Genomic DNA, 72089 nt, shown 5'->3' with positions numbered 1-72089 from the left:
AAACTTTTTCAAAAACTTGCTGAAATAAGACACCTTTATTTTCTATAAGAGCGATTGTTAACCCTCATCTTACCAACATGTTTAACATACAAAGACTACCAATTGGGGTCCCTGGCGACCCCAAAAATAGACTACTTTGATAAGTTAACATTTTGTTAAAATTTTGTTTCTTCTTAAAGCATTATTAGTTATTTAATTAATGTTATCTCAAAAAAAGATATATTATTTTAGATAATTTACAGTTAATTTGCATGTAGTGTAAAACCAGAATATATACTTTTCTTTATTACAAATTGCAGTTTTTGTACCAATAACAATCCACATTAATACTTACAAGCTTATTTACCATCCTTTGATTGGTATCATTTAGTTTTCAATAATAAGTAAACATTATATTATATTTATATGGTTAAACCAACCAGGGTCATTTTGACACCAATATAAAATAATTGAGATTAGATTAGATTCAATTTATTGTCAATGAACATATACAAGCTCAATACAAGGAAATGCAGTTAGCAGCTAACCAGAAGTGCAAATGGAATAGTGCAATTTTTTTCCAAGTGAAACAATTAAGACCAATGTATGTTATAAGTGGGATGTATAAATGTGCAATGAAGGCAAATGCAAGTACATATGGCAATTGTAAATGTGCAATGAAGGCAAACTGATGGTGCAAAGTAGCATGTGCAACTGAAATACAGGGATAGCAGCAATGAGGTTCCCGAGTCTAGACATGTACATGTAACAACTGAAAATGTCCTTGTCAGACTTTGCAAAGCATTGTCAGAGTGCAGTAGTACAAAGAGAGTAGTGCAACAAGGTCCCTGAGAGGCAGTACTAAACAGTGGGCAGGTGGGTATGGTTAGTGATGGGTCACAGAGTTCAGCAGGGTTACAGTAGCTGGAAAGAAACTGTTTCTGGGCCTGTTGCTGCGAGGACAAAGAGACCTGTAAAGCCTGCCTGATGGTAGGAAATCTGTGTCTGCTGCATCTGTGTCTGTCTCCTTCAAAACGACTGACAGTGCTTTTACCCCCCAGATAGTTTGTGATAATTTAAATTATGACCTATGGGAAACTCAACTCAATAAGTAGTTCCCTTTTTTTAAACTGCATAGGCAAATTTGGGTGCTTTTGACTGGGGTCCCCGAGGACCCCAATACATTGGTATTTTTAAAAAGAACTTATTAAAACAGAAACTGAAAACCATTATATGAAGTCAATGAGAACAACTTGATTGACAAAGTCATGAAAAAATTTAATGATAAAATAAATCACCTGTGAGATGTTTCTAATTAAAAATAAATGACCATGTACACTGTACTGTTCTGTTGGTCTGCATTCTGTCCCTTAAATATCTACATAACTTTTTAGTATTTTCTCAATTATTCCCATGAATTACATTTTCTAGTCTTTCTATCTTGTCTCGCACTTAACAATAATTTTAATGAAAGCCCAAGATCTCTCTATTTTGAATTGTTATTGGGTTTTGCTGAAGGTGGCAAGCAAAGACGATGCAAGGAGACATTGATGAAGACCCACAGGCAAAGTCTAAATTAATTTAACAGTCTGAATACTTTTTGTTACAACTGTCAGGGTTTCCCCCGGCACAACTCCACCAATCTCGCCTGCCTTCTAATCACCATCAGTTCCCAACTCCTCAACACCCAGATGTCGTGAACGTACCCGGACTGTCTTGTTCAATCATCCCACCTGTTTCCCATTATCCATTAGCATGTTATATATGTTCCCTCAGTTCTCTTGTCTTTTGTCTGGTATTGTTGCGTGTCATGTTCCTCCTGCCACAGATCTGGTTTGTTCAGTTCTTCGTGTATGTTGTGTTGATGATCTAGTGTATTGCAAGGGCTTTGCATTCTATCACTGCTCTGGGCAGAGTTTCAGTTTGGGGCTATACCCTTATTTTTTTATCTAGTTGTGTTCAGGCTACGTCCCGTCGGGATAGCACTTAGATTTATTTTTGTTTTAGTAAATAAATACTGTTTTCGTTTGCTCCTGCGTCCAGATCCTTCAAGTTTTGGGGCTGTTGCTGGGCAATACGGACTTTCAACTCCCTCCAAAGATTTTCTATTGGATTCAGGTCTGGAGACTGGCTAGGCCACTCCAGGACTTTGAGATGCTTCTTACAGGGCCACTCCTTAGTTGCCCTGGCTGTGTGTTTCGGGTCGTTGTCATGCTGGAAACCCAACCACGACCCATCTTCATTGCTCTTACTGAGGGAAGGAGGTTGTTGGCCAAGATATCGCGATACATGGCCCCATCAATCCTCCCCTCAATACGATGCAGTCGTCCTGTCCCCTTTGCAGAAAAGCATCCCCAAAGAATGATGTTTCCACCTCCATGCTTCATGGTTAGGATGGTTTTCTTGGGGTTGTACTCATCCTTCTTCCTCCAAACACAGAAGACCAAAAATCTCTATTTTTGTCTCATCAGACCACATGACCTTCTCCCATTCCTTCTCTGGATCATCCAGATGGTCATTGGCAAACTTCAGACGGGCCTGGACATGCGTTGGCTTGAGCAGGGGGACCTTACATGCGCTGCAGGATTTTAATCCATGAGGGCGTAGTGTGTTATTAATGGTTTTCTTTGAGACTGTGATCCCAGCTCTCTTTAGGTCATTGACCAGGTCCTGCCGTGTAGTTCTGGGCTGATCCCTCACCTTCCTCCTGATCATTGATGCCCCACGAGGTGAAATCTTGCATGGAGCCCATCAACAACATCCTAATACACCAGGTAAGTACACGCACACAAACACACACACACACACACACACACCCTATTAACCCCCTTTGGTTCCTCTCAGGGCCATGCTTTGCTGGGCTCCCCCTCTGCTCTGTCCCATGTCCTGGTGGATGGGTGCGCCGTGTATCCCAACTGTGAGGTGTGTGCCTGGGCACAGAGTCTAGGCTGTGTGTGGGACGCCAAGGAAAGAGCGTGTGTGGCGAAGTCTACACAATGAGTCTACATAGAGACCTCTCGTTCTATCTCCGCCTACCTCTCCTATCCAGCAGTGTAGGGCTCTCTATCATTACTGCCTTGCTAGAGTCTTTTCTTTCTTTTCTCAGATCTCCAGTAATAAATCAGAGGACCCTTTGAAGGCGTGTGGCACTGGAGAGGGTAAGTAGGACCAGTATTATTGGCACAATTTTTCTTACTCAATTTTCCTCTCAAACGCTCCCTCCACTTCTCTCTGTCAACCACATTTCTCTCTCCCACTCTCTCTGTAGTAACTCAGTTTCTCTCCTTCCTCTCTCAGTGCGTTGTTCCCCTTTGGTGAAGGAGCTGCATGTGAGAGCAGGCTTGTTGGTCATCCTGCCTTGCATCAACCTCTCCCCTCTCCCCTCTCCCCTCTCCCCTCTCCCCTCTCCCCTGTGTCTGGGAGCACCCCCAGGGCCGCCACACCCCGCTGCTGTACTCCTTCCTGATGGTCACTGTCTCCAGAGACAACGAGGGTCTATACTTCTGTCGCTGCCCAGCCCAGAGGGATGGTTTCTTTGACAGCGAGCCCTGCCTCACAGCCTCCTACCTGCTGACCATGGAGGAGCCTATTATCAATGACAGGATGCAGCCTATGATGGAGACACAGCCAGCGGGGTTGTTAGTGGTCTGTGTCCTGCTGGGGGTGCTGTTGGGATCTTTAGTAGCCACTTTATTTCTGAAGAGGCGGAGCTGGCGAACACAACACACCCCATTGGAGGACAGAAACGGAAGTGGAACCAATCAGGGTCAGTGGGAACGAGGCTTTGAGAATGAGCTGGTGATGAGTGATGCACCTCTGGGCTAATCTGGACTTAGATTTCTTTGGAGAGAGACTTGCATGATCAAAATGTGTCCTATTTGCACTGGAATGTTACTGTAAATAAAGTATATTTTTATATTTCACATCACCATTTTGTAATGTTAAAAGAGAATTTTTCTAAATTGGATTTTTTTAATGTAATCTTTATTTTCCATTTCTGCACAAACCATGCAGAAAGTATTCCTTCAATAAGTAGTTTCCAGTATCATATGATTTAATAATTCAATATACTTAACTCAGTGTGAAATAGACACACGAGACAGTGCTGGATCTGAGCTTTAGAGGGCAGTGTAGTTATGACTTTCTTCTCTTCCACTCACACATTCTGTCCATAAACCAGCAAACTTTGTAATGGAAAAACATGCTGTTTTGGAGAGCAACTGGAATTGTAAAAATCTACAAGTAGGGCTGTTGTGGAAATTCTTGAACAGATGTATACTTGGTCCTATAAATTAATAAATGGGTTACTAGTTAAAGGACTGAGTCCACATATTTGGATAAGAAAAGGAATGTGGTAGAGAGGGATCTGGTATTTGCCTAGGGGGCATCCTTGACCGGCATCAGCGGATTAGAGGGTTACTCATAAATCTGTATAACCCATCAGTGTCTATCTGTTGTTTGTCCAGACATAGTGACTAATCAAGAGTTGAGAAGGATACCCATGTGGGGGAGGACAGCCTGTCCCTTGTGTGAAGTCCAGGATATGTGATGGAACAAGGGGAATGTGTTTTATTGACATAAGACAGATGGGCAGCATCTTACCACACCCCTTTTTCCTCTATATATACGAACTGTTCATGTATTAATTTACAGACTCCTTGGGTGATTATGGTTGTAAGCATTTGACGCGTCTCTCTATTTGCAAATAAACTTAATTGTCCAAGATAATTTTGTCTCTGTCCTTACTCCTTTATAAGTTCTGATTGATGAAATTGCCATCACAGCTGGTATACATCAAAATTCATGGTTCCCTTAAGGAGGTGCATTGTTGTGCAGAATGTTAACCTGAGGCAACGTAGACAATCAAAAGAAAATACAGCTTTAATACCATTTCTACAAAGCTAAGCACTGCCGAACCAAACTGGGTTCCACTAAGTCTTTGTCTTCCCCGTCCCCGTCCCCGTCACACTTTTGGGAGCTCGTCCTAGGTTACTTATCCTGGTGTCTCGTAATTATTTCCTAGCGGCCGCTCAGGAGGTAAGTGCACAATACGGTTGGGCCTTTGGTTAAAACTGTTAACAGTACGGTGGGTGGACCACGGTATAAGACACCGGTGTAAGGAATATATTTTTGCTCAGGTTGGATGGATCGTCCCTCTGACCGCCCCCACCCTCCCGCGGTGTTCCGCCCGGCCGATCGCTGGGACTCCTTGGAGGTTTGCGTGGTCCATCCCGCCCGGCGACACTGCATCATTGGAGAACATTTCCCTACAATCGACATAGCCAACCCCGCTGGTGGCCGAGATAGCCACCGACTGGTTTCGCTCTATGGACCTTTTCGTTGTGAACGTGGTGATGCAGTAGGCTGTCTGGAGGCCGTTTTGCTCCACTTTGGCAGTGTTGAGGGAGTCTACGTGGGTCAAGAAAAGGTCCAAACTGGGGGAGTAGTACACACCATATCCGTAATCTCCCGTGTTTGCAGCGACTGAGACCAAAGATGACTACAGACCCAGGGTTGAGGAAGAAACAATGCTAACCGCTATGTTGAAATTTATGAAGCTACCGCTAGTCATTCGACTGGACATTACCCATGGGAATCAAGATACCCACTGTTTGGATGCATTGTTCCCACAAAAATAGAGACAGTTTCGGCTGCCTCTTTGGCCTCGCCGTGAGCGATCCAACAGGAACACGCAGGAACGCTAACCCGCCTGTGTGAGGGGTGCTGACGGTCAGAGGAGACGGACCAGAGAGCATCAACCAGTGAGATCATTCCTTAATACAATCCTGGTTTGTCTCTAACATATTTGGAGGATACAGGAGTGACAGCTTTCATATACTTTAGTAAACTATGTGGTTGGGTTTTGCATGTATGATTTGATGGATTTGTGGAAGTTGTCCTAGTAGGCAACCATTGGAATGTTAATGGTTAACAGATGTTTCTTAGAGGTGTATGTTGAGGCAAAAAGATTTGCTTGCTATTGCCTAGCTGGTTTGTTTCTCAAGATAACAATGTGTCCCTAATTGATAAGGGGACCATTCTTCAAGACTAGGGTCTGTTATCCTTAGGTTAGTAGACCATCCCCCACTCTAGGGTGAGGTCTGGGGTGATGGGGGGGGGTCATGTTTTATGACAGGTTAACCATGTCTCATGTCTCAGTGCTTAGAAGAAACTGACACTATGCAACATTTGGTGGAGTAATTAAAGGTTAAATTACAGTTACGTCATTTGAACTTTAAGATGGTGTGAAATGTCTTGATTTGCAATAAGGTATTTGATCATTAATGTGAAGCAAAGGTGAATTTGATTGTAGTTCCGATACAACACAAGCAGATGTAATTATATACAAACTGAGATCTGGTTAGGTGAACTACTCTTTCAGAGTGATACTTCAATGTAAGCAAACTATCTTAACTGATGATGAGAAATTGGAACAGTAATAGCAGATGGAAACTTTTGTTCTTCTGTTCTTTTTGTAGTTTTGTTATTTCTTGGTTGTTAAACCAACTATAGAAAAGAGTGGAATTGTTATTTTGCTACACTAGCAGGACAGAAGCACCAGAAATGTTAATGTTTTAACTATGTTGTTATTGTTTACAACTGTTCTAATCTATTTAGACAAAGGAAGCAGAAAGAAATTGGAAATATAGGTTTGAGTATTTAGTGGGACTGGGTTCTAATACATTAACAAGATGCAACAAGCTAATGTAATGGACATATTTCTGATTGTGTACTGTGCAGTTGCAACTAATCTTCTCAAGGAGAATTCACTGACAGGTACAGGACACTTGAAAGCGATTCAGCGATAGAGGACGGGTTGGAGCCCAGAGAGACTGAGTTTGGATTAAAGAACAACTGTGAGGTAGGCTGAGATAAGATAGATCTTAAACACACACACATACACACACACAGACTGTCCCACAGCTATGAGCGGTCTCTACCCTTGGGTGCCGCACATCTACAGTAATGCCTGGTTCCTGACAGCTGGACTAATTCTAGTCCTGATGATTCTGCCATGAGATGGAGAAGGCAGCCTCCAACCGAGAGGATGGGGGCTAAGGAAAGCTCCAGTTCTGGACAACGTTTACTAGGGCGTGGAAAGACCAACTGCACAACATCATGTCACACTGACTGGGTCCATACCAGGTACATCTCATCTGCTGTCCAGGTAGCTGAGAGAGGAACCTGGGGTCAACGACACATGCTACGGGAGGGCTTCGGTGTTTGAAGATAAGGCACAGTGAATTGAAGGGAAAAGTTAATTTTCTGGTACTGGTGACCATAACTTCTGACCCGGCCTGCAGCTATAGAGCCTTTAGCTAAAATTGGTCATCTTGGTTTTCACAAAGAAGAACACACAGATTCTCCTGACCTGGCTGATTAAGCAGCTAGAATGGAGAAAACTAGAGCTGTGTCATGGTAAACTGCATTTGAGGTATGAAGGACAACACCTTGGAAAATACATTTGACTTTCACGTTCTGTTACAATGGTCTGCCAAGAAATGGTTTATAACTGACTGACTGACTTTTGGAGGAGCAGAACATTTGTGATGACTTTGGAAGTACATCTAATTGGAACCATGAGAGGACTTTTCAGTGAATTTAATAATTGGCATGAGAGGACTTTGTACCAGTGACAAATTGAAGGATGTATTCAGTGATAGGTGTTTACACACCCACGTGTCGATGCTATATACCCCATACTGTCACTATATGTGTCACTTGAATAAATTTCCTTTGACCAATGATTTTAACATAAAAGGTTTTGCTGTCCTATGTTACAATTCTGTATAATGAAAATGTGTGATCTTGGAGTTAAAACGAAGGTAATGGTCTAGAAGCATGTAAACGAGGATCCAGATATTTCAGATATGTTCCGTCCTCAAAGTATAAGGGTAATGATATCGACAGGGTCATGTTGTTACAGATTACTGTTTTGTTGCAGTCTACATCCTAATGAGTGTTTAAGGATTGATACCAAGGCTTGATCTGGTTTTAAGAGGATGGATTGTTGTGGAAATTCTTGAACTGATGTATACTTGGTCCTATACATGTATAAATGGGTTTCTAGTTAAAGGACTGAGTCCCCATGTTTGGATAAGAAAAGGAATGTGGTAGAGAGGGATCTGGTATTTGCCCAGGGGGCATCCTTGACCGGCAACAGCAGACTAGAGGGTTACTCGTAAATCAGTAAATCTGTATAATCCTTTTAATGTCTATCTGTTGTTTGTTCAGACATTGTGACTCCTCAGGAGTTGAGAAGGTTACCCATGTGGGGGAGGACAGCTTGCCCCTTGTGTGAAGTCTAGGTATTGATAGAACAAAGGAAATGTGTTTTATTGACCAGACAGATGGGCAGCAACTTACCACACCCCTTTTTCTACTATAAGTACTGACTGTTCATGTATTAAGTTAGAGACTCCTCGCATGATTATGATTGTATGCGTTTGATGCGTCTCTTTATTTGCAAATGAACTTAATTGTGCAAGAGCATTTTATCTCTGTCCTTACTCCTTTAAAAGTTCCGATCGATGAAATTGCCATCACAGCTGGTATACCTCAAAATTCATGGTTCCCTTAAGGAGGTGCATTGTTGTGCAGAATGTTAATCTGAGGCAATGTAGACAATCAAAAGAAAATACAGCTTTAATACCATTTCTACAAAGCTAAGCACTGCTGAACCAAACTGGGTTCCACTAAGTCTTTGTCTTCCCCGTCCATTTCAGAGAAACATGGAGGTTCTGTGTCTGCTGGTGGTGCCTCCCACCTCTCTGATCGCATTTTCAATCTTAGACAGCATGGAGCTCTTGAATTTCATTGCCCATGAAAACATAGAGCGCTGGGTTAATCAAACTGTTGGCTTTGGCTACAGTGGTCCCCATGATAAGACCAGCTCTGATGACATCCTGGTTTTAGTTTTTTTGGTTCAGCTCAAGCAGTATGAAGACATGGTAGGGCAGCCAGGAGATGAAGAATGTAACAATCAGGGTAGTCATTACCCTGAGGGGCTTGGTGGACTTCCTCATCATTTGTCTGGTCCGTAGTTGCACAATGATAGTGGAGTAACAGAAGAAGATGACGAGGAAGGGCATTGCGAAGCCACCGATGAACCGACTCACTGCGATCATCTTGTGACTGTGTTGATCTGAGTAGTTATTGTAACACAAGCTCCTCCCTAAATTAGTTTTGACGTTTGTAAACACTGCAGAGGGGAGGCTCAGAGCAACAGAGGAAATCCAGGCTAAGAACACCACAACAGAAGCCTTGCCATTGGTGCAGTTGTTCTGAGCCCACACTGCAAACACCACCGACACACACCGGTCCACACTGATGACGGCCAGGATGAAGATGCTGCTGAACATGTTGAAGAACATCACAAATGAGTTGAACTTACACAAGCACAGTCCAAATGTCCAATTTTTTGTTACCGTGTAGACAATGTTGAACGCTATAAAGAGACACAATATGAAGTCGGACATGGCCAGGCTGAGGTACCAGGTAGTGCTGACCGTCCTCTTCATCTTGAGACCAGCGATCCAGATGACCAGGCCATTCCCAAGTACTCCAAACAGGAAGATGAGCACATTGACCACCAGGTAGAAGACCCAGGAAACCTCAGTGAAGCATGTTGTGTGGGTCTGGAAAGCAGCAACCTCTCCATTACCAGTGACATTGTCATATGTGTAATTGTAATAATCCCCATATTCATCATAACCGTAAATAGTTATAGAATCCTCCATTGTGTTTCAGGTATTTGACTTGTAATCCCTGTGAAGATAAGAAGTTTCAGTAGTTAGGCTGTGTTGTGTGGCTGGGGGGTTGCAGTCTGACATCATTGCCAATGCATTTGGGAGCCATTACAACATTAACTCATTTGGTGTGCTTGTGAAACCAAAGCACATCTGTAGATTGTTTTCATATTCACTTGATTAAATGGGCTAAAAATAACCCAACAAGTAACTCAACCATGAGTAACAATAGCACCTACGTTATTATAGTAATGTTAGTAAAAAAATGTATTTTAAAACCTCATTCACATTGATAACCCTCTTTCTGTATAACAAACCCATGGGGGCTAAATGGTTGAAGTTTTCTTTCTCCAACATGACTTATATATATATATAGCTGAAAACCAAAAAGCCCCCAACTTTAACATAGTCCTCATGATTACTTGAGCTTTTCAAGTAAAACTCTTTCTTTCTCGGTAGACGGCGCTGGAAGAACATCTGATGGATTGTGACTAACAGGGACACTAGAGGTCACCACACATTTGTGATACAGAAGTCCACTACTTGGCTGCAAACTGACCGTCCTCATCCTTGTGTGGTTCGTGTGAGACTCCCTGTAGTGGAAAGACTTCTACCCAATATAATCAGAACAAATATTATGATGTCACATGCTTCCTTATTCACAAGTGAAGATTAGAAAATGAAGATAACATTTCTTAACTCAATTAATGTATATACAAAGCAGTTATATATGAGCGCATGCAGGGGTGTAGGTTATTTGGGATTATGCACCTTGATTTAATTTATTTCATCATTCCTTTGCCTTGTTCTGTGGTACTCACATCTCTTGGAATCTCTATCTTGCTGTGGGCAATCACCATGTCTGTGAAGCGGATGCAACTTTCAACTGCAAGCCATTAGAGTGAGTGAAGGAGTGGTGTGACATGAGAGAATAATGGAAGGTTGAACACCAGGCAGACAGTGTTATTCTGGTTAGGTTGAAGCGGTTTGGTGGCACACCAACAGGGAGGTATTTTTCCTTTCTACTTTAATGTCAAGGTTTCTTTCCCTTTCTACTTTCAATTCTGAATGAATATGTTTCAATTTGTTTAGTTATGCATGTCTGGTCAGATGAGAAAGGAAAACTGCAACACATGTAGGCGATTGCAAAGCAGTGGACAGTTGTTGCCCTCCCTGTATGGGCCAGTGAATAGTTGGTTAACTTCCTGTATAGGCCAGTGGATAGTTGGTTCACTCCCTGTATGGGCCAGTGGATAGTTGGTTCGCTCCCTGTATGGGCCAGTGGATAGTTGGTTTGCTCCCTGTATGGGCCAGTGGATAGTTGGTTTGCTCCCTGTATGGACCAGTGGATATTTGGTTTGCTCCCTGTATGGGCCAGTGGATAGTTGTTTTGCTCCCTGTATGGGCCAGTGGATAGTTGGTTTGCTGGGCCAGTGTACTGTCAGTGGAGGAAGGTATGTGTGATTCATTAAGTTGGCCTATTTTATAACTTACTGTGGCTGTAATATTTAGAGGGGGAGGAAGATTAAACTTTTAAACACAAGGGGAGGATACATTTTAGTTGACAGTGTTATTAAGGGTGGTGCTTTTTGTATTGACTCTTAGAGTTTGACGAGCATAAATAACAAACAGCAATCTAACAAATCTATTACTTTCTGTGTCAGTTCCTGCACTTTCTTTTACAGACCCGTGCAGTTCCTCAGTGAGGTTAGTTCCTCTTACAGTTTCTCATCAAACCAGATCCTCTTTTTCCTCATTCTCTTAAAGTACTTCTGGCGACATATCAAGTGTGATTAAAGAACACAGGATGCATCTGTGCTTAATTTGTGAGTGTCATGTCAAAGGGTCTGAATACCAATATACATGAGTTTTCATTTGCAATAAATTTGTATACATTTTTATAACTTCTTTCTAGAAACGTTGTGGCACAAAATCTAACTATTAACAATTTAAATTGAAAAGCGCTGTACGTGTGTCAGGAGACTGTCTATTTTTCCATGAACATACATTAGTCTTCACCAAACCACACATTGGCGTAGCATGGCGATGCCAGGCTAATCACCCCCCCCCCCCCCATTTGTTATAGAAGGCCAAGCATGGACCCCTCACCAACCGCGGTGACCAAACAATGCAACAATAGAACAGACAACTCACTCACATTCCTTCCTGTATTTATCAAACAGATCCATAAACCCAACCTGGTCTCAGGACACTACGTAGACAATTTTACATAAATCCATGGCGCCCGATTTTGTATGATATGTGACGTTATGTTAGGTTACATTACAATGCGCCACCAAAACGTATGATACATAACAAAATTATTAAAACATAACATACGAACACCAGACAAACATATGATATTTACGAACGCTATGAAAGACAAATATATATATTATTTTTTACCTGTATTTCAAACTGGCAACGTTTGGATGAGAAGGCAGTCACCCTACCCACTGCCCCACACTGGATATGCAGATTTAGGATGAGTAACAGCAACACCAAGGTCACTAGAATATGTTATAAAAGCATTTTATTGTTAAAGTTAGGTTAACATAAGGCATCACAGTCTGGGGTTAGGGTTAAGGTTAGCTATCACAGCACTGGGGTTAAGGTTAGGGTTAAGGTTTAGGCTAAAGTTAGGAAACAAAAAATGTTAGGTTAGGTCACACAGCTCCGGGGTTCAGGTTAGGGTTTGGGTTAAAGTTAGGTATCACAGCCCTGGGGTTAAGGTTAGGGTTATGGTTTGGTTTAGAGTTACAAAGAAAATCACATATTTATGTTGAGACAACACCACCCACCGTTAGTGATTACATGTTCCTCACTGGAGCAGTATGCAGCATGACTATGATTTCTTCAGTCTCCTGAAACTAGCAAGTCACCTCTTTGTGGTGTGAAAGTTTGAGCAGCATCACTCTGAGCTCATACCTCACAGACACAGACAAACGCTACATTCCAACACTACCTCCTACCCACCCAACCACAACGCTCATGTTGTTCTTACGAGCAATCAGAGTGCTATAAAAAAACAGTGTGGTTGTAGCAGTTACACAGCACGGAGATATAAAAACAGAACATTTGGGAGTGAAAGATCATTAAACGATTCAGTATGTCTCACTGATTACAAACAGAGAGTGATAAATGAGATAATCACAGATGAGGCACCGTGACACTTCAACCAGTTTGCTTAAACCACTGCAGGCAGTTCCACCTACAACAATGGTATCACCGGTAAGTACAAGCCACACAAACAACATCCAACCCTGTTTACTTGAAATGATTCAGCTATTTAATTTTTTTGATGAGGGATTGTGCTTTGTTGTGAGTAGGTGACTCCTGTTTCCCAGCACCACTCAACACATTTGTTTTGAACACACCATGGACTGTCCTGTCACAACTACACACACCTGATTGTAATTTCCCATCATTACTAAGTGTATATCTGTTCCCTCTTCTACCCTGGTTCTCCTGTGTTATTGTCTTCCCTGTTTTGTGTATGATTTAGGTGCAGTTTTGGCAGTACCTATAGTCCTGGCATTGTCCCATTTCTTTTTGAATTCTATTTGTATAAGAACATAAGATTGGAGGAGGAGGAACAGTGTGGTTTTCGTCCAGGCCGTGGAACACTGGACCAGCTCTATACCCTTGACGGGGTGTTGGAGGGTTCATGGGAGTTTGCCCAACCAATCCACATGTGTTTTGTGGATTTGGAGAAGGCATTCGACTGTCTCCCTCGCGGCATCCTGTGGAGGGTGCTTTGGGAATATGGTGTCCTGGGTCCTTTGCTAAGGGCTGTCACGACCGAAGCAGGAGCTTGGTCCGCATTGCCGGCAGTAAGTCAGACTTGTTCCCAGTGCATGTTGGACTCCGGCAGGGCTGCCCTTTGTTGCCGGTTCTGTTCATAATTTTTATGGAAAGAATTTCTAGGCGCAGTCAGGGGCCGGAGGGTGTCAAGTTTGGGGACCACACGATTTCGTCTCTCCTTTTTGCGGATGATGTTGTCGTGTTGGCCCCTTCAAGCCAGGACCTTCAGCATGCACTGGGACGGTTTGCAGCCGAGTGTGAAGGGGGGGTGTGGCGTGCAAAAAGAGTTAAAAAAAAAAGAGTGCAAAAAAATCCTCTTCCTAAGTTAAAATATTTGTATTTTGTTGTTAGAAAATGATTATGAATTAGTTTTATTTGCATTAATTGAGGTCTGAAAAACAATGCATATTTTTTGGTTATTTTGACCAGTTGATATTTTCAACAAACAAAAAAACACTCTAAAAGACAAAAGATGCACTTGTAATTTGGGAGTAATGATGTTAATAGTTTATAGAATGAAACAAAACTTTTTACTCAAATACTTACCAATGAATAGTAAAACCGGAGAAACTGTTAATATTTCAGTGGTCTCTTAATTTTTTCCAGAGCTGTATATATATTTCTATACATATCACTAAATAGTTTGATATTTATGAAAAATAAGTTAATCATATGCCTTCGCAGTCACCAGATTTCAACACAACTGAAAGAGATTTTGGACCAACGTGTTAGACAGCACTCATCACCACCATCATCTAAACAACAAATGAGGGAATATATTATAGAAGAATGGTGTTCAATCCCTCCAGTAGAATTCCAGAGACTAGTAGAATCTATACCAAGGTGCATTGAAGCTGTTCTGGCGGCTGGTTGTGGCCCAACACCTTACTGAGACACTAAGTAGTTGAGTACATTTTGATGACAAGTTGATATAAATAATGGCTTGGAACAATATTTATAGAAGCGAGGGATGGTTGCGGCCGATAGTAGAACCTCGGATTCAGTAGAACCTCGGATTCAGGAGGAACAGTGTGGTTTTCGTCCGGGCCGTGGAACACTGGACCAGCTCTATACCCTCTACGGGGTGTTGGAGGGTTCATGGGAGTTTGCCCAACCAATCCACATGTGTTTTGTGGATTTGGAGAAAGCATTCGACTGTGTCCCTCGCGGCATCTTGTGGAGGGTGCTTGGGGAATATGGGGTCCTGGGTCCTTTGCTAAGGGCTGTCAGGTCCCTGTACAACCGAAGCAGGAGCTTGGTCCGCATTGCCGGCAGTAAGTCAGACTTGTTCCCAGTGCATGTTGGACTCCGGCAGGGCTGCCCTTTGTCACTGGTTCTGTTCGTAATTTTTATGGACAGAATTTCTAGGCGCAGCCAGGGGCCGGAGGGTGTCAGGTTTGGGGACCACACAATTTCGTCTCTGCTCTTTGCAGATGATGTTGTCGTGTTGGCCCCTTCTAACCAGGACCTTCAGCATGCACTGGGACGGTTTGCAGCCGAGTGTGAAGCGGTGGGGATGAAAATCAGTACCTCCAAATCCGAGGCCATGGTCCTCAGTCGGAAAAGGGTGGCTTGCCCACTTCAGGTTGGTGGAGAGTGCCTGCCTCAAGTGGAGGAGTTTAAGTATCTAGGGGTCTTGTTCACGAGTGAGGGAATGATTGAACGGGAGATTGACAGACGGATCGGTGCAGCTTCTGCAGTAATGCAGTCGATGTATCGTTCTGTCGTGGTGAAGAAAGAGCTGAGCCGCAAGGCGAAGCTCTCGATTTACCAGTCAATCTACGTTCCTACTCTCACCTATGGTCATGAGCTTTGGGTCATGACCGAAAGGACAAGATCCCGGATACAGGCGGCCGAAATGAGCTTTCTCCGCAGGGTGGTCGGGCGATCCATTAGAGATAGGGTGAGAAGCTCGGTCACCCGGGAGGAGCTCAGAGTAGAGCCGCTGCTCCTCCACATCGAGAGGGGTCAGCTGAGGTGGCTTGGGCATCTTTTTTGGATGCCTCCGGAACGCCTTCCTGGGAAGGTGTTCCGGTCCCGTCCCACCGGGAAGAGACCCCGGGGAAGACCTAGGACACGCTGGAGGGACTATGTCTCCCGGCTGGCCTGGGAACGCCTCGGTGTCCCCCCGGAAGAGCTAGAGGAAGTGTCTGGGGAGAGGGAAGTCTGGGCATCCCTGCTTAGACTGCTGCCCCCGCGACCCGGCCCCGGATAAGCGGAAGAAGATGGATGGATGGAGGGATGGTTGCGGGTTAGTAATTTCCTATGTCTGGGTCTGAGTGTGAAGTGCTTTAGTTGAGTGTAAGTAAAGGAGAAAAACGACGATTCTGCAATTCTATACCTTTTGCCTTGGGGTGGGTTTTGTGTGATACTTGCCTAGCATATATCAGTATCAGTATACAGTATCAGGCATTTTAATTATACATTTCTACAAATGTATCATTTAGTCCAAATGTTTTCTAAAACTTGCTGAAATAAGATACCTTTATTTTCTATAAGAGCGATTGTTAACCCTCATCTTACCAACATGTTTAACATACAAAGACTACCAATTGGGGTCCCTGGCGACCCCAAAAATAGACTACTTTGATAATTAGGCTTGCACCAAAATGTGCTGTAACTGGGTTCTATTCATATATATTTGATCAATATTCTGCTTTTAAAAAACCTTCACCGAAACATTCTGTTTGATCTCTTACTGAATTACTTTAGGTTTATATTGTGAGTGCACCAAAGCTATGATCATCTCATCTGCAGTTTGAAAAAATAATAGGTCTTTGGGACAAAGCCGTAGGTCCAGCCAGACTGTAGTTTAATGTTGAAGATTTAAGATGGGGAGGGAGCGAGCGAGAAGCAGCACTAGTGGGAACAGAAATTAGGAGAGCGAGATGAGTGAATGATCTCGGTCCAACTCTTCATCCCTTCGCCCGTCTCTCTCTCTCACTTCCTTCCCATTTTCAACACTGAATCTTTTTATAGATTTTAATTAGTCAGACACCCTTTAGTTATTATTGTCAGTGTGTTGGACTGGGAGCTTAGATTCGGTGACATGGATTTGGTAGTAGTTGTCATTCTAAAGTTGATTTGTGATTGCAGCTTTGAAAGAAGACCAACAGCCAGGGCACTTTGTAGCCTATAAAAAACAGAGCTGGTGGTGCAACTGTCTGATTTGGAGTCATAAAAAAGGTAACTTTGAAAACATCATGCATTTAACTGCATGATATTCTTTGTGCAGGGCCGCTGGAGTGGTTGGAGGAGTGGCCCCTGATGCCACCCTTGTAGGGGCGGTCCAACGACCACCTGCTGCCTCCGCTTCCTCCCTCTGATCTAGCAGCCGGTCCTGCTCCAGGGACGGGACCCTTCTCCGCTCCGGTGTTCTGTCAAGCTCCCTTTCCATTATTAGGAAATAGAGACAATATGAAAACTGGGAATCAGTCTAGAACAGGCCGTCTTGAAAAGGATCCAGGCAAGATGGGCTTTTGTAGGAGAGACCACCCCCATGGCAACTCTGAACGAATTACAGTCTTCCAAGGCGGAACTATCGATGGAATTACCATCACACTGCCTACGGTACAACTTGGCTCAGCTGTTGCACACTTCAGCCAATCAGCAAGGCTGCTTTCCTCATCTCCTGACAGGCAGACAGGAGCCTCTGATGTCTTCTCAAACCTGTCTGTGAGTATGTGCGGACGAGCAAGCGAGCGTGTGTTGAATTATTTGAAAAGATGAGTCACACGGTCTAAAAATAGACATAGGGCATTTCTTTAGAATCAGTCATCCATTCTCATCCTAACCACCAGCAAAACCACCACACACACACACTGCATCTCCGTAGGGGGCCAGCTGGAAAACACGATTAATCACGCTAATGAAAAACATAGTATGGCCTCTGGGTATGCTGACAGTATGCTGACAAAATTTGCGCTTGTTTCAAAATGACTAAATATACAGTGAAGTGATAATTACTTTTTTATCTTTCAGTTAGCTACTGTAATTGAAGTTATTTTATTTGTTAAACGTACTTATTCCTTTTGTCAAATACCTTTAACAAACATTTTTGCTCTCTCCAAATGTATAAGTAACGCCAAAAATAATGAACCATCATTTAATCTCTTATTACTATTCATAGTAAACTATTAAAATAACTTCAAAAGTATTATTTTCAGTATGTGTAGGAAATCTCATTTTTGAATGATATCATCAAGTGAAATATCAAGTAATCCTTCTTTCAGATACTGCCTCTCACATTTGATTTATATTACTTTCTAACAGGCCCTTTAAAAGGCATGTGGGTTTTTAATAACATTCTAATCGTTTTTTCTATAAAAACAATATTATCAAGGATTGTCTGGGAGAGTTGACCGAATGGAGACTGTGTCTTAATAAGACAAGCAGCATATTACACTGCATGATACTTTTATGCTGTTGATTTTGTATTTATAATACCAACAAGTGGAAAATATTAACAGAAACAGGTAATCATTTCTCCAGAAAACAAGATATTGTATAGTCAGAAAGAAAACACCATAATTCAGATATAAAATATGTATTAATTAACTCAAGTGATCTTATTAGTGTCTAATCAGACATTCTGACCATGACTACAGTAGAGGAGAATTAACGGTCTTTGCGGCATTTCTTCTTTGCCTTAAGAGGGAGGGCATTCTTGGGTTTCTACGGAGAGGAAACAAACAAGTAAAAAGTTAGACCATGTTACCATTATAGTAATTCTTGTGTATTTATTATTTGTAGTTAAGAAAATTTCCTTGATGGACTGCTCTTTCACAGTACCTGTAGAGGCCTCTTGAGGGCGATCTTCCTAAGACACAAGGTTCCTAGCAGGCAGGGGCCAAGTAAGATACACCAGGCCATCCAACCACTGCCTTCCAGAGCTTCCTGGGTCAGTGATTTATGGGTCTATATGAAGGAATGCGCTTATACAGCAGTTGTCATAAAATCTCAAAGAGCTTCAAGAACAAAAATGAAACAGCAGTACATCATGAGAGGTCAGCTGATGTATACAGTGTCCCTAAATTCTGCAATTGACTACAAAATATAGCAGAAGAGATAGCAAACAAATATAGATGACCTACAGAAGGCTATCAGGGATGGAAAAAGAGAATACAGGGATAAGTTGGAGTCTAACTACCACAGCTCTGACCCAAGACGCATCTGGGGTGGACTGCGACACATCACTGATTACAAAGATAAATAGCAGTGCTGCCCATCCCACTGCCTTGCTCCCTGACAAGCTCAACACAATTCCTTCAGGGAGGCTTAAAGAGGGCCAGGACCACTACACCCTGTCCCTAACCACAGCTGAAGTGATGGAGAGTCCTCAGGGGGTGCACTGACCAACTAGCGGAGGTTTTCCCCTCCATATTCAACCTCTCCATCTCTGTCTGTAGTCCCCTCCTGCTTCAAATAGACCACCATCATCCCTGTACCGAAGAAACCTTCCATTACCTGCCTGACTAACTACAGCCCTGTAGCACTGACCTCCACCATCATAAAGTGCTTTGAGCAGCTGATCAGAAATCAAATCTGCTCCCCCCTTCCTGACACATTGGACCCTTTTCAATTTGCATAAAGCTACACCCTCCTCCTTCCATGACTTTTCCTAAATAGGCGTATATTACATTGTTCCGTTGTCGGAATTCTAAACTCACAAACGGAATACTACTTAGAGACTGCCTGTTGGGCCCTGTCTGGGGCCTCCCCCGGGTAGGCCCACAGTGTCGCCGGACCCCCCGTCTCAGTTCCAAGGTTTTACGCTGCTATATTATTGTGCTGGGGGATATGAGGAATGCACTTTCTAACTTTTCTCAGTCTCCTCCAGTTTAAAATTTTAAGAGGAGATGAGGTCCTGGTCCACACCTGCGAAGTACCTGGTTTGGGGGGCCCATTGCTGTCCCTGTCCTTGTCCACCTGGTCATAATTTTGACCTAGTCTAGAATCAAATAGACTCTGGATTTAGCCCAGAGAAATGTATATATATTATTCTAATTGGACTTTTAATATCTCACCCGGCACAGCCAGAAGAGGTCTGGTCACCCCTCTGAGCCTGTGTCCTCTCTAGGTTTTTTCCTAAAATTCGGCCTTCTTAGGGAGTTTTTCCTAGCCACTGAAATCCAACACTACTGTTGTTTGCTCTTTGGGGTTTAAGGCCGGGTGTCTCTGTAAAGCACTATGTGACAACTGCTGTTGTAAAAAGGGCTTTATGAATAAATTTGATTGATTGACTATTCATCTGTTTTTTTTTACCCTGGTTTCCGACTTAATTGCCAATAGCGATTTACCCAAATGGTACCCAGGTGCTGATCACCCCTCACTGAATGCATGACATCAATGGATGTCAATCAATACTCACAGATGACTGATAGTCTTGGTTGAATTTGAATGAACTTACAAATGAAATTGTAAGGTTTCCAAGATTTTCATGACCATTCAACATTTTAATTACTGCAACATAATACAAATTATATAGGCTACTTGACAATTCAACTTATGTATCACACTTTACTGTTTTTCAATAGGAGCTTAAGCATTCTTGTGTAGGCTAATTGAACAAATGTAAATCTAAAATTATTCATGAAACAAAATACCAAACATTTTTTAGCAATCACTAATTCAACAAACTTATTACACCGTTACTGTTTTTATTTGGCGAGAAAAACCAAATCGCATACTATTATCTCTTGGAATTTTGTATGCTTATTTTACTATAGATTAAGATTCTCCTAATGTATTAGGCTAAATAAATATTCACAAAACAAAATACCAACAATCACCAATAATCAATTGAGCTTTCCGTTTTGTTAATGACAGAGGGGACAGAGCTGATTAATGGAGGGTTGGAAAAAATGACTCTATGTCCATTCTGGACTAACTTTTGGTTAGTGAATCTTTAGATAAATATGATTTTTAAATATGATAAATATGACTTTTTATATGACTTTTTTTTACATAAATATGACTTTTTCCTCTGTTTTTGGTTCAATAAATCTGCCTTTTGGTCCATGGACCTACCAACCAGCCCGCGCCTACTTCCTACCCTACACAAACCGTGACAGCTATAGAAATTAAATTATTCATACACAGGTAGCTTCTATATATCAGAGATTCTTAAAGTTTTTCACTCGCGACCCCAAAAAAGCACACATTGAGACGTGATGTGTGTTTGTTTTAAATACATGTCAATGTGGAAAATGTTGCCTCGCATAAGTAAGTCGATCCAAACGGAATCAGGACATCCATAGCCGCTTTGGTTTGGATAGTCATGGGTTTTCCTCAGTTACTGAAATCCAGAATTCAGCGAGTTTTGTTGTGGCAAACATTGCCTTTAAGGTCCGATCACTGGACAGCTCCAACAGTGCATCCTCCAGGTCGGATGACAGGTGATGCCCAGTTGGAAGACTCTACAGGAAGTATAGTCGTCTCTTTTGGGAAGTACTTCATAAAGAGATCCAGAAGGCCTTGGATGTGGTATCATTTCCGTCATGTTATTGAGATCCAGTTCAATGTCCTCCACAAACATTACGACATTGCCACTTGTAGCTTGCACAGCCCATCTCTCCTAATTTTTTGTGAATGCAACAATTTTATCAGACAACAACAATGGGCCTATATTTGTATTTGTACCTTGTAGTGATGAGTTACGTACATTCATTTTGTAGAATATACACAAGATCTGTCTGTGTGTCGAGGATCCAGACACAGTCAGAAAAATGCACACGTCATCACACAGCTCAAACAGGTGAGTAAGAATTTTCCCACGTGAAAACCACCTGATCTAACTAATTGGGCTTTGGACTAATGAAACCAGAGCTTGGTGGCAAAGTGGCAGCCAATCAATCAGGAGAAGGGTACACAGTTAATAACAGTTAATATCAGTCTGATGTGGCAGGACGGCTGGGTGAGGATATTTGAATATTTCTGGCTTCAAGCTTGTGATCGTTTGACTATAATACAATTTGACACAAAGTACATACTGTCTCAGAATGGTTCCAGTGTATTCCCAGACCTCAACACAGAATGTACCGCTGGAAAATTTGCCGAGACTGCTTGATGCCATTGCATCAGTGTGAACCAACATCTCTCTTGCACTTTTCCGACCCTTTTTAGAATCCATTCCAGAGAGAATTAACGGGCTGAACTGTGTGTAGTGGGATATTGCACCACTCATTCAGCCGTCAGTTTGAGTTATGAAGGAGGTGGAATCGATTGTGCAACATGCCATACACATTAATGTTGACCTTTTCTTACGTTTACCACAATGGATTGGGATTCCCCTGTTTCGTGTTTTTGCTTTTTTCCACCACCGACTAGACACTGAATTTGAATGTCAAACAACATAAATAAAATGTTTTAATACGGTTATTAAAAGTATGAAAATGTGCACCTTATTGCTGAAAAGATAAGATTAGATATAATAAAAATCATAAGGTATGCCTGCAAAATTGTAAAATGATTTAAGTAAAATATTTTTTATAGGTTTTACTTCATATACTTTTTTTATTTTAAAAGTAATTGTGTGTTTGCATGTCTGCCTATATGCCCGTGTTTCTACCTGTGTTTGGTTGTGGGTGTTTGTGCGTGTTTGTATGTGTTTTGCATGCATTCATACAATATTACCTGAATGTTAAATGACATACATTCCTGGTTTGGGCTTGTCAGCTCCTACATTGGCATATGATGGGCAATTAATATTTGTGCCAATTACATTCCCTTTATGTCTGTAGATTCCGTCTGACATCTTAGTACACGTGTGATAAAGAAAATGTCTTCTGTCTGCACTGTTCACTTTTAAGTGATTTGCTGGTTGAATTGTGAAATTAACTCACCATAGAGGATAAATAATGGTGTCACCATAAAGACAACATCATCGCTTATGTTGTATGTTGCTTGGTCTGTGTAGATGAGATAGACTTCCTGTTTTTCAGTGACAGTCCCACTGACAATCTGCCATTATTGAGCATTTGTGCATTGCGTTGAATCGTGCTGCAAATTACTGTGCAGAAAGACAATCTTCACAAAAGCATTCATAAAACCCAAACTGTGTAATCTGCAGCTGCTACATAATGTAACATACAAACTGATGGACTCTACTGTATGACTTTCACTCACTTCATGAGGATGGATTTAATCCGAGGCCATGACTGTCCTCTGAAATGTGTTTTTCCAAAACCGTTGTCAACTGTATGAAATAGGAACCCTAGAGGAAAGACACTTCAATTCTAAAATTACTTTAAAAAGGATCAATCACAAAGATCATTACTTAATTATCCATCTTATGAAGATGGTAAAATAGCTGTTTATTACATTTACCACAAACATTCCTCAATTAAAATTAATTTGATTCCTCCTTCAGCCACAATCTTCAACTTTCCTTAAAACACAATGGAGAACATGTTCCTATGATTGTAACCTTGGACATTCTCTGATGAGAAAGAGGGGAGGACATAAAATGTGAAATTGAGGAAAGACTATTGATATTTTCTACTTTGTCCTCTCCTGTTTTCTGGTATCCTCATACACCTTCAGAGGATAAACTGACTGATATGACTGAGCTAGATAAAGATGAAGAAAACTGCTGTTCATAAACCTCTGCTGTTTTATCATTTGTATGTGTATATATTATTTAATTATAGAATAAATCCCTTTGATAAAAATTATAACTAATACACACACACCCACCTAGACACATTACACCTTAAAGTTTCCCAGATACACAAAAGTTCCCCATTTGTGTCTGGTCTGTAACACATAGACAGACAAACACAGGTTTCAACAAATAAGTGAGTGACAAAAAAAACAAATGAGCCTAAATAAGTGTTTGTGAAAAATATATATAATTGTGAAAACATTATTTCTGATAGTTGTTTAAACTTCTCTTAGAAATGAATAGGACTATGTTGTTGAACATAAAATGTCTCATTATTATGTGATTCACAAGTCTCTTATTTTCAAATTTGTCTTGAGGAAATAACCTCTGCTCCCCCCCCAGTTGGAAACTCATGCCATCCTTTTGCCACACCGGGGAAAACATGTTAAAACTGCCACTGGTTGGTTCTATCAATAGTGATGACCTGAGAATAAACACTCTTCTGAGTAACTTCTATTGAGGAAATTGAAACACAGTTTTTGCCAGACCATGTAAGCAGAGCTGGCCAAGAACAGCAAATGTCTCTGACCGACCGACCCTTGTTAAATAGCATAGTAGTTAGAGACATGGAACCGCAACCAATACTGTATGTCCTGTGTTTTAATCTCATTACAGTCAAACCAGATTATGCATTAGGATCAGTTCTGGATAGGAGAAAAACTTCACTGGCAACAACCTTCAGTAGTTACATTATAGTAAGCATAAGATAAAACTGTTTACGTTATACTACAACTATTTGTGGTGGATTTTCGAAGTATGCATCCATGCATAATCTTTTGGAGTAGATCAAAACCCCTTGGGCTAGATCAAAACCCCTTGGGCAGTAAAAGAGTAGGGGTTTCCACGATTCTTTCGTCTTTTCAATTGATGACAAAATTATCCAATGACAAGATGCTATACCGACACTGGTCAAATGTATAGCACCGTGGTGTAGTGGTTAATGATCCACCCACTTATGTGGGAGACCCAGGTTTGAATCCAATGAGGGCAACAACATTCATCACTTTGTATTGCAGGCTGGCTGAACTAGGCTTGCTTGATTCCTTTTCTGCTTTAGATTCAACAATAAAATCCTCATTACGGGTGCATATACACCTGATACCTAAGAATTGACTGTATGGCGAGCCTCGCTTTAACAAGACTGGATGGTGGCTAATCTAGTTGTGTTCTGGTGCCATGCCAGATAATAAAGGTATCAACAATGTAATCTTCTTAATGTTTGTTTTATAAATTGATCGCATTCTCAATCTTAGACAGGATGGACCTCTTGAATTTCTGCTGGAAGTCGTTGCCCATGAAACCTTAAAGCGCCGGGTTGATCAAACTACTGGTTGTGGCTACAGTGGTCCCCACCATAAGACCAGCTCTGATGACATCCAGGTTGTAGTTTTGGTGGTTCAGCTCAAGCAGTATGAAGACATGGTAGGGCAGCCAGCAGAAAAAGAATGTAACCATCAGAGCAGTCATTACCCTGAGGGGCTTGGAGGACTTCCTCATCACTTACTCCATGTATAAACGAGGAAAAGGAGGAGTTACCCTGCCCGGAGGAAGCCCGGGGCCCCCATCTGGAGCCAGGCCCAGAGGGAGGGCTCGCCGGCGAGCACCTGGTGGCCGGGTTTGCCACGGAACATAAGGATGCTCATAAGTGTACGTGGTCCCCGAGCACCCTAGGCCGAAGGTCGATGATGTGTGTGTGTGATGATGTAAAGGGAGATGGGTGAAAATCTGTACATTTTGTCAAATTACTCTGTGTGAAAAATGCCCTTTTTTCTTTCATCTCTTATCTCATCTCATCTTCATCCGCTTATCTGGTATCGGGTACCTTTTTTCTTTCAGTTACTCTCAATTTGTGAAACTTGTCGATTGTGAGGTCCTCTCACCATCCATGTACTTTGACTACTCCTTCACTCCCTCTACCTGTAAACCCAGGACCCACAGCCTCTTACGACTCATCATAACTCAACCCAGATCACAATCACCAGAATTCTAGACACCTGTTCCTCATCTACACTCCCTATAGATAGTCGATCTCTGCCACTTCTTCTTTGTAAGGTATAATTTGTAGTTTAATTAACAAGCCTGTGACCACCTGTTACTGAAACTAGACTGACTGACCACCCGTTACTGAACCTAGTCAGCTTGTTTTTTTCTGTGCTGCCTTTGCCTGTGCCCCTTGCAGGTTAAATAAACATTGCCTTTTCACGATTGGAATTATAAGGCAAGGCAAGGCAAGGCAAGGCAATTTTATTTATATAGCACATTTCATTCATACACAATGGTCATTCAAAGTGCTTTACATAAAAACAATTTAAATATCCATTTGACAGAGGTACTGTTACAGAAATAAGAAAAAATAAAAACCATTAAGAATATAAAATCAAATACAGGAAGAAATAAGAAAAAAACGTTAAGAATATAAAGTCAAATACAGTTTAGAATAAAAAATATAATAAAATAAAGGACAGTGAAAACAGTCGGACGGACAGTGGCACAGTGCTCATTCATTAAATGCAAAGTAAAATAGATGTGTTTTGAGTCTGGATTTGAATGTGACTACTGTAGGAGCACATCTGATCTCTTCTGGAAGCTGGTTCCAGCTGCGACTGGCATAATAGCTAAAAGCAGACTCTCCTTGCTTAGAGTGAACCCTTGGTATTTCTAGCTGATGTGATCCTAATGATCTGAGTGTTCGTTTGGGTTTATATTCATTGAGCATATCTGCAATGTATTGAGGTCCTAGGCCTTTGAACGATTTATATACCAGTAATAATACTTTAAAATCGATCCTATATGTAACTGGCAGCCAGTGTAAAGACCTGAGGACTGGCGTGATATGATCATATTTTCTGGTTCTGCATCCTGGCCGCGGCGTTCTGTACGAGCTGCAACTGTCTTATGGTCTTTTTGGGAAGGCCAGTGAGGAGTCCATTACAATAATCCACCCTGCTGGTGATGAAAGCATGCACTAGTTTTTCTAAGTCTTGACTAGAAACAAAGCATCTAATTCTTGCAATATTTTTCAGATGATAGTATGCTGATTTAGTTATTGCTTTGACATGACTACTGAAATTAAGGTCTGACTCTAGAGACACACCGAGATTCCTGACTTGATTTTTAGTTGTTTGACCTTTAGAGTGAAGGTACGCGTTCACCTTGAGAACTTCATCTTTATTTCCAAACGCAATAACTTCAGTTTTATCTTTGTTTAACTGAAGAAAGTTTTGGCACATCCAACTATTTATTTCATCAATGCATTGGAGCAGGGAGTCAATTGGGCTGTAATCGTTAGGCGATAGGGCTAAGTAGATCTGTGTGTCATCTGCATAGCTGTGATAAGAGATTTGGTTCTTTCTCATTATTTGGCTCATTGGGAGCATGTACAGGTTGAATAGGAGTGGCGCAAGAATTGAGCCTTGAGGAACTCCGCATGTCATGGACGTCCACTCAGACCTATGGTCTCCTATACTCACATAATACCCTCTTGCTTCTAAGTATGACCTGAACCATTTTAGGACTATCCCAGAGAGCCCCACCCAGTTTTCCAGCCTGTCTAGAAGTATGTTGTGATCGACAGTGTCAAATGCAGCACTGAGATCAAGTAGTATCAGCACTGATAATTTGCCTGAGTCAGTATTTAAGCGAATATCGTTTATTATCTTAATGAGCGCTGTCTCTGTGCTGTGATGCGGTCGGAAACCAGATTGAAAATTGTCAAAGTATCCGTTTGAGCTTAAGAATTTGTTCAGCTGATTGAAGACAACTTTTTCAATGATCTTGCCTATGAAAGGAAGATTTGAGATCGGTCTATAGTTGTTTAATATGGTCTTATCCAGATTGCTCTTTTTCAGGAGGGGTTTGACAACACCAGTTTTCAGGGAGTTTGGGAAACTTCCAGAGAGAAGTGAGGCATTTACCACTTTTATGAGATCTACTTCTAAACAGTTTAACACACTTTTGAAAAAAGATGTGGGAAGTGCGTCAAGGGCACATGTTGATGTTTTAAGGTGTCGAACAGTTTCTTCCAAAACTTTGCAATCAATTTCTTCGAAATCAGACATAGTAACCACATTCTCAGGTTGTGGTTGGATCTGTCTGACCCCAGCACTACTCGAGGATATGCTGATCACCTTTCTGATATTATTGATTTTCTCAGAGAAAAAGAATGCAAACTCACTGCACTTGCTGTCTGAGAGCATTTCACTGGGAATCTGGCTTGGGGGATTTGTTAGTCTATCGACAGTAGCGAAAAGAATGCGAGTATTATTTAGATTTCTGTTTATAATATTTGAGAAAAAAATCTGTCTAGCTTTGCCTAATTCCATGTTGAAAGCATGGATGGTGTCTTTGTAGATGTTGTAATGGACTACAAGTTTTGTCTTTCGCCACATACGCTCTGCTTTTCTGCATTGTCTTTTCATATTTTGCACTGCTGTCGAGTTTCTCCAAGGTGCTTTTTGTCCACCATTCTTCCTGACTTTCACAGGAGCAATATCATCAATTACACTTTTAACCTTTGAGTTAAAAGAATCAAGGAGAAAATCAACAGAGTCAGCAGATATGCTTGGTGTTAAAGATATGGCCTTCATAAATAGTACACTAGTGTTCTCATTTAAGCATCTCTTCTTGACAGACACAGATCTAACTTCAATGGTAGGAGAGATCAATATATCAAAGAAAATACAGAAAAGATCAGACAGTGCTACATCCTTAATAATAATTGATGAAATATTTATACCCTTGCTGATAAGTAAATCTAGAGTGTGTCCACGATAGTGTGTGGGTCCATGTACATGCTGAGTCAGATCAAAAGTTATTAAAACTGTTTTGATTTCTTTTGCCATATTGTTTTCTGCATTATCTATGTGAATGTTAAAATCTCCAGCAATAGCAAAACAGTCAAACTCTGAGGAAATTATTGATAACAGTTCTGTAAAGTCCTCAGCAAAGGCTGGAGAGTATTTGGGAGGTCGGTAAATAGTGATAAGTAAAATGCAAGGAGCACCTTTTAACACAATACCCAGATATTCAAAAGACTGGTAGTTCCCAAATGATATTTGCTTACATTGATAGACATCTTTAAAAAGAGCAGCTACTCCCCCACCTCTCCTCATTGATCTGCAGACACTCATAAAATTAAAATTAGGAGGGGATGCTTCATTGAGAATTGTTGCACTGCAGTTGTCTTCTAGCCAAGTTTCATTTAGAAACATAAAATCCAGGTTGTATCTAGTTATTAATTCGTTGACTAGAAGTGATTTATTTTTAAGTGAGCGGATGTTTAAAAGTGCTAACTTAACAGTCTTACTTTTTGTCCCCACAGTAATTCTAGTTTGACGTGCAATAGGCACTAGATTAGATGGGCTTGCTGTGCGGCTTTTGAAGGCCTTAGACTTTCTATCATGTAATAGAACAGCAATAGAGAAAGATACAGGCACACTGGGTTCCCGCTTGTTCTGTAAACATTTGATAAAGTTGCTGTTGTCACAGCGGGGACCCGACACATATCACTGAGAGCTGGTATCAGTTGTTTTTGGTACACCTCGAACAGAAGGAAGAGGGTGTGGGCCCTGGCGTTGTGATCGAAGATATCTCACAGGAGGAGGGGGAGCTGGGCCCGCCGGCTTTGGTGGTTGAGGAGCCAGCCGTTTTTTGACCGGTATCTGGGGGCTTGCAAAAGAGTGGGATAATATGGTTCCAGCACACACCAGTTTCTCCATTTTCTCTGGGAAGCATAGATGGGGAGATGCTGGAGAAAGAGATTAAGTATGTGGTGAGAGGGTCTTTTTCTCAGGTGTAATCTGAGGCTGTGATATGTTGCAGTATATTTTGCTGCAATAGATTTCGCTGTTTCCCTGGCTGTTTTTCAGGATGTCGTCCTTTGGTGCTGAATCTTGTAGCACTTCTATTATGTCTGTGACATCTAGTAAGTTGGCAAACCTTGGTGGGCAGGGCTCAGCTGAGATTGTGTCCATGAGCAAGGGTTGTTGTGGCTGAGTGGTGTTATCATTGTCCTTGTATAATCCGTTGACCGCATGTCCATTTAGGTGCTGAAGTGAAGTCCTGTGGTCATTCATACTGTGTCCAGATGTGTGTGTGCCATTCTGGTTGTGTGGATTGGCAGAAGGATGACGGAGGAAGAAGTAGATATTGTCCTTAAGCACTCTTGACCTCAGTTTGTTTGGCTGGTGGCCATTTTGTTGAAAAGACTCCAGAAAAGATTGAAGTTGTCAATGAAGTTCACTCCTTTTATATTGCAGGTTTTTTTCAGCCATGTATTAAGCCCAAGCAAGCGTGAAAACCTGTTTGTTCCTCTTGCTGGGAGTGGTCCACTGATGAAAGTTTGAACTGTCAGTCTTTTAAGTGTTTCAAAAAGTTCATTGAAATCCTTCTTTAGGAGTTCTGACTGCTCTTTATGAATGTCATTCTTCCCCACATGAATGACGAGTCTATTTGCAGTCTTATGTTTCATCAGAATGTTCTGAAGTTCCCTGTTTACATCAGAAGTTGTTGCTTGTGGAAGGCAGCATGTAGTTGTATCCCTGCTACTAATGTTTTTGATTATGGAGTCACCCACTATCAGAGTCCTGGGCTCAGCTGTGCTCTGAGCTGAATGCCGCTGTCTGCTCAACCTTGAGTGCCTGTTAGCTTTAGAGTTAGCTACTGGCTGATTCAGTCTATGTTCAAACACATTCTTCAAGTTTGGGGATTCCTCATTCAATAATACATCAAATCTGTTCTCAAGATGTATAGGCGGTGATAGGAGACCAGTGTTTGCAATCCTTGTCAGAGCCGTATTTGGGGTAGAGGATGCTACTGCGGCAATATGTGATACTCGTGACAGTCTGATGTCTCGAGTGCCTTTAGGTTTCGCTCCCTGTTTATGCCATCGATGTGTAAGTCGATCGGCTTGTTTCTCTACACTCAGTATGGTCTGTTGAGGAGCATTAGATTCATGGGACTCACCGGCTGTGTGCTGAGGGTGTCCATGATGGAGCTCTGTTGTGTGTTCCGTCTGGCTTGGTGATCCCACAAATAACTTTGTTTCAGGAACTGCAATCCTTTGTAAAAGTTTGTGGCAGTTAGTACAGCAAGTCGATTCCAGAAGAGGCATTTTCTCTTATCCTTAAGAGTGTTGGCAGTTTTTTATTTTTTTTTATTTTTTTTTCCCGGAATGTAAGCTTTCTGTGGGAGACTGGTTGTATAAAAAAAATAATTCTGCTTTTTTGTAGTAATCCAAGCGTTTGAGCACTGTGCTGATTTGCTGAGTTTAAAATTAGGTGGTAAAAGGAAATAAAGTATAAGAATATAAAAGCGATAGAGCAAAGCACGGAGCAGTAAGCAAGAGCGTCCGAACAGTTAGGATGTTGCAGGTAGCATATAATCATCTGTCAGGTCGTATTCATTACATTGAGATTCTAATTTCTTCTTTATAAGTAGATTAATTTTCCCTCTAAACTAAGATGACCCCCAGTTTCCTTTGTAATTACTGTTTTACTCTTCTGTCACAAACAAGTGATAATAAAGGGATTCCTATGTGGTCATATAATGAACTCTGTTACAAGACTGATGGAGCTCAGCATTGATGCTATACAGTATGATGAAAGTGAGAATAGAGATTTGTATGCTACTATATATTGTTAATTCAATCATCTCCTTTATGCTTAAAATGAGCACTCTTGGAAACAAACATGAATAAATAAGAAGCCTCATGGGGGCTAAAAATGACAGGTTCCTCTTCAATGTGGTTGTCAGAAACATGGAACTGTGACAAAATTGTTTTAAGGTATCTACCTGCAATGGATATTTCTCAATACACACAGGACAACATGTTTAATACTTTTGTGCAGATTGTGTGCAACTAAGACTTGTTGGATGTGAGACAAGCAGAATCACAATAATAACTTTTGCAAATGACATTTATAATAGAACAGTCAACCAGTCAAGCCTGATTTCTCTAATCAATAAATCCTACAATTTTGCAATGCATTTGATATTATTTTAAAGGCAAAATTCAGATCAGTACTGAACATTAAAATCAACCCCTGCTCTCCATGGCTGTAAGTCAATTTGGATACACATTTTTGCTAAATGGCATATTGTTTATTATTTGTGTACTGTCTTAATGCATTCTGATTGTATAGTAGATAACAAAGTATTTTTAATAATTGACTTTTTCACAAATCCAGTTAAGTTGTGTGTTACATGTAAAGTCATTCCATTTCTTAACAGGATCACTATACCAAAAATTATTTATCCCTGCACAGTCCTCATCTTTGTTTTTATCACCACCACTATTTGGCTCTTTTTCTCCCCAGTACCTGTAATGAGAACAGCACAGAGAACCAGAGAGTCAGAAACTGGTAGAGAACAAATTCATAAATCCAAATTGCTGATATTTTTGAAGGTTAAAGAGACAGCAGAGAAGTTTATCTACCTCACAATTGAATGTGGACATGGGACTACCTAGACTACGTAAATCAATGGCACCCCGATATCGTATGATATGATACGTTATGTTAGTTTACATTAGAATGAGCTACTAAACGTATGGTACATTATGAACTGGCTAAAACGCAACATATCTTACAAATGCCTTTACAATGTATAATATGTTACGAATGCTATTAAAACATAATATGAAATGACATCAAACAAACGTATTTAACGAATGCTGCGAATTTGCACTAAATGAATTAGCCTCCTCTCAAAGCAAGTTCCTGTCAGGAGCTCAGGGTGAGGCACCCACCTGTGGAGCGGAAGGTCCCTGGTTTGAAACATAGCCTAGATTTTTCTTTTCTGGATTATTACTCTGAAATTTCTTTACCTAACATAATATAGCTAACGAATTTGGCTGTCAAAGATTTACGTAAAATGGTCTCCGTAGTCCCCTGAGACCAGGTTGCACAATCAAGTGGAAACCATCTTTCTATAACTGCATTCAATATTCAAGGAAGTTGACAACTAGCACTGATTAAATTGTGAAAGAGCCTTAGCACAGTGACTAGACATTTAACAGTTTTTATGCTAGCTGTTACTGTTGACATCTAGCATAAAAGTAATTGAACCAATGCTAGTAATCATTGGCTTGCAAAACAACCTCAACTTTATTTTGACATTTAAAAGATACTTGAATGATATCCATAAAATTTAGTTTCATACAGAATATAATCTCTTACGCTGTAGTCAGAGGTGTGCCATCCACCCATCTCCAGGTCCCCTCAGCCTCACTGTCAGTCAGACCAATCCAAGTATGTATGTTTAATGATATTAGAAATTTCTATCAGAGAAAGATTATGATGTTGTCAATAGCATCGAAATAAACCAAGTCAAAAGAAATCTATAAATCTTTTATGGACCTCCCTCTCACCTGTTCCTTTTGGTTGTTTATGATGACTAGCTTTGCCCCTCTCTTCAGACAGTCCTGGTTGGCATATTCCCAGTTATTTCTTTCCATGGAAACATAATAGTTGCTTTTGCCAAACACTGTTTAAAAGAAAAGCAGTAGATCAAATTACATGCTATATGTGTTGAATCCATTACAGTTTCTAAAATCAATGTAAAGACTATTTTCATGAGGATCAAGATTGAAAAGAGAACCAGTTCAGTTCATTTACCATGTAAAAAGCTGTCTCTCTCACTCTGTAGTTTGTCTCTCTCACTCTTTAGTTTGTCTCTCTCACTCGGTAGTTTGTCTCTCTCACTCTGTAGTTCGTATCTCTCACGCTGTAGTTTGTCTCTTTCACTCTGTAGCTGGTTTCTCTCTTCGGTCATGTTTTTGTAACTAAACTGTAGCTGGTCTCTCTCTTTTGTCAGGTTGTTGTAGTTAGTCTGTAGATTGTCTCTTTCTGTGAAGTATTGATGCCCAATGGCTCCATCTGTAAAATTCAAGTTACATAAAGGGCTAGTTGATGGATTCCATCCTTTATTCTACATATATTTTACCCAGATTTTTTTCTCTGCCAATTTGGGAATATGATGTGGGGGGTAGTTCAGACTTAACAATGTTGCTTCCAGCACTCTATTGTTTTATGTACTTTGATATTGAACAACATTTTCTAAATGTATGGGCATTCGGATCTTGAACAGCCATAATAAAGACTAAATCCAATGTGTTGGCAGAAAGAAGCAAAATGTTAAGTCCACGTAATCAATTTTACCCCCTTTTTCTCCCAATCCCACTGTACGACCTTGTGCCACCGCTACAACAGTCCCTGTGGAGACGGTGGGGTCATAGATCACCACAGGCCTCCTCTGTAACCAGTCCAATTACTGCTTCACAGACTGCTGTTCACAATGATCCATTCTTTCAACAAGAGAATACGCTCTTTAAATGTTGTCAGTTTAACTTTAGGTGTAAGTGAATTAAACTTACAGTGGACAGACAGTCCTATGATCCTAACCAGAAGCAGAACACACAGCAGTCCCAGACTCACTGCAGCAATACCAGAAGGTCTTTTCCACCACTGACACTGCACTGTATTAAATATTGAAATACAGATAATTAAAGTATAAGAATGTGCACTCCAATGCTGAAAAGATAAGATTAGTCGAAAGATAAGTCATAAGCCTGCTAAAGGTCAAAATAGTAAAATTATCAAAGCAAAATAAGTTTTAATGTATTTTATTTCTATGTACTGTTTTCATTTAAAAATAAAGTCTGTGTGTGCATTTCTGCCAATATGCCTGTGTGTGTACCTGCGTGTTCTTGGGTGTGTGTGTGCATTTGTGTGTATTTTGTGCCTTCAATATTACCTGAATGTTGACTGACAACCCTACCTTGTTTGGGCTTGTCATCTTCTTCATTGCCATATGTGGGGTAATCAATGTTTGTGTCAATAACATTCCCGTCAAGTTCACAGATTCCCTCTGACATCTTAGCACATGTGTGATAAAGACAAGGAGTGATTTAGTGGTTGAAATGTGACAAACTCACCATAGAGGTTAAATGAAGGTGTAACCAGGAAGATAACATTGTGGCTTTTGATGGAAGTAGCTAGGTCTGAGTTGTTCAGGGAGACTTCCTGTTATTCAGTGACAGTCACACTAAGAATCTGCCATTATAAATAATTTGTGCATTGCATTGAATGGTGCTGCAAATCGCTGTGCAGAAAGACTAAAAAGCAAAAGTGTACATTAAACCTAAATTGTGTAAGCTACAGTTTTTTTAGTGTAGTGCTTTAAACACAACACAGTTTATCCAAAGTGCTTTACAGAGAAATGGTAAACAGAGATGAGAAAAGAACATCATTACACATGCACTAATATGGCATGCACTCAAATATAGCTTGAAGTATTTGTAATTCTGTTATCTGACTGCCCCACCATCTATTCTCTCTTCCCTCCCCTCAATCTGTTTCCTTCCTCACTTCCTCTTCTGTTATCTGTACCTCTTCTTTCCTCTCTTCTATCCTCTGTTCCACTATGGTCTACTTTCTTCCCTTCCATGTACTTTGTTGGCAGTTGACTTTTTGTACCACTCTGTACTTCATTATCAAGACTATTGTCTCCCCTGCCTACTAAAGTAATGTGAATACTTCTTATAAAAAGGCAGAGCATAACCTTTAAGAGATGGTAATAATAATTTATCTTAATTAATAAGGTTATTCAGATTCAAGTATAATACATCATTTAATCCAACTTTTAAGTTGCCTGACACTTGTCCCTGCTCCCCCATTCTCTTTTGTCGTAACAGCTTAAACTATTTACTCCTGAAGAAAATCACACTGAAAACCGATACATTTGTGTTGCATTTAATGTTGGATGAACAATCATGGATAAGCATGGAAATAGTACTGTTAGTGTTGGCCAGCCAAACTTGCTAGCTAACAAGCGGTTACTGAATGAGGAGATTCACATCAGATGATACTTCTCTGGGAGTAAAACATTAACATCAATGTGAATTTCTACGGCAGTCTGCCACAAATGACATGTTAAGAAAAATTCCTAGTTTGTGGTTAGCTGGAACATTACTTTGGTTTATTTGTCTGTGAAACCCATAGAAATGTTGACTCAAACCAACAATGTTCTACAACTAGATAAAAGCAAGAAGATTCACTGACTTACAGTTACTTTGATCACTGTATTTGCCTAAACATTTTAAGAATTTAGATTGCTCCGTTTGCCTCTTTAATGCGTAGAGAACGTCACAGATTCGAAAATACTGTTTTTTCTTTTGTTTAATTTTAAAAAATCTCAGAAGGAAGAATCAACACCTCCTTCTCATATTGTCCCATCCCTGGGTAGGACTTGAGGTAATCTCAATAACATGTCGCTATCTCAAAGCAGGATTGTTTTCCAAATGTATTATTAATGTCCTTGTTGAGAGATCTGGATGCAAAGAATCTAATACAAATCTAATCCAAACAAATCTAATAATTTGTTTAACTTACCAACAAAATCATTTCTGGTTTTCTGTATGTGATTAATAATAAATTATGGGGGGTTTTCAACAGGCAGAGAGCATCAGTCAAGAGGAAATGCAGGGAGTGGAAATTGAAGGAGGTTTTGTACTCTGTTCTATTGTTTTGGACTGCCTTGTTGAACTGCATTGTATTGCAGAATAAGCAAAAATAGCCTGAATATGATCATGTGGAAGAACACTTGTTCTTTTTTAATCATTCCTTTGCTTTATTTGCACAATGGAAAATATTTCAGGCCTCTTCAAAGGGCTCATTGGTCTTTTCATCTGGAAGACATTGCTTCTTCACTTGGTTGTACATTTGCTCAGTGCAGCCTTCATACATGTCATCAACAGAGTTACAGGCCATGTCTAAGGGTCTGCAGACAGAGATGCACTAGTCTAAAGAGCTCAGACCCAGGAAACTACTAACCTGCAACCATCCCTCCCACACTGTCACACAGCAGACAAACCTTTCACTTCTTCTGTAAATATTGTTACTTGTTGCTATCGGGCCTTAAAAGTAATTTCCAGGCCATTAATTAATGTGCTTTTCTTTCTATCAAGTTAAAATGTACTCTACTACTAAGAGGAAAGCGGTAAACATTATCATGTAAATTACAGGATAACTCTGATGCAATGATTAAAACTTCAGGTTCTCTTTGTCGAAATCTGTGTTACACAAATATCTTTTATCATATTATAAATTGGGGAACAACATGTTTTTCTTCAGGGATGATGGAATTAATAATACAGGTTTGTAACAGATGAGATGGTTAGTATGAGAGGCTTATTTGTGTAGAGATACGTACACTTTCCCATCAAGTTCAACATTGATAAAATCTGAACTTCTGACTTTACTTTTCAGCTGTTTTGAAACAGCACTGTGCTGTTATCTTGAGTGTGGATGTTTGCAAATGTGAGGATGTCCATTTACGAAAAGTATAATTCAGTTTAACGTAGAACTTGTGTTTTGGCACAATTTCAGGAGAACATATGGAGGAGACATACATTGAACAAAATTATAAACGCAACACTTTTGTGCATTGATTGATACATGAGGCCCCGGGTGGGTGTGAACTCCACAGCACAGACATCTGTCTCCAGCCTTACCTGAATATAACACTATGTCCACCAGAGGGCCCCCTTTGACTCAGTCCCTGTGTCTGAATGTCTGTGTGATGTTTTCTCTTGTCCTGTGGTTTGGAGCAGAGATCTGGAGTTCCATATTGACCACAGATACTGAGATATAATGTGTGTGTGATGCAGTAAAGGGAGACAGGTGAAAATATGTGTGTTTCTTCAAACTACACTGGGTGATAACTGAACCTACTGAGATCAGAATTTTATCTTACAAGTAGGTGAACTTTCCCTTTAAATCAAGATGACCACCAGAGTTTCCTTCGGAATAACTTTTCACAAAACAAACGATAGGTAATGGGATTTCTATGAGTCTGTATTCATGACCTCTGTTTGAAGACTGATGGAGCTCAACATAAATGTTATATGACGAAAGTAAGAATACAAATATTTGTATGCTAAGAAATATGGCCAATCTGATCATCTCCATTGTGTTAAAATCCATTGTACACTCTAGTAAATAAACATGAATAAATAAGAAGTGAATCCCCATGGTGGCTAGTTGTGTTCCTCTCCATTTTTGTTTTCAGAAACATAGAATTGTCACTTATTTGTTAATATGTCACAAAAGTATGTCAGTATATTTTAGGACAACGTGTATTGTATTGATGCTTTGGCAAAACTTGCGCAATGTTTTTCCTGCCAATAAAGCAATTTAATTGTAGTTGAATTGAAGAGGAGAGAGTAGGAGAGAGAAACGGAAAGACTGGGGTTTTTAGCACATTCATTTTTGTCCTTGTGAAACATATGGTTGTAAGGGAATTTGGATATTCATTTTTGCTAAATATTATATTGTTTATTGTTTGTGTACAGTCTTTATGCATTCTGATTGTACTGTATATAACAAGGTATTGTTATTCACTGACTGTTTCACAAATCCAGTTAAGTTTAGTGGTACATGAAAGGTCATTCCATTTCTTTACAGGATCATTATAACAATTCACAATCTCAGCACAGTCCTCCTCTCCATGGGTGCCTCCACCATTATCAGGCTGTGGTGGTCCCCAGTACCTGTAGTTGGAACAACACAGAGAACCAGAGAGTCAGTCACTGGTAGAAAAGAAAACCTACTGTAAATCCAATATGCAGATGTTTTTGAAGGTTAAAGAGACAGCAAGGAAGTTTATTTACCTCACAACAGTCAGAAGAAAGTGGAAACCACCTTTGAAGTATTGATGCCCAATGTCTCCAACTGTTAAATTCAAGTTATATTAAGTGTTGGTTCATGGATTCATGACCCTTAGGTCTAACAGATTTTACCTACATTTTTTCCTCTGCCAATTTCCTGATGACCTATTTGGAATTATGATGTGGGGGTAGTTGAGATTTAACTATGTTACTTCCAAGCACTCGCTTTTTTTAATGTATTTTGTTACTGAACAACGTTTTTAGAGGTCTGGGCAGACCGATCCTGAACTGCATTAGTAATGACTTAATCCAGTGAGTTGTCAGAAATTAGCAAAATGTTATGTTTTCGCACAGAAACAGAAAGGTCAGTGTCTGTCAAGTATTCACGTCCATTGATCTTCTCCACATTTTATTGTGTAACAACATGCATTCAAAAATGATTCCATTAGAAGTTTTTGCCACTGATCAACACAAGAAAGTCCATAATGTTAAAGTGGAAAAAAGTTCTCAATTAATTACAAATATAAAACAAATATAAAACTAAAACGACTTGTAAAAAAATAAAATAATTGATTACATTCAGCCCTTGTGTCAATATTTGGTTGAGGTTGCCTTTGGCAGCAGTTACAGTCATGAGTTTTTTTGGATAATTCTCTACCAGCTTTGTTCATCTGGATTTAGCAATGTTGCTCGATCAAGTCAAATGAGGATCTTTGGGTAACAGCAAAGTTTCATTCTTTTAACAAGGCAACATGTTCTTAAAATGTTGTCAGTTCAACTTTAAGTGGAAGTGAATAAAACTTACAGTAGACAGACAGTGCTATGATCCCAGGCAGAAGCTGAACACACAGCACTCCCAGACACACTTCAGAAGGTCTTTTCCAACACTGACAATACACTGAATCTGAATGTCTAAGAATAAAACTTTGAAATACGGTTATTAAAAGTATGAACATTTGTACCTTATTGCTGAAAAGATAAGATTAGTTATAATACAAATCATAAGGTAAGCCTGCTGTAAAATAATTTAAGTAAAATATTTTTTATAGGTTTTACTTCATGTACTTTTTAAATATAAAAAATAAGTGTGTGTTTGCATATCTGCCTATATGCCCGTGTTTGTACTTGTGTTTGGTTGTGGGTGTTTATGCGTGTTTGTATGTATTTTGCATGCATTCAATATTACCTGAATGTTAAATGACATACATTCCTGGTTTGGGCTTGTCAGCTGGGCAATCAATATTTGTGCCAATTACATTCCCTTTATGTCTGTAGATTCCGTCTGACATCTTAGTACACATGTGATAAAGAAAATGTCTTCTGTCTGCACTGTTCACTTTTGAGTTACTTGCTGGTAGAATTGTGAATATAACTCACCATAAAGGATAAATAATGGTGTCACCATAAAGGCAACGTCATCGCTTATGTTGTATGTTGCTTGGTCTGTTTTCATGAGATAGACTACCTGTTTTTCAGTGACAGTGCCACTGAGAATCTGCCATTATTGAGCATTTGTGCATTGCATTGAATCATGCTGCAAAACATTGTGCAGAAAGACAATCTTCAAAAAAGCATTCATTAAACCCAAACTGTGTAATCTGCAGCTGCTACATACTGTAACATACAAACTGATGGACTCTACTGTACGACTTTCACTCACTTCATGAGGATGGATTTAATCCGAGGCCATGACTGTCCTCTGAAATGTGTTTTTCCAAAACCGTTGTCAACTGTATGAAATAGGAACCCTAGAGGAAAGACACTTCAACTCTAAAATTACTTTGAAAAGGATCAATCACAAAGTTCATGACTTAAGTATCCATCTTATGAAAATTGTAAAATAGCTGTATATTACATTTACTACAAACATTGCTCAATATTACAGTTTTTTACAATCGCTATGACAGTTTTTTCAATACATTTAACAAGTTTCCTAAACTCTTAACGCACCAACACACCTAAAACACACAATTGGCAAAACGGTTAATTTCATGCTCAAAATCACACATTGTAAACTAAACTCCAAAACTAATTTACAAAATACAATAATACACTAACACAATACACTATGTCTAACAAAACACTGCAAACATGTTTCAAAATCAAATAATTATTCAAAACACTAACACATGTTCTCTTCCAACAGGAACATTTAGTCAATCATAACACAATGACAAAAAAAACACTATCATTAGCTAAAATTACAGAAACTGCATTATTTTATGTATCAGGTCTGCCCTTATACAATAGACAGTATATTGTATTGATCATAGATTGTGTTTTGCACTGCAGTTTCTTTTGATGCCTCTCTACATTTTTGTTTTGTTGGGTTTAGGGAGGTAGACGTTGAATCCTTAGAGGGACAAAATACAGTTACATTTTAGAGACCGGAGGCATACAGTCACTCTAATACTGTAAATGGTAAAATTACTGTATTTACACTTTGCTGTAGGAAAAGCAATATCCTACCTGTTGGTTTCTCTGAAAATACGGACAATGGATGCCACGTGTCCCGGCTGAGATTTGGCTGTACTCGTTCACCAGCCTCTCTGTATGATAGCCCGTGGTTTATGACATGGTCAATGATAGTAGCTCTTACTTGATCAGTTACCCTAGCTCTGGTCCTTCTTTGAGCGCCACCACGCATTCTAACTCCTCTCCCTCTACCTTGCCCCACTCCTCTCCCTTGTCCTTGCCCCACTCCTCTCCCTTGTCCTTGCCCCACTCCTCTCCCTTGTCCTTGCCCCACTCCTCTCCCTTGTCCTTGCCCCACTCCTCTCCCTTGTCCTTGCCCCATTCCTCTCCCTTGTCCTTGCCCCACTCCTCTCCCTTGTCCTTGCCCCACTCCTCTCCCTTGTCCTTGTCCCACTCCTCTCCCTTGTCCTGGTACTCGTCTTCCTCTCCCTCGTGCAGGCATTTCTTTCTTTCTTTCTTTCTTTCTTTCTTTCTTTCTTTGTGTTGCTCCATATTGTTCCTTTTCCACACAATATAAGCCCAAAGAGTACTCTTTTAGAACATATGATCATGCGATTGAAAGAACCTCAACACCTGAGTGTGCTTCCTGGATGGGAATCAGCTGTGATTTATATATTTGCATAACTTCAATAAGCTGTTTCTCATTAGCAATGGAATAAGATACAGGGAATATATTTGTGTTTCAATTCACAATATAAACAGCTGTTTACCTTGACTTTAGCCTGTAAGGTTAGGTTTAGAACATGGTGTTATCTGTTCTGACATACAGTGTAAAAGCATTTGTAAATTTGACTGTAAAATTACATTGTTTTGGTCTTGGTTGAGCTTGTGTGTAAAAGAAGTTCAAGCATTTTAAATTTGTGTTAACTGTATGCATTTTGTGTCAAAGCAACAAGAAATGTGTTAATTGTATAGCCTACAAAGATGGATGTTGTGCTAGCCGTGTTAAGAGTTTAGGAAACTTGTTAAATGTATTGAAAAAACTGTCATAGCGATTGTAAAAAACTGTAATTTGATTCCTCCTTCAGCCACAATCTTCAACTTTCCTTAAAACACAATGGAGAACATGTTCCTATGATTGTAACCTTGGACATTCTCTAATAGGGATGAGAAAGAGTGAAATTGTGAAATTGAGGAAAGACTATTTTCTACTTTGTCCTCTCCTGTTTTCTGGTATCCTCATACACCTTCCGAGGATAAACTGAATGATATGACTGAGCTAGATAAAGATGAAGAAAACTGCTGTTCATAAACCTCTGCTGTTTTATCATTTGTATGTGTATATATTTTTTAATTATAGAATAAATCCCTTTGATAAAAATGATAACTAATACACACACACCCACACACCTACACACATTACACCTTAAAGTTTCCCAGATACACAAAAGTTCCCCATTTGTGTCTGGTCAGTAACACATAGACAGACAAACACAGGTTTCAACAAACGAGTGACAAAAAAATAACCCTAAGCCTAAGTAAGTGTTTGTGAAAAATATATATAATTGTGAAAACATTATTTCTGATAGTTGTTTAAACTTCTTTTAGAAATGAATAGGACTATGTTGTTGAACATAAAATGTCTCATTATTAACATCTGCTCCCCCCAGTTGGAAACTCATGCCATCCTTTTGCCACACTGGGGAAAACGTGCTAAAACTGCCATGGGTGGTTCTATCAATAGTGATGACCTTATTCAGAGCTGAGTATAAACACTCTTTTGAGTAACCTCTATTAAGGAAGTTGAAACACAGTTTTTGCCGGACCATGTAAGTGGAGCTGGCCAAGAACGGCAAATGTCTCTGACCGACCGACCCTTGTTAAATAGCATATTAGTTAGAGACACGGAACCACAACCAATACTGTATGTACCGTGTTCGAATCCTATTACAGTCAAAGCAGATTATGCATTAGGATCAGTTCTGGATAGACAAAAACTTCACTGGAAACAACGTTCAGTAGTTACATTATAGTAAGCATAAAATAAAACTGTTTACGTTATACTACAACTATTTGTGGTGGATTTTCAAAGTATGCATCCATGCATAATCTTTTGGAGTAGATCAAAACCCCTTGGGCTAGATCAAAACCCCTTGGGCAGTAAAAGAGTAGGGGTTTCCACGATTCTTTCGTCTTTTCAATTGACGAAAAAGTCAGTTATCGTCACTTATATTGATAGTTATTGTATCAATGGCATTCACGAATGAAATAAAAACGAACGTCGTTGTGCCATAAAATTAAATAGCTTTGTCATGTTCACGTTCAGTCCCGATAGAAATTATGACTAGTCCAATTATTAAGTTACTGTAGTAGATACTAGTAAGCCTATTACTGACCAATAAGCTTTTATAACGGCCAGTGGCAAAAACCATAAGTTTCATAGATGCTATTTGTGGTGAACGTAAACATAATAAGGAACGTTTGTTAGTTGCACACAATGCTTAATGGTGTCTAGCGAAATATTTAAACTTGGCGTGATGTTAACGCATGACAAAATTATCCAATGACGAGATGCTATACCGACACTGATCAAATGTATAGCTCCGTGGTGTAGTGGTTAAAGATCCGCCCACTTATGTGGGAGACCCAGGTTGGAATCCAGTGAGGGCAACAACATTCATCACTTTGTATTGCAGGCTGGCTGAACTAGGCTTGCTTCGTTCCTTTTCTGCTTTAGATTCAACAATAAAATCCTCATTACGGGTGCATATACACCTGATACGTACTTATTGACTGTATGGCGAGCCTCGCTTTAACAAGGCTGGATGGTGGCTAATCTAGTTGTGTTCTGGTGCCATGCCAGATAATAAAGGTATCAACAATGTAATCTTCTTAATGTTTGTTTTATAAATTGATCGCATTCTCAATCTTAGACAGGATGGACCTCTTGAATTTCTGCTGGAAGTCGTTGCCCATGAAACCTTAAAGCGCCGGGTTGATCAAACTACTGGTTGTGGCTACAGTGGTCCCCACCATAAGACCAGCTCTGATGACATCCAGGTTGTAGTTTTGGTGGTTCAGCTCAAGCAGTATGAAGTCATGGTAGGGCAGCCAGCAGATAAAGAATGTAACCATCAGAGCAGTCATTACCCTGAGGGGCTTGGAGGACTTCCTCATCACTTACTCCATGTATAAACGAGGAAAAGGAGGAGTTACCCTGCCCGGAGGAAGCCCGGGGCCCCCATCTGGAGCCAGGCCCAGAGGGAGGGCTCGCCGGCGAGCACCTGGTGGCCGGGTTTGCCACGGAACATAAGGATGCTCATAAGTGTACGTGGTCCCCGAGCACCCTAGGCCGAAGGTCGATGATGTGTGTGTGTGATGATGTAAAGGGAGATGGGTGAAAATCTGTACATTTTGTCAAAGTACTCTGTGTGAAAAATGCCCTTTTTTCTTTCATCTCTCATCTCATCTTCATCCGCTTACCCTGTATCGGGTACCTTTTTTCTTTCAGTTACTCTCAATTTGTGAAACTTGTCGAGTGTGAGGTCCTCTCACCATCCATGTACTTTGACTACTCCTTCACTCCCTCTACCTGTAAACACAGGACTCACAGCCTCTTACGACTCATCATAACTCAACCCAGATCAAAATCACCAGAATTCTAGACACCTGTTCCTCATCTACACTCCCTATAGATAGTCGATCTCTGCCACTTCTTCTTTGTAAGGTATAATTTGTAGTTTAATTAACAAGCCTCTGACCACCCGTTACTGAAACTAGCCTGACTGACCACCCGTTACTGAAACTAGTCTGCTTGTTCTTTTCTGTGCTGCCTTTGCCTGTGCCCCTTGCAGGTTAAATAAACATTGCCTTTTCACGATTGGAATTATAATCATCTGTCAGGTCGTATTCATTACATTGAGATTCTAATTTCTTCTTAATAAGTAGATTAATTTTCCCTTTAAACCAAGATGACCTCCAGTTTCCTTTGGAATTACTGTTTTACTCTTCTGTCACAAACAAGTGATAATAAAGGGATTCCTATGTGGTCATATAATGAACTCTGTTACAAGACTGATGGAGCTCAGCATTGATGCTATACAGTATGATGAAAGTGAGAATAGAGATTTGTATGCTACTATGTATTGTTAATTCAATCATCTCCTTTATGCTTAAAATGAGCACTCTTGGAAACAAACATGAATAAATAAGAAGCCTCATGGGGGCTAAAAATGACAGGTTCCTCTTCAATGTGGTTGTCAGAAACATGGAACTGTGACAAAATTGTTTTAAGGTATCTACCTGCAATGGATATTTCTCAATACACACAGGACAACATGTTTAATACTTTTGTGCAGATTGTGTGCAACTAAGACTTGTTGGATGTGAGACAAGCAGAATCACAATAATAACTTTTGCAAATGACATTTATAATAGAACAGTCAACCAGTCAAGCCTGATTTCTCTAATCAATAAATCCTACAATTTTGCAATGCATTTGATATTATTTTAAAGGCAAAATTCAGATCAACACTGAACAATAAAATCAATACCCCATCTCCATGGCTGTAAGTCAATTTGGATACACATTTTTGCTAAATGTCATATTGTTTATTATTTGTGTACTGTCTTAATGCATTCTGATTGTATAGTAGATAACAAAGTATTTTTATTAATTGACTTTTTCACAAATCCAGTTAAGTAGTGTGGTACATGAAACATCATTCCATTTCTTTACAGGATCACTATACCAACTATTATTAATTTCTGCACAGTCTTCCTCTCCATATTTACCACCACCATTAGTAGGCTCTTCGTCACCCCAGTACCTATAATGAGAACAGCACAGAGAACCAGAGAGTCAGAAACTGGTAGAGAACAAATTCATAAATCCAAATTGCTGATATTTTTTAAGGTTAAAGAGACAGCAGAGAAGTTTATCTACCTCACAATCGAATGTGGACATGGGACTAAGTAGACTATGTAAATCCATGGCACCCCTATATCGTATGATATGTTACGTTATGTTAGGTTACATTAAAATGAGCTACCAAACGTATAGTACATTACGAATTGGCTAAACCGTAACATATCTTACGAATGCCATTACAATGTATATGTTACGAATACTATTAAAACATAATATGAAATGAACATCAAACAAACGTATCATATGTAACGAATGCTGCGAATTTGCACTAAATGAATTAGCCTCCTCTCAAAGCAAGATCCTGTCTGGAGCTCAGGGTGAGGCACCCACCTGTGGAGCGGAAGGTACCTGGTTTGAAACATAGCCTAGATTATTCTTTTCTGGATTATTACTCCAAAATTACTTACAAGAGGTTGCCATTTAGCACTGATTAAATAGTGAAAGAGCCTTAGCACAGTAACTAGACATTTAACAGTTTTTATGCTAGCTGTTACTGTTGAATGTCAGTCATTGAATTAATGCTAGTAATCATTGGCTTGCATAACAACCTCACATTTTTTTGACTTTTAAAACGGATACTTAAAGAATGATATCCATAACATTTAGTTTTATACAATCCATAAAATTTTGTTTTATACAGAGTGCAATATCTTACGCTGTAGTCAGAGGTGTGTCGTCCACCCATTTCCAGGTCCCCTCAGTCTCATGGTCAGTCAGACCGATCCAAGTACGTATGTTTAATGTAATGAGGAATTTCTATCAGAAAAAGATTATGATGTTGACAATGGCACCAAAATAACCATATAAATCCCTAAATCCCTTATGGATCTCCCTTTCACCTGTTCCTTTTGGTTGTTTATGATCACTAGCTGTGCCCCTCTCTTCAGACAGTCCTGGTTGGCATCTTCCCAGTTATTTTTCTCAGTGGAGACGTAATAGAAGTGGTTACCAAACTCTTTCCATCCATTTGGACATTTCACTAATTGAATTACATGTATAATATGTTTATTCAGTTTTCAGTTTCAGTTTTGCAAGTCAATATGAATGCCATTTTGATGAGATTTTGATATGATTAAAAGGAAAACCAGTTCAATTCACTTACCCAATAAACTCTGGAAGGTGTCTCTGTCTCTCTGTAGTTTGTCTCTCTCTTCAGTGTGTGTTTTATAACTAGTCTGTAGCTGGTCTCTCTCTTCAGTCAGGGTTTTGTATCTAGTCTGTAGCTGGTCTCTCTCTTCAGTCAGGGCTTTGTATCTAGTCTGTAGCTGGTCTCTCTCTTCAGTCAGGGCTTTGTATCTAGTCTGTAGCTGGTCTCTCTCTTCAGTCAGGGCTTTGTATCTAGTCTGTAGCTGGTCTCTCTCTTCAGTCAGGGCTTTGTATCTAGTCTGTAGCTGGTCTCTCTCTTCAGTCAGGGCTTTGTATCTAGTCTGTAGCTGGTCTCTCTCTTCAGTCAGGGCTTTGTATCTAGTCTGTAGCTGGTCTCTCTCTTCAGTCGGGGCTTTGTATCTAGTCTGTAGCTTGTCTCTCTCTTCAGTCAGGGCTTTGTATCTAGTCTGTAGCTGGTCTCTCTCTTCAGTCAGGGCTTTGTATCTAGTCTGTAGCTGGTCTCTCTCTTCAGTCAGGGCTTTGTATCTAGTCTGTAGCTGGTCTCTCTCTTCAGTCGGGGCTTTGTATCTAGTCTGTAGCTTGTCTCTCTCTTCAGTCAGGGCTTTGTATCTAGTCTGTAGCTGGTCTCTCTCTTCAGTCAGGGCTTTGTATCTAGTCTGTAGCTGGTCTCTCTCTTCAGTCAGGGCTTTGTATCTAGTCTGTAGCTGGTCTCTCTCTTCAGTCGGGGCTTTGTATCTAGTCTGTAGCTGGTATCTCTCTTCAGTCAGGGCTTTGTATCTAGTCTGTAGCTGGTCTCTCTCTTCAGTCAGGGCTTTGTATCTAGTCTGTAGCTGGTCTCTCTCTTCAGTCAGGGCTTTGTATCTAGTCTGTAGCTGGTCTCTCTCTTCAGTCAGGTTCTTGTTGCTGATCTGTAGTTTGTTTCTTTCTGTGAAGTATTGACGGCCAATGATGCCATCTGTAATATTAAAGTAACAGTGGTTATAAAAAGTCTACAAAGCCCTTAAATTGCCCTTAACAGTTTTGTGATGTAAAAGAATGAGACAAAGATAGACCATGTCAGAACATTCTCCACTTTTAACATTCTCTAATTTTTACTGGCTGTGTGCTACATGTGACAACTATCTCCTGTATTCTTCATATGGATTGGCAATTGGGTAGGGTGGCAAGACGGAAGCCTTTTCTTAAAGAAAGAAAAACTAAAGTTTACAAAAACAAACATCAAGTCTCCCAAAACTGTGGGAAAATGTGTTATGGTCTGATGAAACCAAGGTTGAACTTTTTGGCCATGATTACAAAAGGAATGTTTGGCACAAAAAAACAACACTGCACATTACCCAAAGAACACCATACCCACAGTGAATCATGGTTATGGCAGCATCATGCTTTGGGGCTGTTTTTCTTCAGCTGGAACCGGGGCCTTAGTCAGGGTGGAGGGAATTGTGAACAGTTCCAAACTCCAGGCAATTTTGTCATAAAACTTTCAGGCGTCCGTTAGAAAGCTGAAGGTGAAGAGGAAGTTTACCTTTCAGCACGACAGCGGCCCAAAGCACACATCCAAGTCCACAAAAGCATGGCTTCACCTGATGAAGTTTAATGTTTTGGAATGGCCCAGCTAGAGCCCATACCTGAATCCAATTGGAAATCTGTGGGGTGATCTGAAGAGGGCTGTGCACAGGAGTGTCCTCACAATCTGACAGATTTGGAGCGCTTTTGCAAAAAAGAGTGGGCAAATATTGCCACTTCAAGATGTCCCATGTTAATAGACTCCTACCCAAAAAGACTGAGTGCTGTAATAAAATCAAAAGGTGCTAGTATTAGTTTAAGGGTATGCACACTTATTGTGACTTTTTGAATTTGTAATTTTCCCCTCAAAGATTTCAGCTTGTTTTTCAATTGAGTTGTTAATGTTATAGGTCACATTAAAGTTCTGACATGATTTATCTTTGTCTCATTCTTTCACATCCCAAGAACCTCGCATTTTAACAGAGGTGTGTAGACTTTTTATATTCACTGTATATTACATGGATTCTATCGTTTTGTCTACACATAGTATACCAACATAATTTCCTCTGCTAATTTGACGATGTCCAATTTGGGATTATGATTCAGGTGTTGTTGAGATTTTACTGTTTCGTCCAAGCACTCTCTTTTTGATATTATGATAATGAACAATGTTTATTAAAGGTGTGAACTACGGCAGTCTGAACTTGAACTGCCGTAGTAATGACTCAATCGAGTGAGTTGGCAAAAAAAGCAAAATGTTAAGTGTTCTTCCATCGAAACAGAAAATTCTGTGGCTCTCAAAAGTATTCACCCCTCTCAAATGTCCAAATTTTATTGTATTAGAACATTAATTCAAAATGGATTTCATTAGAAGTATTTGTCAGTGATGTGCGCAAAAAAGAAAATGTCAAAGTGAAAAACTAATTCTACAAATATTTCTCAATTAATTAAAAATTGTCAATATTTGGTAGAGGCACCTTTGACTGCAATTACAGCCATGAGTCTATTTGGATAAATAAACCTTTTTACATCAGACACATCAATTTTGCCTCTTCTTGGGTCAAGGTCCATCTAGTCAAATGGGACCTTTTGACTTGTTCCATTCCATTGTAATATTTCATTCTTTTACCAAGATTTAATTTTCCTAAAATATTGTCAGTTCAACTTTAAGTGAGAGTGAATTTAACTTACAGGAGACGGACAGTCCTATGATCCCAGCCAGAAGAAAAACACACAACAGTCCCAGACACACTGCAGCAACTCCAGAAGATCTTTTCCACCACTGACAATATGCTGAATCTGATCAAATAAACTTTTTAGTAATTATAAGTATGAAATTGTGCACTCCATTGCTAATAAGATAAAACATGAGCCTGCTAAATGTCCAAATTGTAAAGACATTTTAAAGAATATTTTTTATATGTTTTATTAAAAAAATGATTTTAAGAATAATGGTGTGTGCATTCTTGTGTTTCTACTTGCATGTGTTCGTTTGTGTGTTTTATGTGCATGCAATATTACCTGAATGTTGAATGACGACTTCAAATGGTTTGGGCTTGTCAACTCCTTCATTGACATATATTGGGCAATCAATATTCGTGCTAGTTACATTCCCTTCAAATTCATAGATTCCTTTTGACATCTTAGAAAATGTTTCCTTTACCACACTTGTGCTCTGTGATGGCAATTCTATGGATCGACACTCTTAAAGGAGTAAGAACAGAGACAAAATTATCTTGGTACAAATTAACAGTTTTAATACTTTTTTTCTAACGCTTACAAACATAATAATTCGAGGAGTGTCTAAAGTAGATACATGAACAGTCTGTATTTATTACAGTTAAAAGGGGTGTGGTAAATTGTTGCCCATTGTGACACATAGCTTATAGCCTAAGGGCGGGCTGTCCCTCCACCTTATCCTTCCTGCCATTGTTTTCTGTTGCGTTTATCAAACTGACCTTACTTCCCCCCCAAGGACCACATTACCAAGGAACAAGAGGACTGACACCCTTGTTTGTTTAGGCAGGAGAACATGGCCCAAATACCTAATAATCATCTGATATTATACAGACATGTTTGTCACAGTCAAAGTAAAGATCTTCATACCAGCCAATGGAAAGACCTTAGTTCAAAATTTCCATAACAACTTCCTAATTTGTTCTCCTTTGAGTGACTTGCTGGTTGAAATGTGACATGAACTCACAATCGAGGTCTGTCTGTTGATGGAGACATCCTGATAAAAATATTTTTTAATGAAGAATCTACCATTAGAAAGCATTTGTGCATCGCATTGAAAGGTGCTGCATATTGTTGTGCAGAAAGACTGTCTTCACAAAGGTATTCATTGAACCCAAACTGTGTACGCTACAGCTGCTATATAGCATATGAACTGATGGAGTCCATGACTTTCACCTGCTTTGTGAAAATGGATTTAATCACAAGCCATGACTGTCCTCTGAAATATGTTCCAAAAATGTATGTAATGGGAAACCTATAGGAAAAACAATTTAACTCTTCAATAATTTAATAAATGTTTTCATTTATCAAAGAAATCTTTATGGTTAACTCTGTGTTCACCCTGAATATTTGCTTATGGGTTTTCCCTCAATTAATCTTTCAGCCATAATCAGCTCTTTCCTAACAAAATGGAGAACATGTTCCTAGGATTGTAACCATGGACTTTTTCAAATAGGGTTGAGAAAGAGAGATCAAATGTGAAATTGAGGAAAGACTACAGAATACAGATCCTTTGACAGACATATTTTTCAAGTGTGAAGTTCTCCATCTTTGGCTGGTCTCAAACAGACAGACACACAAGTTTTAGCAAACACATAAAAAAAGATAATAGCAAATCATTGTATTATTATATTTTAATTTTTTTCACTTTGAATGTGAAAATAGATTGTGTTTTGGTGGTCATGTTGGCATTGATTGGAAAAACTGCTGGGATCTTTAATATGAATGCAAGAACAGACCATCTGTAAGATAAAATAAAAATATACACTTACAGACCACCTCATTATGAATAGCTTCCGAGTACCGGGTTGGACCCCATTATGCCTTTAGAACTGCTTTAATTCTTCATGGCATGGATTCAACAAGGTGCTGGAAACATTCCTCAGAGATTTTGGTCCATATTGACATTATAGAATCACGCAGATGTTGCAGATTTATCAGCTGAACATCCATGATGTGAATCTCTGAATTTCAAAGATGACCTATTGGGTTGAGATCTGGTGACTGTGGTGGCCATTTGAGTACAGTGAACTGTCATGTTCAAGAAACCAGTTTGAGATGATGAGATCTTTGTGACATGGCATGTTATCCTGCTGAAAGTAGCCATTAAAGATGGGCAGACTGTGGTCACAAAGGGATGGACATGGTCACCAACAATACTCAGGTAGGCTGTGGCCTTTAAACAATGCTCATTTGGTACTAAGGTGCCCAAAGTGTGCCAAGAAAAATTGAGAGGATATTTAAATGTATACAGTATGTCCTACATTTGCAAAGTCAAAAAGGAGGTGGAATAAATGCAGAATTTCCCTGGAATATAATGATGTATTTCTGTCATACCAATAAAGAAACTTCCAATCAAACAGCTGTGACAACGTGTGTCTGTAACTGTGTTTGCATTTGTGTATGTTTTTTATGTGTGCATTATTGTGCTCTCACAACAACGCGTTTCTCTTCAGGATTTGGAGGGTATGAATCTATAGCAAGTGTTGGCAAGAAATGGCTGGTGGGCCAAAACCACACCAAAATTGACCCCAGTTGACTCTAGAAAAAACACACTTGCTCTTGCAGACTGGGTTAAGTAAAAACATGACTTGTTTGCCTATCAAACCTGTTAATCTTTATTTGAACGGCAATTATAGATCCTTCAAGAACTGGGATTACTTCAAAAATGTTTATGGTATAAAGGATATAGGTAAAACGTTTTGGATAGTCCAAATAATTTGAACGTATTCATCAATTGGATCATCTTTACTTCTCGTGGAGACATTGCGTAGAGAACATTAGTGTTCTCCCGACCTGGGCTGTATTTCAATTCAAAACTGTAGTTGACAGGTTGCGTGACCCAATGCTGCTCAACGGCCCCCCAACTTGGCTGTGGGGAGATGGACTAACGGGTTGTTGTCTTTGTAAACTGTGAACAGAGAGACACAGAAATAGTCTTTAAACTTCTTTCACTTCCCATTTGAGGGCCAATAACTCAAGAGCTATAGTTACCATAATTCTGTTCTGTGCGGTGAGTGCTTCCTCTTTCCTAGTGGGTGAGCAAATGGGTGAGCATCTTTGTACATGACTGAATATAACCTCTGGCAGTCTACCCAATTCTTTCTAATGAGGACAATAGGCACTGTCCAAGGACAACTGCTTTCTATAGCAACCCCTGTCTTCAGCATATTACCTCACAGACCACGGATTGCCTGATACATGCTAGGAGGAATGGGCTGAAAACTTTCTCTAATGGGCTTGTTTGTAACTGTTGGTATGGTGTGCTGTACGACTTCAGTCCCGCCGAAGATTTTCTTGTGGACTGTAAATGAACCTCCTATTTAGTCAGTAGGTCCTTCAAATCCTCCTGCTGGCTCGCAGATAGTCATTATTCTTCTAAGGCAAGGGTTTCTATAACTAGAAAATTCTCAGATACTTCACTAACCCGCTTTAGTTCCATTTCCACTATACCAGGGCTCACCTTGAAAAACAACTCTTCTGAACCTTGTACCTGATAAAACAAAGCAGCAATTGGTTGATAGGGGGGTAATGTTTTTATTCTAAGGGTATAAAAACATTATTCTGACTGGATCCTCCCTCTTCAGACCAGCCCAGGACTTCTAGCTGTAGTAATGACACTCAGATTTTAAGACTAGAGGGTGCTCTTGCCCAAACCACTCTGTCACTGTTTTGGAATGCCCACCGGGTGGTGATACACTGGCATCAACATTCTGGTTACCATGGATGCAGGTGATGCTCGGACCTTTCAACAGTCACAAAGACCCCGCCTAAATGATGTCTGTGGGAATGGACAGTGGCTCATATTGAACCTGTAAATCGTAAATGAGCGCAAATGATCCCAACAGGAGCAAATTATATTAATTCCCGAAATGGCTAAAATATTTATATTTGAGGGGTCATCTTCTGCACTTACTATTCCCTTGTCTTTGTCGTGGAAATCAAAAGGGGTCTTCCTACATGGCAGCACAGTCATGAGGGTGACCATCATCATCTGAAGGCAAAAAAGTAGCAGGATTCAGGACAGTGTATCTCTTTAGTGTAACATGAGACATTGTCAGGAGAATGTTTTAGTAGTGCAGTAACCTAATAGTGCTGTCTTAGCCTGTGAAATGAGAGAATGAACAGCATGTTGAACATGAACAGTGATAGGGCACTTGGCAACAATGTATGCATGAGACAGAACAGCTTCAGTAGCTACGGCAACTGCCCGTAGGCAGCAGACCAGAGCCCGAGAGACTAGATCCAAACGCCTGGAGTAGTACGCCACCAGCCGCTGCTTCCCACCGTGGTCCTGTGTCAAAACAGGACAAGACATTAATCATTTTTTTCACGGACAAAGAGGTTAAAAAGCTTTGCATGATGCAGTAAACCTAAACAGGGATAGGTTGTCAGAGTGTGTTTGAGACAATCAAGGGAAGTCAGTCCTTCAGTGGTCCAAACAATGTTGTCCTTCATGGACATTTTGTGGCAAGATCAGACAGAGGCTGTGATTTCAGCAAAGTCTGGAATTCAGGCTCAGCAGTAGCCATACCCAAAAGGCTCAAATCTCTTAAGGAACAACTTCTGTGAAAATGTGTCCCCTGTCTCTGCTACACTTCAGTCGTCCTTAGGTTTATTTAGTGTAACATTGTGTGGTGGTCCAGTCTGCAATCCGCAACCCACAACTTCCTGTCTCTCTGGTTCAGGGCACCCTCAATATAAGTGACCATATTGACCGCAATTATAACATGACAGATCCCTTGTCTGGTCCCCGCTCCATCCCTGTCCACCTCTCCCTCAGCCTCGTCCTCTCCCCTGATTTCTTCCACTAATCCGAAAACCACCAGTTCCTCCCCCCTTTCCGCCGAATGGTTGACCTTGTCCCTGAGAAGAGCAATAACGTCTTATGACCCTAACAAATGTGTCTTTTCAACAACAGCCGGGGAAATATATTTCGTGTTTGAAATGCTTTGTTCTACAAAATACAATACTGACTGTAAAATAAATTATTTTGGGGCCTTTTTCAATACATCCTTAGTCAATCCCTCCTTGCATCATCTTTCCTCACCTCTTTCACCAAAATCCATTTACATTTTTAAAATAGTGGGTATTCGATCCTTCTCTAAAATGATTGGAAAGTGTGAGACAAGATAGAAAGCAAATATGGAGGAAAGAGAAAATGTTATGGGAATAATTGAGAAAATAATAAATAGTTATGTTGATATTTAGGAGACAGTTTATAAACAGTTCAGTGTACATGTTTATTTTTTATTAGAAACATCATATGATAAAGGGATTTAGCAATATTATTTACACTAAATAAAGGTTTCTTTTGAAAAAGGTGTTTTTGTAAAGGTTTGGGGGAAATTATACATTTGTAGAAATTCATGTTTTAATTGCTTGATATTGACACACTGGTTAAGAACCACAAAAAATCCAACCCAAGACCAAATGCATAGTTTGCAGAATTGTCATTTTGTTGTCTTCCTTTTTTCACCACATCTTTCCTCACACTCAGAAACAAGAAACTACTAACACGCAACCATCCCTCCCAGATATACTTTTCACTTCTTGCATTGATTGTGTTACTTGTAACTATTGGGCCACAAAGTACTTTCCAAGCCATTACTTGTATCAACTTAAAATGTACTCTACCACTATGTGGAATCGTGGGTAAAACACTGTCACGTAAATCACAGGATCACTCAGTTATTATGATTAAAGCTTCAGGTTATATTTGTAGAAATCTATGTAATACAAATATCTTTGTAGCCCACTCTTATTATAAATTGGGGAACAAACATATTTTCTGCATTGGTGATGGAATTAATGTCACAGGTTTATAACAGATATGTTGGTTAGTATATAGTCTCTTCCTATAACTTCAACATCACCTGAAGCAACAGAAGAGGTAGATGTGATACTAATCACTAATCAGCATAATAATTTAGTAAATATAGTGATTTCATCAAGGGGTCATCTTACTGCATGCAGGGTTATTCATTGAAAAAGGTTGACTTGCCTCATCGTGCTCTATTGGATACTTGTGGTGGCTTGGGGGCTTTTGAGATGAATCAAGGTAAAAGACTGGACAATGCATTCCCTCTAGCAGGTAATGATTCAGGTCTAGATTTCCTGGTTGAACGAGCAGCATAATAAGAAGAATGTCATCAAATATATGTGTTGTTCTTTTTTAATAAAAATTAATGAACAGAAAAAGAAAATATGCTTAATGTTTTTCTTTATTGATTTTATTTACCGTTGCACATTCCAACCTACAAGAAAAGAATGTAAGCAAAGAATGTAGGTAGCATTTTCATCAGAGAGGCAGTGTTGCCAGATGGGAAGGTTTCCCGGACAATTGGGCTATTTTTAATGACAGTGTGCGGGCAAACATTTTCGAAGGTTTTTTCTTGAGTCTGTCTGTATACAGTTACTAAAATCTGGCTATCCTGCAGAGAGCTGACCGTTTGAAAGTTATGAAACTTCTGCAAACCAATAGTGTATTATTGAAAATGTCCTGCATGTGTAGGGGGGACAAGGACAGGTAGGACAATATAATATGCATCTCATATTTTAATTAAGTGCAGAAAAACAGGATTTAAGGTTCTATTAAACCTGCTTAGAGTATCTAACCATCTGGGAATTCAAGTCACTATGTTCAACATTAGTACTCTGTATTTTGTAAACAACTTCCCACCTGAGACTTGGGTTTAGTATTTTCAGATCCACAGAGGTCATTTTAAACATCTTGAGGCACCAACATGAGAGGGATTGATTTCCAAAGCCTTTAGCTACGAATTGGCTTTCAGAGCTTGAGGTTCTTGAGTTGTAACAGTCTTCAGCAGCAGGCCAGGTCTGGTTGAACCCTTGATAATTTTGTCTCTCTTGTCTCAGATAATAGCTGTTTAAGGGAACCATGAATTCTGAGTTATAAGAGCCCATTTATTTAAATGACGCCATCAGAGATGGAACTGAAGCTCAGCCCATAATATTCCAACAAGAACCCAAAAAATTTAAGCAAATCTACCAAAGAGTCTCAGGAGAAATAAAATATGTTTTTTTGGATTGGCCAAATCAGTCCTGACATTAATCTAATCAATGAAGATGCTTTGGTAGGACTTGAAGCAGACTGTGCATGCCAGGAACCAATAAAACCTCTCTCAAGAGTTCTGCTGGAGGAGTGGGCAAAAAACAATTTTTTTGTCAGTCAGATACTGATTAGTGGCTATATAGGAATTGTTTACTCCAAGTTATCACTGCTAATGGAGGTGCCACAACCTATTAAAAGAAGGGGTTCACATTTTTGCACACATGCATTTTTGTTAAATAAACCACTAAATAAACAATATCCTGTGAATGAAGAAAAAACGCAAATTAACTGCAAAAGAAGAATTAAACATGAAGCTACCAGGAACCCATTATCCTCCAGTGCCAGAACTGCAACCTACCTTGCGTGTCCAAAAGTACAAGATGTCAAATGCTCAGAGACATGGCCATGGTCAAGAAGGTTGAAAAAAGACCACCACTGAATACGATTTGAAATGTACTGTACACATTGTGCAGCCAACCAATCTGCTATAATGTCAATATGGTCAAACATCTATAAGGAATGTTTCCAGCACCTTGTGTTACAGTAAGGTGAGCAACAGCACCACCGATCCGTGCAACTTCAGTTCCCATCACTCACGAACGCATTTCAGACTTATTTTGTGTTACATCTTTAATCATGCACACCAGGTCCCTATCATCTCATTTGTCTGTGTTTAAATGTTTCCCTTCGATCATTGTTGTTCATGTCCCATTGTGTTTCGCATGTGGTGTTTTACGGTTTGCTGCTTAGCCAGCCCTTTTGTTTGTTTTCTTGTGTTAAGTGCTCAGTGTTACATTTAAGTAAAGATTTGACATTGACTGCCACTCTGCCTGCGCTTGGTTCCTTCCCCCTCACCACACTCACTTGTGACACCTTGTTGAATCAATACCATGAAGAATTAAAGCAGTTCTGGAGGCAAAAGGGGACCCAACCCGGTACTTGTAAAGTGTACATAATCAAGTGGTCTGTAAGTGTATATTTCCTCAATTTCACATTTGATCTCTCCTTCTCAACCCTATTTGAAAAGGTCCATTGTTACAATCCTCTATTTTGTTAGGAAAGAGCTGAAGATTGTGGCTGAAGGAAGATTCAAAGAAAGATTATTTGTGGTGAACATTGGTTTAACCATAAAGACTTTTGCCTTAGTATTAAAAATAAATGAAAACATCACAAAAGCATTCATAAAACCCATACTGTGTAATCTGCAGCTGCTACATACTGAAATATACGAACTGATGGACTCTACTGTATGACTTTCACTCACTTTATGATGATGGATTTAATCAGAGGCCATGACTGTCCTCTGAAATGTGTTTTTCCAAAACTGTTTGTCAACTTTATGAAATAGGATAACTCTAAAGTTACTTTAAAAAGGATCAACCACAAAGTTCATTACTTAATTATCCATCTTATGAACATTGTGAAATAGTATATAACATTTACCAAAAACATTCCTCAATTAATATTTATTTGATTCCTCCTTCAGCCACAATCTTCGACTCTCCTTAAAACACAATGGAGAACATGTTCTTATGATTGTAACCTTGGACATTCTCTAATAAGGATGAGAATGACGGGAGGACATCAAATGTGAAATTGAGGAAAGACTATTGATATTTTCTACTCTGTCCTCTCCTGATTTGTGGTATCCTCATACAGGATAAACTGAATGATCAGACTGAGCTAGATAAAGTTGAAGAAAACTGCTGTTCATAAACGTCATTTGTATTTGTATATATTATTTAATTATAGAATAAATCCCTTTGATAAAAATGATAACTAAGACACACACACCCACACACATTACACCTTCAAGCCTAGGAAACAGGATTTTCCACAAGATACACAAAGGTTCCCCATTTGTGTCTGGTCTGTAACACATAGACAGACACACACAGGTTTCAACAAATGAGTGACAAAAAAATAACCCTAAGCCTAAATAATATATTTCATATATAATTGTGAGTCTTCATAGAATCTGTGAAAAACATTATTTCTGATAGTTGTTTAAACTTATTTTAGAACTGAATAGGACTATGTTGTTGAACATAAAACATCTCATTATTATGTGATTCACCAGCCTCTTATTTTCAAATCTGTCTTTGGGAAATAACGTCTGCTCACCCCAGTTGGAAACTCATGCCATCCTTTTGCCACACTGGGGAAAACGTGCTAAAACTGCCACTGGTTGGTTCTATCAATAGTGATGACCTTATTCAGAGCTGAGAATAAACACTCTTCTGAGTAACCTCTATTGAGGAAGTTGAAACACAGTTTTTGCTGGACCATGTCCCAAGGGGTAGATCAAAACCCCTTGGGCAGTAAAAGAGTAGGGGTTTACACAATTCTTTTGTCTTTTCAATTGACGTAAAAGTCAGTTATCGTCACTTATGTTGATAGTTATTGTATCAATGGCATTCACGAATGAAATAAAAACGAACATCGTTGTGCCATGAAATAAAATGGCTTTGGCATGTTCACATTCAATCTTGATAGAAATTGTAATCTTATGACTATTCCTATTATTAAGTTACTGTAGTAGATACTAGTAAGCCTATTACTGGCCAATAAGCTGTTATAACGGCCAGTGGCAAAAAACCATGTGTTTCATAAATGCTATTTGTGGTGAAAGTAAACTTAATAAGGAACATTTGTTAGTTGCACACAATGCTTAATCGTGTCTAGCGAAATATTCAAACTTGGTGTAATGTTAACCCGTGACAAAATTATCCAATGACGAGATGCTATATCGACACTGATCAAATGTATAGCACCGTGGTGTAGTGGTTAAAGATCCACCCACTTATGTGGGAGACCCAGGTTTGAATCCAGTGAGGCCAACAACATTCATCTCTTTGCATTGCAGGCCGGCTGAACTAGGCTTGCTTGGTTCCTTTTCTGCTTTAGATTCAACAATAAAATCCTCATTACGGGTGCATAAACACCTGATACTTAAGAATTGACTGTATGGCGAGCCTCACTTTAACAAGGCTGGATGGTGGCTAGATGCATGCAATACACTTTTATTGTCAGTTGGTTTTACCTAGAGAGTGGTGTATAGCAGGAAATTAATTTTGTTACAGAAACATTCTAATCTAAAGGTGATCCAGTCAACAAGTCTATTCGTGTAATGATGAAAATAATCTAGTTGTGTTCTGGTGCCATGCCAGATAATAAAGATTTTCTCAATGTAATGTTCTTAAAGATTGTTTTATAGTGATCGCATTCTCAATCTTAGACAGGATGGACCTCTTGAATTTCTGCTGGAAGGGCGTTGCGAAGCCACCAATTAACAGATCGTCTTGGGACTGTGTTGATCTGAATAGTTATTGTAACACCAGCTCCTGATATTACTACTACTGCACATGTTGATGAAAATCACAAGAGGTCCTCTCACCATCCATGTCCTTTGACTACTCCTTCACGCCCTCTACCTGTAATCACAACAGACTCACAGCCTCTTACATCTGAACATAACTTAACCCAGATCACAATCACCAGAATTCTAGACACCTATTCCTCATCTACACTCCTTATAGATAGTCGATATCTGCCACTTCCTTTTTACAAGGTATTATTCATAATAGACTTTACCAAGCCTGTGATCTTGATAACCATTTGACTCTCTATTTCTTTACAGTTTCTATACTGTTTTTTCTTAATGTTGTTTGTCTTCGCCGTTCTGCTCAACTCCCATCTGTACCTTCACTAGAGACCTCTGTTCTGACCAGCCTGATTGTCCTGAGGATTACCTCTTCGCCTGCCGATTCTAGTACCTAGCCCGGCCTGACTGACCACCCATTACTGAATCTAGCATGACTAACCACCTGTTACTGAACCTAGCCTGACTGACCATGCGTTACAGAACCTAACCTGATTGACCACCCGTTACTGAACCTAGCCTGATTGACCACCCGTTACTGAACCTAGCCTTACTGACCATGTGTTACAGAACCTAACCTGATTGACCACCTGTTACTAAACCTAGCATGACTGACCACCCGCTACTGAACCTAGTCTGCTTGTTTTTTTCAGTGCTGCTTTTTCCTGTGACCCTTGCAGGTTAAATAAACATCGTCCTTTCACAAATGGAATTAAAATGATCTGTAAGGTCGTATTCATTACATTGAGATTTTAATTTCTTCTTAATAAGTAGATTAATTTTCCCTTTAAACTAAGATGACAACCAGTTTCCTTTGGAATTACTGTTTTACTCTTCTGTCACAAACAAGTGATAATAAAGGGATTCCTATGTGGCCGTATAATGAACTCTTTTAGAAGACTGATGGTGCTCAGCATTGATGCTATACAGCATAATGAAAGTGAGAATAGAGATTTGTATGCTACAATATATTGTCAATTCAATCATCTCCTTTATGCTTAAAATGGGCATTCTGGGAAACAAATATGAATTAATAAGAAGCCCCCAATGATAGGTTCTTCTTCAACATGGTTGTCAGAAACATGGAACTGTGACAAAATTAGTTTAAGTTATCTACCTGCAATGGATATTTCTCAATACACACGGGACAATATGTTTAATTATTTTGTGCTGATTGTGTGCACCTAAAACTTGTTGGATGTGAGACAAGCAGAATCACAATAATAACTTTTGCAAATTACATTTATAACAGAACAGTCAACCAGTCAAGCCTGATTTCTCTATTAAATTCATCCTACAATTTTGCAATGCATTTGATATTATTTTAAAGGCAAAATTCAGCTCAATACTGAACATTAAAATCAACCCCATCTCACTATGGCTGTAAGTGAATTTGGATACAAATACAAATTTTTGCTAAATGGCATATTGTTTATTATTTGTGTACTGTCTTCATGTATTCTGATTGTATAGTAGATAATTATTGTTAACAAATGACTTTTTCACAAATCCAGTTAAGTAGTGTGGTACATGAAAAATCATTCCATTTCTTTACAGGATCACTATACCAACTATTATTAATCTCTGCACAGTCCTCCTCTCCATTTTTACCATCACCATTATTAGGTTCTCTGTCCCCCCAGTACCTATAATGAGAACAGCACAGAGAACCAGAGAGTCAGAAACTGGTAGAGAACAAATTCATAAATCCAAATTGCTGATATTTTTTAAGGTTAAAGAGACAGCAGAGAAGTTTATCTACCTCACAATCGAACATGGACGCGGGACTAAGTAGACTACGTAAATCCATGGCACCCCGATATCGTATGATATGTTACGTTATGTTAGGTTTCATTAGAATGAGCTACCAAACGTATGGTACATTATGAACTGGCTAAAACGCAACATATCTTACGAATGCGATTACAATGTATAATATGTTACGAATACTATTAAAAAATAATATGAAACAAACATCAAACAAATGTATCATATTTTACAAATGACTAAATGAATTAGCCTCCTCTCAAAGCAAGTTCCTGTCTGGAGCTCAGGGTGAGGCACCCACCTGTGGAGCGGAAGGTACCTGGTTTGAAACATAGCCTAGATTTTTCTTTTCTGGATTATTACTCTAAAATTACTTTACCTAACATAATATAGGAACACATTTGGCTGTCAAATATTTACGTAAAATAGTCTGCGTAGTCCCCTGAGACCAGGTTACACAATCAAATGGAAACCATCTTTATATAACTGCATTCAATATGCAAGAGGTTGCTATTTAGCACTGATTAAATAGTGAAAGAGCCTTAGCACAGTGACAGTAGACATTTAACAGTTTTTATGCTAGCTGTTACTGTTGACTGTCAGTCATTGAATTAATGCTAGTAATCAAAAACAACCTCACATTTTTTTGACTTTTAAAACAAATACTTAAAGAATAATATCCATAACATTTAGTTTTATACAATCCATACAATTTAGTTTTATACAGAGTGCAATATCTTACGCTGTAGTCAGAGGTGTGTCGTCCACCCATTTCCAGGTCCCCTCAGTCTCACGGTCAGTCAGACCGATCCAAGAACGTATGTTTAATGTAATGAGGAATTTCTATCAGAGAAAGATTATGCTGTTGACAATGGCACCAAAATAACCATATCAATCCCTAAATCCCTTATGGATCTCCCTTTCACCTGTTCCTCTTGGTTGTTTATGATGACTAGCTGTGCCCCTCTCTTCAGACAGTCCAGGTTGGCATATTCCCAGTCATTTTTCTCAGTGGAGACGTAATAGATGCTGTTACCAAACACTTTCGATCCATTTGGAGATTTCACTAATTAAATGACACGTATAATATGTTTATTCAGTTTTCAGTTTCAGTTTTGCAAGTCAATATGAATGCCATTTTGATGAGATTTTGATATGATTAAAAGGAAAACCAGTTCAATTCACTTACCCAATAACCTCTGGAAGATGTCTATGTCTCTCTGTAGTTTGTCTCTCTCTTCAGTGCGTGTTTTATAACTAGCCTGTAGTTGGTCTCTCTCTTCAGTCAGGTTCTTATTGCTGATCTGTAGTTTGTTTCTTTCTGTGAAGTATTGACGGCCAATGATGCCATCTGTAATATTAAAGTTACAGTGGTTATAAAAATTCTACAAAGCCCTTAAAATGCCCTTAACATTTTTGTGATGTAAAAGAATGAGACAAAGATAAACCATGTCAGAACATTCTCGACTTTTAACATTCTCCAATTGTTCACAAGTACTGGCTGTGTGCTACATGTGACAACTATCTCCTGTATTCTTCATATGGATTGGCTATTGGGTAGGGTGGCAAGACGGAAGCCTTTTCTTAAAGAAAGAAAAACTAAAGTTTACAAAAACAAACATCAAGTCTCCCAAAACTGTGGGAAAATGTTTTATGGTCTGGTGAAACCAAGGTTGAACTTTTTGGCCATGATTACAAAAGGAATGTTTGGCACAAAAAAATAACACTGCACATTACCCAAAGAACACCATACCCACAGTGAATCATGGTTATTGCAGCATCATGCTTTGGGGCTGTTTTTCTTCAGCTGGAACCGGGGCCTTAGTCAGGGTGGAAGGAATTGTGAAGAGTTCCAAATACCAGGCAATTTTGTCACAAAACGTTCAGGCATCCGTTAGAAAGCTGAAGGTGAAGTTTACCTTTCAGCACTACAACGGCCCAAAGCACACATCCAAGTCCACAAAAGCATGGCTTCACCTGGTGAAGTTTAATGTTTTGGAATGGCCCAGCCAGAGCCCATACCTGAATCCAATGGAAAATCTGTGGGGTGATCTGAAGAAGGCTGTGCACAGGAGATGTCCTCACAATCTGACAGATTTGGAGCGCTTTTGCAAAAAAGAGTGGGCAAATATTGCCACGTCAAGATGTCCCATGCTAATAGACTTGTACCCAAAAAGACTGAGTGCTGTAATACAATCAAAAGGTGCTAGAATTAGTTTAAGGGTATGCACACTTATTGTGATTTTTTGAATTTGTATTTTTCCCCTCAAAGATTTCAGTTCGTTTTTCAATTGAGTTGTTAACGTTATAGGTCACATTAAAGTTGGAAAAAGTTCTGACATGATTTATCTTTGTCTCATTCTTTCACATCCTAAGAACCTCGCATTTTAACAGAGGTGTGTAGACTTTTTATATTCATTATATATTCTATCGTTTTGTCTACACATAGTATACCAACATTATTTCCTATGCTAATTTGACGATGTCCAATTTGGGATTATGATTCAGGTGTTGTTGAGATTTTACTGTTTCGTCCAAGCACTCGCTTTTTGATATTATGATATTCAACAATGTTTATTAAAGGTGTGAACTATGGCAGTCTGATCTTGAACTGCCGTTGTAATGACTGAATCGAGTGAGTTGGCAAAAAAAGCAAAGTGTTAAGAGTTCTTCCATCGAAACAGAAAATTCTGTGGCTCTCAAAAGTATTCACCCCTCTGAAATGTCCACACTTTATTGTATTAGAACATGAATTCAAAATGGATTTCATTAGAAGTATTTGTCAGTAATGCACACAAAAAAGAAAATGTCAAAGTGAAAAACTAATTCTACAAATCTTTCTCATTTAATAAAAAATGGTCAATATTTGGTAGAGGCACCTTTGACTGCAATTACAGCCATGAGTCTATTTGGATAATTCTCTAAAACCTTTTTACATTGGACACATCAATTTTGCCTCTTCTTGGGTCAAGGTCCATCTAGTCAAATGGGACCTTTTGACTTGTTCCATTCCATTGCAATATTTCATTATTTTTCATTTTCTTAAAATATTGTCAGTTCAACTTTAAGTGAGAGTGAATTTAACTTACAGGAGACTGACATTCCTATGATCCTAGCCAGAAGCAAAACACACAACAGTCCCAGACACACTGCAGCAACTCCAGAAGGTCTTTTCCACCAATGACAATATGCTGAATCTGAACATCAAATAAACTTTTTAGTAATTAAAAGTATGAAATTGTGCACTCAATTGCTAATAAGAAAAATCTAAAGCCTGCTAAATGTCCAAATTGTAAAAAAATCTTAAAGAATATTTTTGTATATGTTTTATTAAAAAAAATATTTTAAGAATAAGTGTGTGCAATATTACCTGAATGTTGAATGACGACTTCACATGGTTTGGGCTTGTCAACTCCTTCATTGCCATATATTGGGCAATCAATATTCGTGCTAGTTACATTCCCTTCACATTCGTAGGTTCCTTCTGACATCTTAGAAAATGTTTCCTTTACCACACTTGTGCTCTGTGATGGCAATTCTATCGATCGACACTCTTAAAGGAGTAAGAACAGAGACAAACTTCTCTTGGTACAAATTAACAGTTTTAATACTTTTTTTCTAACGCTTACAAACATAATAATTCGAGGAGTCTCTAAAGTAGATACATGAACAATCCGTATTTATTACAGTTAAAAGGGGTGTGTTCAATTGTTGCCCATTGTGACACATAGGTTATAGCCTAAATGTGGGCTGTCCCCCCACCTTATCCTTCCTGCCAATGTTTTCTGTTGCGTTTATCAAACTGACCTTTCTTCCCTCCAAGGACAACATTTCCAAGGAACAAGAGGTCTGACACCCTTGTTTGTCTAGGCAGGAGAACATGGCCCAAATACCTAATAATCATCTGATATTATAGAGACATGTGTGTCACAGTCAAAGTAAAGATCTTCATACCAGCCAATGGAAAGACCTTAGTTCAAAATTTCCATAAAACCTTCCTCATCTGTTCTCCTTTGAGTGACTTGCTGGTTGGAATGTGACATGAACTCACAATAGAGGTCTGTCTGTGTTGATGGAGTTTTCCTGATATACATAATTTTTTTATGAAGAATCTACCATTAGAAAGCATTTGTGCATCGCATTGAAAGGTGCTGCATATTGTTGTGCAGAAAGACTGTCTTCACAAAGGTTTTCATTGAAACCAAACTGTGTAAGCTACAGCTGCTATATAGCATATGAACTGATGGAGTCCATAACTTTCACTTGCTTTGTGAAAATGGATTTAATCACAAGCCATGACTGTCCTCTGAAATATGTTCCAAAAATTTCTGAAATGGGATACCTATAGGAAAAACAATTTAACTCTTCAATAATTTGATAAATGTTTTCATTTATCAAAGAAATCTTTATGGTTAACTCTATGTTCACCCTGAATATTTGCTTATGGGTTTTCCCTCAATTAATCTTTCAGCCATAATCAGCTCTTTCCTAACAAAATGGAGAACATGTTCCTAGGATTGTAACCATGGACTTTTTCAAATAGGGTTGAGAAAGAGAGATCAAATGTGAAATTGAGGAAAGACTACGGAATACAGATCCTTTGACAGACATATTTTTCAAGTGTGAAGTTCTCCATCTTTGGCTGGTCTCAAACACATAGACAGACAGTCAAACACAAGTTTTAGCAAACACATTATTTTTTTTTTTTACAATTTTCACTTTGAATGTGAAAATAGATTGTGTTTTGGTGGTCATGTTGGCATTGATTGGAAAAACTGCTAGGGACTTTAATATGAATGCAAGAACAGAACATCTGTAAGATCAAATTAAAATATAAACTTACAGACCACCTCATTATGAACAGCTTGCGAGTACTGGGTTGGACCCCCTTTTGCCTTTAGAACTGCTTTAATTCTTCATGGCATGGATTCAAAAAGGTGTTGGAAACATTCCTCAGAGATTTTGGTCCACATTGACATTATAGCATCACGCATATGTTGCAGATTTGTTTGCTGCACATCCATGATGTGAATCTCTTACATCCCAAAGGTGACCTATTGGATTGAGATCTGGTGACTGGGGAGGCCATTTGAGAAACCAGTTTGAGATTATGTGAGCTTTGTGACATGGCGTTTCATCCTGCTGAAAGTAGCCATTAAAGGATGGGCAGACTATGCTCATAAAGGGATGGACATGGTCACCAACAATAGTCAGGTAGGCTGTGGCCTTTAAACAATGCTCAATTTGTACTAAGGGAACAAAAGTGTGCCAAGAAAAATTGAGAGGCAATTGAATTGTATACAAGTCCAAAAGGAGGTGTAATAACTGCAGATGTTCCCTTGAATATAATGATGTATTTCTGTTATACCAATTAAGAAACTTCCAATCAAACAGCTGTGACAACGTGTGTCTGTAACTGTGTTTGCATTTGTGTATGTTTTTTTTGTGTGCATTATTGTGCTCTCACAACAATGCGTTTCTCTTCAGGATTTGGAGGGTATGAATCTATAGCAGGTGTTGGCAACCAATGGTTGGTGGGCCAAAACCACACCAAAATTGACCCCAGTTGACTCAAGAAAAAACACACTTGCTCTTGCAGACTGGGTTAAATAAAAACATGACTTGTTTGCCTATCAAACCTGTTAATCTTTATTTGAACCACAATTATAGATCCTTCAAGAACTGGGATTACTTCAATCTTAATGGTATAAAGGATTCGTTTTAATGGTATAAAGGATATAGGTAAAACCTTTTGGAAAGTCCAAATAATTTGAACGTATTCATCAATTGGATCATCTTTACTTCCTGTGGAGACATTGCGGACAGAACATTAGCGTTCTCCCGACCTGGTCTGTATTTCAATTCAAAACTGTAGTTGTCAGGTTGCGTAACCCAAAGCTGCTCAACGGCCCCCCAACTTGGCTGTGGGGAGATGGACAAAGGGGTTGTTGTCTGTGTAAACTGTGAACAGAGAGACACTGAAATAGTCTTTAAACTTCTTTCACTTCCCATTTGAGGGCCAATAACTCAAGAGCTATAGTTACCATAATTCTGTTCTGTGCGGTGAGTGCTTCCTCTTTCCTAGTGGGTGAGCAAATGGGTGAGCATCTTTGTACATGACTGAATATAACCTCTGGCAGTCCACCCAATTCTTTCTAATGAGGACAATAGGCACTGTCCAAGGACAACTGCTTTCTTTAGCAACCCCTGTCTTCAGCATATTACCTCACAGACCACGGATTGCCTGATACATGCTAGGAGGAATGAGCCGAAAACGTTCTTTAATGAGCTTGTTTGTAACTGTTGGTATGGTGTGATGTACGACTTCAGTCCGGCCGAAGAATTTCTTGTGAACTGTCATTATTCTTCTAAGGCAAGGGTTTCTATAGCTAGAAAATTCTCACACACTTCACTAACCCGCTTTACTTCCATTTCCACAATACCAGGGCTCACCTTGAAAAACAACTCTTCTGAACCTTGTACCTGATAAAACAAATCAGCAATTGGTTGATAGGGGGGTAATGTTTTTATTCTAAGGGTATAAAAACATTATTCTGACTGGATCCTCCCTCTTCAGACCAGCCCAGGACGTCTAGCTGTAGTAATGGCACTCAGATTTTAAGATCAGAGGGTGCTCTGGCCCAAACCACTCTGTCACTGTTTTGGAATGCCCACCGGGTGGCGATACATTCTGGTTACCATAGATGCAGGTGATGCTCGGACCTTTCAACAGTCCCAAAGACCTCCCCCCTTTCCGCTGAATGGTTGACCTTGTCCCTGAGATGAGCAATAACGTCTTATGATCCTAACAAATTTGTCTTTTCAACAACAGCCGGGGAAATATATTTTGTGTTTGAAATGCTTTGTTCTACAAAATACAATACTGACTGTAAAATAAATTATTTTGGGGCCTTTTTCAATACATTCTTAGTCAATCCCTCCTTGCATCATCTTTCCTCACCTCCTTCACCAAAATCCATTTACATTTTTAAAACAGAGGGTTTTTGATCCTTCTGTAAAATGATTGGAAAGTGTGAGACAAGATAGAAAGCAAATATGGAGGAAAGAGAAAATGTTATGGGAATAATTGAGAAAATAATGAATAGTTATGTTGATAGAGACAGTATATAAACAGTTCAGTGTACATGTTTATTTTTTATTAGAAACATCATATGATAAAGGGATTTAGCAATATTATTTACACTAAATAAAGTTTTTTTTTTGAAAAAGGTGTTTTTGTAAAGGTTTGGGAAAAATTATACATTTGTAGAAATTCATGTTTAAAATGCTTGATATTGACACACTGGTTAAGAACCACAAAAAAATCCACCCCAAGACCAAATGTATAGTTTTGCAGAATTGTCATTTTGTTGTCTTCCTTTATTCACCACATCTTTTCTTACACTCAGAAACAGGAAACTATTAACACACAACCATCCCTCCCAGATATACTTTTCACTTCTTGCATTGATAGTGTCACTTGTTACTATCGGGCCACAAAGTACTTTCCAAGCCATTACTTGTATCAACTTAAAATGTACTCTACTACTATATGGAATCGTGGGTAAAACATTATCACGTAAATCACAGGATCACTCAGTTATTATGATTAAAGCTTCAGGTTATCTTTGTAGAAATCTATGTAATACAAATATCTTTGTAGCCCACTCTTATTATAAATTGGGGAACAAACATATTTTCTGCAAGGGTGATGGAATTAATGCCACAGGTTTTTAACAGATATGTTGGTTAGTATGTTGTCTCTTCCTATAACTTCAACATCTCCTGAAGCAACAGAAGAGGTAGATGTGATACTAATCACTAATCAGCATAATAATGTAGTAAATATAGAATGATTTCATCAAGGGGTCATCTTACTGGGTTATTCATTGAAAATAGTTGACTTGCCTCATCGTGCTCTAGCGGATACTTGTGGTGGCTTGGGGGCTTTTGAGATGAATCAAGGTAAAAGACTGGACAATGCATTCCCTCCAGCAGGCAATGATTCTGGTCTAGATTTCCTGGTTGAACGAGCAGCATAATAAGAAGAATGTCATCAAATATTTGTGTTGTTCTTATTTAATAAATACTAATGAACAGAAAAAGAAAAAATATGCTTAATGTTTTTCTTTATTGATTTTATTTACCGTTGCACATTCCAACCTACAAGAAAAGGATGTAAGCAAAGAATTTAGGTAGCATTTTCATCAGAGAGGCAGTGTTGCCAGATGGGAAGGTTTCCTGGACAATTGGGCTATTTTTAATGACAAACATTTTCAAAGGTTTTTTCTTGAGTCTGTCGGTATACAGTCACTAAAATCTGGCTATCCTGCAGAGAGCTGACCGTTTGAAAGTAATGCAACCTCTGCAAACCAATAGTGTATTATTGAAAATGTCCTGCATGTGTAGGGGTGACAAGGACAGGTAGGACAATATAATATGCATCTCATATTTTAATTAAGTGCAGAAAAACAGGATTTAAGGTTCTATTAAACCTGCTTAGAGTATCTAACCATCTGGGAATTCAAGTCACTATGTTCAACATTAGTACTCTGTATTTTGTAAACAACTTCCCGCTTGAGACTTGGGTTTAATATTTTCAGATCCACATAGGTCATTTTAAACACCTTGAGGCACCAACATGAGAGGGATTGATTTCCAAAGCCTTTAGCTACGAATTGGCTTTCAGAGCTTGAGGTTCTTGAGTTGTAACAGTATTCAGCAGCAGGCCAGGTCTGGTTGAACCCTTGATAATTTTGTCTCTCTTGTGTCAGATAATAGCTGTTTAAGGGAACCATGAATTCTGAGTTGGAAGAGCCCATTAATTTAAATGAGGCCATCAGAGATGGAACTGAAGCTCAGCCCATAATATTCCAACAAGAACCCAAAAAATGTAAGCAAATCTACCAAAGAGTTTTAGGAGAAATAAAATGTGTTTTTTTGGATTGGCCAAATCAGACTTTAATCTAATTAATGTCATGATCAAGATGCTGTGGTAGGACTTGAAGCCGACTGTGCATGCCAGGAACCAATATAACCTCTCTCAAGAGTTCTGCTGGAGAAGTGGGCAAAAACAGAATTTTTGTCAGTCAGATACTGATTAGTGGCTATATAGGAAATGTTTACTCCAAGTTATCACTGCTAATGGAGGTGCCACAACCTATTAAAAGAAGGGGTTCACATTTTTGCACACATGCATTTTTGTTAAATAAACCACTAAATAAACAATATCCTGTGAATGAAGAAAAAACGCAAATTAACTGCAAAAGAAGAATTAAACATGAAGCTACCAGGAACCCATTATCCACCAGTGCCAGAAATGCAACCTACCTTGCGTGTCCAAAAGTACAAGATGTCAAATGCTCAGAGACATGGCCATGGTCAAGAAGGTTGAAAAAAGACCACCACTGAATACGATTTGAAATGTGCTGTATACATTGTGCAGCCAACCAATCTGCTATAATGTCAATATGGTCAAACATCTATAAGGAATGTTTCCAGCACCTTGTGTTACAGTAAGGTGAGCAACAGCACCACCGATCCGTGCAACTTCAGTTCCCATCACTCACGAACGCATTTCAGACTTGTTTTGTGTCACATCTTTAATCATGCACACCAGGTCCCTATCATCTCATTTGTCTGTGTTTTAATGTTTCCCCTCGATCATTGTTGTTCATGTCTCGTTGTGTTTCGCATGTGGTGTTTTACGGTTTGCTGCTTAGCCAGCCCATTTGTTTGTTTTCTTGTGTTAAGTGCTCGGTGTTACTTTTAAGTAAAGATTTGACATTGACTGCAACTCTGCCTGCGCTTGGTTCCTTCCCTTTCACCACACTCACATGTGAAACCTTGTTGAATCAATACCATGAAGAATTAAAGCAGTTCTGGAGGCAAAAGGGGACCCAACCCGGTACTTGTAAGGTGTACATAATCAGGTGGTCTGTAAGTGTATATTTCCTGAATTTCACATTTGATCTCTCCTTCTCAACCCTATTTGAAAAGGTCAATGGTTACAATCCTCAATTTTGTTAGGAAAGAGCTGAAGATTGTGGCTGAATGAATATTCAAAAAAAGATTAATTGTGGTGAACATTGGTTTAACCATAAAGACTTTTGCCTTAGTATTAAAAATAAATGAAAACATTTATAAAATGATTAAATCGTTAAATTGTATTTCTCATAGGTTTCCTATTTCATACAGTTAAAGAACACATTTCGGAGGACAGTCAATGAGGAATAGTAAGTAGTAGTAATTCAGAATGACAGGCTTGTTGTCTGTCATTCAACGTCATTGTTGAACTGGTTACGGAGACTCAGACATGTGGTAACATTTAGTAGTGTGGCTCACCCATATCGAAAGTTGCCAGTCCTGTAGGCAGAAGACCCGCCCTCTACGAGCGCGTGAGCTGTGTGTTTGTGTGAGAGAACTGTGACCAATATCCAACATGGTGGAAAGTCAAGTCACTTTTATTTATTTTGCACATTTAAAAACATCAGGACTTGACCCAAAGTGCATGGATTAACATCGGTCTCAATACATTTATATTTAATACATTTAAATATATTTAGCAATCAATCAGATTTACTTATAAAGCCCTTTTTAAATCAGCAGGTGTCACAAAGTGCTTTTACAAAGCACCCGGCCTTAAAACCCAAGGAGCAAACAACAATGGTGTTGAATATATCTGGCAATTCAAAAGTGCTTTCTAAATAACTTTGTACAGGAAAGAGCATTAAAGGCTAATATCAATCTCAAAATACATTCCTTAATTATCTGCCTTATGAACATTGTAAAACAGCTGTATATTACATTATCT

The 72089-nt window shown here is 39.3% G+C and overlaps 3 protein-coding genes and 2 pseudogenes across 4 annotated transcripts; all 5 read right to left on the bottom strand.

The window, feature by feature from the left end:
- Nucleotides 1-8699: 8699 nt before the first annotated feature.
- Nucleotides 8700-9719, bottom strand: LOC114830629 (annotated as a pseudogene).
- A 21197-nt stretch (nucleotides 9720-30916) lies between these two features.
- On the bottom strand, nucleotides 30917-34092 carry LOC105006721 (hepatic lectin-like). Of its 2 annotated transcripts, XM_034291246.1 has the most exons (6): nucleotides 33973-34092; nucleotides 33569-33670; nucleotides 32811-33071; nucleotides 32564-32679; nucleotides 32373-32473; nucleotides 30917-31514 (listed from the first exon to the last, which is right to left on the bottom strand). In XM_034291246.1, the coding sequence occupies exons 1-6, from the start codon at nucleotides 34067-34069 to the stop codon at nucleotides 31355-31357; spliced, it is 837 nt and encodes a 278-aa protein (XP_034147137.1). In that variant the 5' UTR covers nucleotides 34070-34092; the 3' UTR covers nucleotides 30917-31354. The 2 variants fall into 2 exon arrangements, with proteins under 2 accessions (XP_034147137.1, XP_034147138.1); XM_034291247.1 differs by lacking the exon at nucleotides 33569-33670.
- A 1286-nt stretch (nucleotides 34093-35378) lies between these two features.
- On the bottom strand, nucleotides 35379-43453 carry LOC117594089 (annotated as a pseudogene).
- A 1405-nt stretch (nucleotides 43454-44858) lies between these two features.
- On the bottom strand, nucleotides 44859-49562 carry LOC117594088 (CD209 antigen-like). Its single transcript, XM_034290907.1, has 6 exons — nucleotides 49338-49562; nucleotides 49008-49115; nucleotides 46309-47268; nucleotides 46046-46185; nucleotides 45862-45962; nucleotides 44859-45105 (listed from the first exon to the last, which is right to left on the bottom strand). The coding sequence occupies exons 1-6, from the start codon at nucleotides 49456-49458 to the stop codon at nucleotides 44949-44951; spliced, it is 1587 nt and encodes a 528-aa protein (XP_034146798.1). The 5' UTR covers nucleotides 49459-49562; the 3' UTR covers nucleotides 44859-44948.
- Nucleotides 49563-52798: 3236 nt separating this feature from the next.
- On the bottom strand, nucleotides 52799-64847 carry LOC117594136 (C-type lectin domain family 4 member F-like). Its single transcript, XM_034291214.1, has 7 exons — nucleotides 64647-64847; nucleotides 62466-62627; nucleotides 62203-62342; nucleotides 62019-62119; nucleotides 53139-53346; nucleotides 52969-53046; nucleotides 52799-52864 (listed from the first exon to the last, which is right to left on the bottom strand). Exons 1-5 carry the CDS (start codon nucleotides 64765-64767, stop codon nucleotides 53292-53294), a joined length of 579 nt encoding a protein of 192 aa, XP_034147105.1. The 5' UTR covers nucleotides 64768-64847; the 3' UTR covers nucleotides 52799-52864; nucleotides 52969-53046; nucleotides 53139-53291.
- Nucleotides 64848-72089: the final 7242 nt, after the last annotated feature.

This window comes from Esox lucius, chromosome 25 (assembly GCF_011004845.1).
Source record: "Esox lucius isolate fEsoLuc1 chromosome 25, fEsoLuc1.pri, whole genome shotgun sequence".
In the NCBI taxonomy this organism is placed as follows: Eukaryota; Metazoa; Chordata; class Actinopteri; order Esociformes; family Esocidae; genus Esox; species Esox lucius.
This window is presented reverse-complemented; position numbering and strand designations above follow the sequence as displayed.

What these genes read in the sequence shown, in the direction of transcription:
- LOC105006721 (XM_034291246.1), bottom strand. Translation starts at nt 34,069, where the DNA reads ATGTCAGAGGGAATCTGTGAACTTGACGGGAATGTTATTGACACAAAC. An exon ending in AGATGACAAGCCCAAACAAG is followed by an intron (nt 33,671 to 33,972) that starts GTAGGGTTGTCA and finishes TATTTAATACAG; the next exon opens with TGCAGTGTCAGTGGTGGAAA. An exon ending in TAAACAACCAAAAGGAACAG is followed by an intron (nt 32,474 to 32,563) that starts GTGAGAGGGAGG and finishes TTTCTCTGATAG; the next exon opens with AAATTTCTAATATCATTAAA.
- LOC117594088 (XM_034290907.1), bottom strand. Translation starts at nt 49,458, where the DNA reads ATGTCAAAAGGAATCTATGAATTTGAAGGGAATGTAACTAGCACGAAT. An exon ending in AGTCGTCATTCAACATTCAG is followed by an intron (nt 49,116 to 49,337) that starts GTAATATTGCAT and finishes TTATTTGATCAG; the next exon opens with ATTCAGCATATTGTCAGTGG. An exon ending in TAAACAACCAAAAGGAACAG is followed by an intron (nt 45,963 to 46,045) that starts GTGAAAGGGAGA and finishes TTTTTCTGATAG; the next exon opens with AAATTCCTCATTACATTAAA.
- LOC117594136 (XM_034291214.1), bottom strand. Translation starts at nt 64,767, where the DNA reads ATGTCAGAAGGAACCTACGAATGTGAAGGGAATGTAACTAGCACGAAT. An exon ending in AGTCGTCATTCAACATTCAG is followed by an intron (nt 62,628 to 64,646) that starts GTAATATTGCAC and finishes TTAATATTACAG; the next exon opens with ATGGCATCATTGGCCGTCAA. An exon ending in CATCTTCCAGAGGTTATTGG is followed by an intron (nt 62,343 to 62,465) that starts GTAAGTGAATTG and finishes TCATTTAATTAG; the next exon opens with TGAAATCTCCAAATGGATCG.